The sequence below is a fragment of the Leucoraja erinacea genome, chromosome 12 (assembly GCF_028641065.1).
Source record: "Leucoraja erinacea ecotype New England chromosome 12, Leri_hhj_1, whole genome shotgun sequence".
Lineage (NCBI taxonomy): Eukaryota > Metazoa > Chordata > Chondrichthyes > Rajiformes > Rajidae > Leucoraja > Leucoraja erinaceus.
In genome coordinates this window covers 50,636,964-50,709,052 of record NC_073388.1, presented here as the reverse complement: position 1 = coordinate 50,709,052, position 72,089 = coordinate 50,636,964, and the positions used below count along the sequence as shown (strand labels likewise).

Below are 72,089 nucleotides of genomic sequence, written 5' to 3'. Positions count from 1 at the left end.
ATGATCATGGCTGATCATCCAACTCAGTATCCCGTACCTGCCTTCTCTCCATACCCCCTGATCCCCTTAGCCACAAGGGCCACATCTAACTCCCTCTTAAATATAGCCAATGAACTGGCCTCGACTACCCTCTGTGGCAGAGAGTTCCAGAAATTCGCTACTCTCTGTGTGAAAAAAGTTTTTCTCATCTCGGTTTTAAAGGATTTTCCCCTTATCCTTAAGCTGTGACCCCTTGTCCTGGACCTCCCCAACATCGGGAACAATCTTCCTGCATTTAGCCTGTTCAACCCCTTAAGAATTTTGTAAGTTTCTATAAGATCCCCTCTCAATCTCCTAAATTCTAGAGAGTATAAACCAAGTCTATCCAGTCTTTCTTCATAAGACAGTCCTGACATCCCAGGAATCAGTCTGGTGAACCGTCTCTGCACTCCCTCTATGCTGATTAGGCACGGGATTGTTTTTTTTAATAAAGACCTTGTGCTGATATGAAAGTACAGACAAACCCGATGTTACGGAAATTCATTACAAATCACCACCCACAAATTTGACATACAGAATAAAATGCACTCATGGAATTTGTAGGAAAATAAAAGTAATTAACTTTTTTTTGTCCTACTTGTTTCTTGGTGCATTCACAGATGCCAGTTACATATACCCTCCACATATCACAGGGTTCATGTGTCTTTCAATGCCCTTGCCGTTTTTAGAAGTGGCCAGTATATCTGTCCATGTCTACAATTAACTTTGGGCTGTAGAGAATATAATGTACCTCATAGAAGAAAAAAAATTATGAGGCAGATAGAATGCAAGGTCAAAATAATTTTCCCATTGTAGCAATGTTACAAAATTTTTAAAATCAAGTCAGCAATTTATCCCATCAGATAAAGCATAAAAAGAAGTTTAATTTAACACCTAATTCACTTTCATATCTTCAGTATTAAAAAAGTTATGGCCATTTTCATACTCGGAAATTAGCATCTTGTTCCCTATTGATTTTCCATTGACTTAACACTAAAGCTGTGCGAGGACAGTCTAAAGTCCATAACTTTATTAAAAAATTAAGAGAACTGAAAGAAATTTTCAGTTATTGTAGATTGAAGCATTCTGAAACAAATATTAAACAATCTTACTTGGATGACCTGAAATTAAAGCATATAATTAGTTAGTTACCCAATTGTAGCTAATTCCAAAATTCAATTACTAGATCTAAACATCTATCCATTTCTTAAGGAAAGATTAACATTTTTAAATAGCCTAAGTGTCCAAAGAACATTCAGACAAGAATTCACAATAAAACATGATTTTAAAATCTCATTGACATTAATTTATAGGCCAAATGGAAGGAATTTAGTAAATTAATGGCCATTTAAATCAGCTTTCGAGTGGGATCGTGTGGAACGCGATGGTTTGGAATGTTCCCATTGCGGTGAATTTGTACCCCATATGCCCAGAAAAATACTGCAGGATTTAATGGGCCCCCAAAACAGCTACTCGCAACATAAAATTTTGTATAAAGGATCTTAAGAAGCGCTTTTTAATGTAAAAATAAACAGCCTACCTTGCGTTGTCCCCTACATGAGATCAGTCCCGTTGGCGGTGGTCGCGGGTTTAGAGGATTATTTTTAACCTACTATAACAATTAAATAAACCAATATAGTTTAAAAATAGCTGCAGCGAACTAATGTCACAGCGATTTTTCGTCAGCAACTAAGTAGGCTGAACAACCTCGATTTGAATAGCCGAGAGAAAATCGCGTTTTAAACCCGCCCCCCTCTCAAAGGCGTAAAAATCGCGCACACGGGCAGCGACAGACCTGCAGCGACGCTGAAGGTAAGTTTTGCAACATACCTACCCATTGTATCAAAAGCAAGAGGACATAAATTGAAGGGAACAGAAAGGAGTTTTAAAGATGATCTGAGGAGTGAGGGTTTTTTTTAACACAGAATAGTTGATATCTGGAATGTGCTGCCAGAGAACGTGGTGCAATAAAATGTAATTCCTACATTTACAAGGCATGTTGATAGATGAACAGGCAAGGCTCTGAAAGGTATTGTCCTAATGTGGACTAATGGGATTAGTGTAAATAAGCAAATAAAATCAGCCCAGATTTGGTGGGCCTGTTTATGTGCTGTATGTGACTATGACGTTAAGCTCGAGTCTTGATCCCCTTTATATACATATACATATCACCATTACTCGAAATAAAGATTCTGCAGCTTCCATCACCTTAAACCATTCTGAGCTAAAACCCGTTTATGTTGAACAGAAAGAACACAAGCAAAACACTGAAAATAATTGATTAATTGAGATTGAATTTTGGGAAAGGAAAATCAATTTTAAGAGCAGTGAAATAGATATTCATTTAGGAAAGCTTAATATCATCATACCTAGTCAATATTGTTTCATAAAAGGCAAATCGTGTCTGACACCTTTGCTTGAGCTCTTTAAGGATGTAACAAGTAGTGTTGATGGAGTGGATCTCTCGTGTATTAACAAGTGCTTAACAAGCTGCCATAGTGCTGAACTACCATCTACCTCCATAATCATGGACAGGACAACATGTGACAAAAGCTTTTCCACTGCCAATAAATGAAACTGTAAACATAAAAGTGCACAAATTCAGAGCTCATGGTATTGGAGGAAGTGCATCTGGTGATTCCAGTGCTGAGAAAAATCCATCTCGGAAAGCCTCAACAGAAAATCTAAACAGAATCCATCTCGTTAATCAACAGAAAATCAAATCAGCCCTCCCTCAGAACGACTGACCTTTATGAAACCTGGAGCTACTGGCACAGCTGTGAGTACAAACAAAACATGAAGCCTGGAGGTCGGGTGGGACGTGCTCCTGCTGCAGCTGAATGGGCGGCGACTTCAGCCCATCCCTCCCCAGTGTACGTCTCACTAACGTTAATCATCCCAGAACAGACTGAGTGCAAGGGAGATCTGGGCTGAACGCTGTGTTTGTTGTTGAACTGAAACATGGCTCACCCATAACATACATGACCCTAGATACAACCCAAGGGGGCTCTCCGTTTATTGAATGGACCATACAGAATGCGCAGTCTGCTTTATAATCAGCATCTCATGGTGCACTCATGCAAGTAAGTAAGTAAGTTTATTGGCTAAGTATTCACATACAAGGAATTTGTCTTGGTGCTCCGCCCACAAGTAACAACATGACATACAGTGACAGTTACGAATGACTCAAAAAACACTAATCATTATTAATAATAAAACATTAATGATAAAACACCATTGATCAAGCATGTGAACCAACAAAATACCAGATCAAAGGGAGGCTACAGATTTTTGGCTGTTGAGTAGAGCAACTACTCGTGGATAAAAACTATCTGGCTGTGGCAGCTTTGACAATCCAGAGTCGCCTTCCAGAGGGAAGTGATTCAAAGAGTTTGTGGCCAGGGTTTGCATATCCAAGGTATGTAAATAGTTGCCACCTAAAGGGCGCCAGCCAACAAAGTTACAAATTGTCCCGCACCAGGTCCTCCTTTGTTCTCCCCTCCCCTCGCCCCTTTCCCACCACCTTCCCCCTCTCGGACTTTCCGGATCCCTCTTTGTTCTTACATGTTATCATGGAAAAAGATCATGTGTCATGGTCTAAGAACAACAAGCCCTCAACATCAGTAAGACAAAAGAGTTGGCTGTTGAACAAGGGAAGAAAGGGGGTGAACAACATATCTCCCCATCAATGGAGCTGCTCTCGAGATGCTTCAAGTTCCTTGCCATCTATATCATCAGCAACCTAACCTGGTCCCTATACAGTCACGTAGTAGTCAAGAAAGCACATGAGCATATTTACTTCCTTAGGCATCTGTGAAGATTCGGCAGGTCCATAGGATTCTCTCAAACGGTACATATCCACTAACTATAGAAAGTATTGTGACAGGAAACATCTCTGTTTTGTATGGTCCTGACCAGCTGAACCTGCAGAGAGTGATGAGCACAGCGCCGCCCATCACTGGTTTGTCACTTCCTTTCATCCAGTCCGCCATCTGAAAGGGCGACACGGTGACTCAGCGGTAGAGACGCTTGCTGCTAGAGACCCGGGTCCCACCCTTGCCACGGGTACTGTCTGTACGGGGTTTGTATGTTCTCCCCATGACCTGCGTGGGTTTTCTCCAAGATCTTTAGTTTCCTCCCACACTCCAAAGACGTGCAGGTTTGTAGGTTAATGGGCTTGGTGTAAATGTAAATGTCCCCAGTGTGTGTAAGGTAGTGTTAGTGTGCTGGTCGGTGCGGATTCGATGGGCTGAAGGGCCTGTTTCCGTGCCGTATCTCTGAAACTAGAACTAAAGGGATGGCTGGCAGCAATGTCAAGGATGCCTGGCCACCACCACTTTTCTCTTCGTTACCTTCTGGGAGATATGCAGGAGTTTGAAAATCCAGGTGGCTATACTCAAGAAAAGCTTCTTCCCACTGCAATCAGACTTCTGATTCAAGTGTCTATTTCACACCCTTTTCCTGAAGATGCTCCCACAAACTGTGAACCCCACCATATTCAATGATGCCTTTATTGTACCTTAGTACATGTTTGCACACCTTCGCCTTGCAATCTTTGCACCGTTCTGCTGCTTTGCATTTAACATTGTATTGTCATTCAGTTTACGCTCTGAGTTTCACCAAACAAGGTATTTCATTGCACCCTAGTGTATGTATCAATAAAATAATCTGAATCTGGATCAGGCAGGGATTGAAAACTGGTTATCACACAGAAAACAGAGTTGGAATAAATAGGCCCTTTTCAGGTTTGCAAGGTCATTTATTGGCCTTCACTTATTTCCTATTTATGTTAATGACCTGGAGGAAGTGAAGATTGAAAGCTGTCTGAGCTCACCGATAGCACAAGAATAGATGGCTGGGCAAAGACGCACCATCTGTAACTCAGCGGGACAGGCAGCATCTCTGGAGAGAAGGAATGGGTGACGTTTTGGGTCGCGACCCTTATTCAGGTGTCAGAGGTTATGGAGAGAAGGCAGGAGAAGGAGGCTAAGAAGGAGAGATAGATCAGCCATGATTGAATGGCGGAGTAGACTTGATGGGCTGAATGGCCTAATTCTATTCCTATCCCTTATGATCTTCAGACTAAAAACTTATCTTTATCTGTAATAACTCTTAGGGCTAACGGAATCAAAGGATATGGGGAGAAAGCGGGAACTGATTGTGGATGATCAGCCGTGATCACATTGCATGGTGGTGCTGGCTCGAAGGGCCGAATGGGCTACTCCTGCACCTATTGTCTATGTTTCTACCTTGTTCCTCCACAGTCAGGCAACAGTTGCCAGTGCAGAGTAAGTGCGACCACCTCCTGTGAGATGGGGAGTAATGGTGGAGTAGTGGATGTGTGATGTGCCTACACGACTGGACAACTGGCAGTCTTCAGCAAACTAGAGAGGTGCAAGCAAGGTCTGTGGTATGACACTTTAGAGGGTTTGATGGGCAAGATGTTTGGCAGGAGTTATGTTTGGTGCAGATTATTATTAGACGATTGTATGCAGTATAAGCATAGAGCAGTACACGATATGGTTGTCATGAGCGATGTATTCACATAACCTTGACTACGTGTGTAGGGTCAGTTTATCCAAATTCCTACCATCAGTTTCTTCTACCAATGCATCAGAATAGACAGAGCTGGCTTCAGCAGGTAACACTTTTTTCTCCCCACCTCCTCCACCATATTGAGCTATTGCGTGAGGGTGACTCAGAACTCCTTACCCTTCCATATCTCTAATCTCCCTCTCCCCTGACTCTCAGAAGAAGGGACCCAAAACGCCACCCATTCCTTCTCTCCAGAGATGCTGCCTGTCCCGCTGAGCTACTCCAGCATTTTCTGTCTATCTTTAGAGAGCTGTTAAGACACACATTCTGGAAACAGGCCCATTGGCCCAATAAAAACCACAGCAACCCACAAGCACTCATTTACACAAGTCCTATTTAATTCTCCCCACATTTCAATTAACTCACACCACTCACTTATACACAAGGGGATTTCATGATGCCCAATTAACCTAACAATGTCCATTAGAGCCACGTCTGAAAACCAGGGATACAAAATGCTGGAGTGACTCAGGTGGTCAGGCAGCATCTCTGGAGAACATTGTTAGGTGACGTTTCACATTGGGACCTTTCGTCGGGATGCCTTCAAGCACTAAATTTGCCAATAAACAGCTTCAATTCCAATAAAGCCGGAGCATAAATGTTGAGTCCTGCCCTCCTTCAGTGAATCAGTCATTACAATTAAAATGCATGTGCTTCATTCATCCCATTCCATGGCAGGACAGACAGTCATATATGTAAGTCAATGAAGAGAAATTTCTGAGTGAATGCTCCACCAATTTCCCCATCCTCCGCTGAAATCATCACTGCTACCGTATATAGTCGTATTTGCATTTATATAGCATTTGGATAGTCATTTCACAACACTGCATTAGATTAATGCCAATGAGGGATTATTTTTGTGATGTTTGTTTAGACATTAAGAGAACTTGCTGTTCCTTTTAAAATAGTGGGACAGCCCTTTTACGTTGAAGAAATAAGCAGGTTGAAGGTGCTGAATATCTCATCCACAACACCCCTGCAACAATTACTTGAACAATGAAGTACAGTGTCAGTGGGTTGGGACATACAGGGAGAGGTCAGTTGGTTGACACAGCACACTGGTATTTACCATTGTAAATTCCAGCAAGTTCAGGAGCCAACTCTAAGTGCAGAAGTCCCAAACTTGCTGGCTGGGTTCTGTTGCTGATTTACTGGTTGCAGAACTTCAGTGGAAGAGCACAAATAATAATAATAATAATAATAATAATAATAATACATTTTATTTTCGGGCGCCTTTCAAAGTCTCAAGGACACCTTACAGAAATTAACAGAAGAGAAAAAACATAGTCGGAGAAAAATAAATAAAAGGACATCACATACACAAATTAAAGACAGAAATCGCTCCAAAGACAAAAAAACAAAAAACACAATGTGAAGAGAGAGCAGCGGCAGCTAAAGCGCGCCAGCGTCCACTCTCCCTTCCGACAGCCACCTTGGACACAGACTAACATAATAACTTACACACAAAAAAAAATAATTCATCCCCCCACAGCGGTTACCACAATGTCCAGTCCCCATCCCCAGTTCACCCAAAGTCAGGCCTATTGAGGCCCGATGTTCCTGGCCGTTCTGGCCGGGTGGTGTTGCCCCGGCGTCGAGAGAGTCCTCACAGCGGCTGGGCCCCCTGGAACGGCCGCTTCCTAGCTGGGGACCGCGGCTTCCGAAGCCGACAAGGCCGCGCCGGTTTGGAGCTCCCAGGCTCCCGATGTTAGAGTCGGCGCCGCCCGCTCCGCTCCGCAGACCCGCAGCCTGGAGGTGTTGATCTCGGCGGTCACAGCTCACCGGAGCTCCAGGGCGTCAATCCAGCTGCCTCACCGACCAGGTAGGGACCTAGAAGTATAATTACCCCCTACCCCCCACATTAAAAAGTCCATTTCTCCAACAGACGAAGCTCAGGACTTACTTCAAAACTTACTTGTCGAGACTCTTCTTCAGTCTGAAAAGAAGGATCTTGACCCGAAAAGTCACCCATTGCTTCTCTCCAGAGATGCTGCCGGTCCCGCTGAGTTACTCCTGCAGTTTGTCTCTATCTTCAATTTTCTTGGCCCCGCTCTGGGAGTAGAAGTGGGGGCGGATCCGGACTGCAACGGCCGTGAGCCCCAGGCCGAGCTCGGTGATCGTTTGCCTGTTTCTGCTGCTGTTGGAGGTGCGACGTTGCGTCGCGCCAGGGTCTTGGGCCTGTCTCACTTTGGCCGTCAGTTCCGCGACAGGCTGTTGGCACGCGAAGATTTCGTTCACTACAAAAATTTCAGAGCCTCGTACGATGTCGCGCACAACTACATACCCCTCCGCGCTTCTCAGTGGGACCGGCCCCGCGCGGCCATACGATGCCCGTGCGCCTCAATGTGACCACGAGGTCGCGTAATGTACATGCCAAGGACACGTACATGGGACAGGCCCTTTAGTCACTTCATCGCTCTGTTGCTGGTACATATGACCATTAAACGCTCTTGCCCCATAACTGTGGCGCTGCTTTGTTTTAGGTTTAAAGAGATTTGACACGCCACTGAATAACCAAATAAACGTCTAAAGAGGCACTGTAGAAAGTATTCTGGCAATTCCAACACGCAGGAATGCAACAGGCTGCAGAGTGGTGCATTCAGCCCAGTCCATCACACGCACACAGACACCCCCTCCATCAAAACCATCTACAAGTGGCGCTAACTCAAGAAGGCGGCAACTATCAACAAGGATCCCCAACATCCAGGCTACGCTCTCTTCACGTTGCTGGAATCAGGCAGGAGGTGCAGAAGCCTGAAGTCTGACACCACCAGGTTCAAGAACCGCTACTTACTTACACCCATCAGGTTCTTGATCCGAACTCCACAACCCTAATCCTCGGCCATAGAATGCTGCTAACCACCTTTTGTACACCCATGGACTAATTTTCTAATCGTGTATTTTTGCATTAATGTCTTGGGGCTTTTTTTCCACTGTCTTGTAGAACTTCAGATTCAGGCTTTTTTTCACTGTCTTGTACAGAGACAACGAAATGCATTAACTTTATATGTAATTTCCGTTCTTGTGTGTTATTGGATTGTAAGTGCTGAAAGCAAGATTTCCATTGTACCTCACCATCCTTGCGCATATGACAATAAACTACCTGACCTGATGATCAAGAATAATTTGCATGTTTTCTGTTTTATTACATCACAGGAGGACATTTGGCCCATCGGATCCCGGCTGCCTTTCAGCAGAGCAATCCCATCCGTGCCTTGCCCCGTCTCCTGGAGACATGCAGCAGAGAGGCAGACTCTGCTCCAAGGCACAGTGGAACACTAATTTAGTCACCAATCTTTCTCCCGCCCCATGTGTTTTGGGATGCTGGAAGAAACTGGAATACCCAGGGGAAACCCATATAGTCACAGAGAGCAGGAGCAAAGTCCACACTGGCAGCCCCCAAGGTCAGGATTGAACCCAGGTCTCTGGAGCTGTGGGGCGACAGCTCTATCAGCTACACCACCGTGCAGTTTGGCAACACGATCTCTCTCAATACTCCCTTTGATTCTCTCTGCCACTTTAGTTTAGAGATAGACCACGGAAACAGGCCCTTCGGCCCACCGAGTCCGCACTGACCAGCGACCCCCGCACGTTATCGCTACAGTACACTAGGGACAATGTTTACACTTATACCAAGCCAATTAACCCGCAAACCTGTAGGTCTTTGGAGTGTGTGAGGAAACCGGAGATCACAGAGAAAACCCGGGGCACAGGGTGAACGTGCAAACTCCGTATAGACAGCGCTCGTATTCAGGATCAAACCCGGGTCTCCGGCGCTGTAATTAGGCAGCAACTCTACCTCTACGCCACCGTGCTGCCCCTCTTTACTCCAGCTATCTTTTATAATAACTAACTATCCTACGCCCGTGGGGAGAGGCAGAATGAGAGGAAACTCACACAGCCACGGGAAAGAACATGCAAACTCAGCAGAAAGTTCGAGACTGAATGCAGGTCCTTGGAGGATGTGAGACTGACTGTTACAATCCAGCTAAATTGCGTGGTTTTGTTGGTTGTCAAAGGCCCGCAACATTTTGGATGTGGACTTATCTTTTGGTCAGGTATTGTGAGCACAACAGTGAGATGCATTCAGCATATTCCATGCCAGTGTAGCCTGCGAGGTTACAAATAGTGCAAGTCCATAGAGGTCTAATGTAAACCTTAATGGGTGCATCATTTATCACAAGTTCCAAAGGGACATTTCAGGAAACAAAATATTTCTGAGGGGCTGAAATGTAACTTGCTGTTTTTAAATGGTGATGATGATCGATAGCTGCAATACACACCTTCTGCCAGTAAAGGGCGCTGTTGTATTTCAGATGGCATTAAGAGTTGCATTCGTGTAGCAACTTTTAAATGTATTTGAAAACATCACAACATACTTTATAAAGGACTTTTCAAATGCATTCAGTGTTTTAAAGTGAAATGATGTACTTGAGGCAGGTACAGTAACATCATTTAAAAGCCATTTGGACAGGTAGGTGGATGCATGCATGGGCCAAGCGCAGGCAAATGGGACAAGCATCAACTTAGAAAGGTTTGGCCAAAGTGACTGTTTCCATACTGTATGACCCAATGACATGGGAACTAAGTTCCCACAAGCAACAACATAACCAGTATCTACCAAGTCACTGGGGAGACCATCGTTCCTCTACATCCAGGAGGGCTGATGTGACTTTGGTTAATCATCTCAAAGGACTGCAGCACCAGCTGTAGTGAGTGCACCACTTAACCAGTGAAGGGGATTTAAATTCCACCTTTCTGACTTTAGAGGCAAGAATCATGAGAGGAATAAAATCATGAAGGGGACAGATCAGGTAGATGCACAGCCTCTTGCCCAAAGAAGGTGAATCAAGGACCAGAGGACATAGGTTTAAGGTGAAGCGATTTAATAGGAATCAGAGGTAACATTTTTCACACAGAGGGTTGTGCGTATATGGAACAAGCTGCCAGTGGAGGTAGTTGAGGCTGGGACTATCCTCACGTTTAAGAAACAGCTAGAAAGGTACATGGATGGGACACAGGTTGAAGGATATGGCCCAAACGTTGGCAGGTGGGACTAGTATGGCCATGTTGGGCCGAATGGCCTGTTTCCTGTATTACTCTGTGACTATGATAAAACCATGAAGAGACCTACAGATTATATATTTATACTCATTGCTATCACAAAATAAGGGCAATGATATAGAACAAGGCTGCACATTTCAAAACAGTCATCAGAAAACAGAAGAATTGTTTTCTTTTGCACAGAGCAAGAGGGTAACACTTTCACCAACAAGAATCTAAAAAATAGCATTTGATTAAAACGTCTTAAACAGTTTTATCTTTAACCTACAACATACTTGAATACAAGAAAGGCACAAAATGCCGGAGTAACTCAGTCGGACAGGAGGGTGGAAGATTGCAACCTTCACGTGGTCTGCCCTGTTGCGACTAATGCAACCAACTCGACGTGCACAAACGGAAGATCAAATAGAACAAGTTGTCCAACAACTTTAGACTGTGCACGCCACACGAAAGAAGAACTGGGACATGCAGTATCTCTGGAGAGAAGGAATGGGTGATGTTTGGGGTCGAGACCCTTCTTCAGACAGCGAGTCAGGGGAGAGGGAAACTGGAGATATGGAAGGGTACAAATAAGATGCAAGGTGCGATAACGATAGCTCATGGCAATTCGTCTGACCGACATATATATATATATATATATGCATATGCTGTACAGTGGGAAATAATGGCCATTATTTCAAGTGTCAGAAGTGTAAGGAAGCCCAACTATTGAGCTTATTATAAATAAGAGGTGTGCCAGAGTGGACATGGTGATTGTGTACTCTGCTGCTGGGTAAATACACTTGGATTGATATCAGAAAGTGGCACATGTTCATTTATCACTCGTTTCTTCAAATCTTTGGCTCCATTTAGATTTTTTGTTGTTATTACTATAATTTGAAAAATCTACCATTTTTGATTACGTGATAAGCATTGTGACTTTACCTGTGCTTAAAGTCACCTACTGCTGCTGGCTGTTTGATTCTAAACTCTCCTGGGATTTCACTGCACCCAGTATTGCTATTGACCAATATTAAGTGTCCACAAACTGATTTGATAGAAAAGTATCCTTGGTACATCTTCATTTAAAAAAACATATTCTCAAAGTTAAATACATTGCCAATGTGGTTTTATTGCCGTAAAATAAATGCTTTCCATGGTGTTTCGTTTTTGTCGAGCAGCTTTTAATAAAAGCTGAAAAACTCCAAAAGAGTTTTGTACAGATGTGAATTCCCTTCACATAGCAATCTAGTTTCCCGGTTTCCCCACTCTTTCTCCTGCAATACTTTCCTTCCTAGAACTCTTCTGTTGTGACCTTATTTTAGGACTTCCAGCCACATCAAATACAAACCTACACAAAACAATTGCTACTGACCTGTCAAAGCACGGGAAACCTTTTCAAAAATCAGCGAGATAGACTTGCACGTGCCTCATTTTAGCTTTGACCCGGATACGTTCACATCTGGACAAGCATGGTGAGGAAGGGTCAGTCCACATCTGGACAAGCATGGTGAGGGTCAGTCCCCACCTGTAGCTCAACCCAAGGTACACAAAAATGCTGGAGAAACTCAGCGGGTGCAGCAACATCTATGGAGCGAAAGAAATAGGCAACGTTTCGGGCCGAAACCCTTCTTCAGACGTCTCAACCCACCACCCCATTTTGGACATGCAGATTTCACACAACAGAATTTGTCTAGTGGTTGGATAGATCCAAGTATACCATGGACATAATTTAAACAATGCATCTTGAAATTGCAGATATTGTATTACTGTGCTGGACCAGGATGTGCCAAATTATAAATCTGTTGTGGAACAAATTGACTGTGGTGTTTCACTTGGTCTCTAGTCACTATGTCGAGGTACATAACCAACTTGGCTTCCTCTTTCCAATTGAGTGTTTTAAATCAATTCCTGTTGTAATGCATGCTTGAATGAGATATTTAGTCTTTTTGACTGAATTATAGGCGTTGTAGTGTCTTAGCTTAGTAGATAGATACAGCATGGAAATCAGGCCATTCGGTCCATCGAGTCCAAACCTACCATCGATCACCTAGTCACAATTCAGTCCTTGAGAAGAGAATGCATGAGGGTGAATAAAAAGGGAAACCATTCACTTTTGCACTCAGAATTCAGCAGAGCCGGAGATGATTTCATTACAGACCACTTGTTCTCCTCACATTTTCAAAAAATGTTATTTTTTTTTTATTTTGGTGCAAATAAAATGCTACTGCAGAGCTTTGAAACTCCCAAGTTACATCAAAGACAACAACAGCAGCGACAGATGTGTTGCAATAGCTCAGAATCTTTCCTTATTCTTGGATTGTAAGAGTATCCATGAAAAACAGAAAACCCCATGGACAGACAGACATGAGGCTCATGAGATTGATGCTACTCCATTTTGGAACGAGTCGATCGTTAAACCGATAATCCCCATGTAAATGTATTGCACAATTAGAACACATCACGTTTAAAAAAAAGATTCTAATCACGATGGAGGTGATGATCCAGATCGTGATCACACAAGACTCTCGATTCATGTATCATTAGCTACAGGACCATTTGTTCCAAAATGGTGTCCATTACTTATATTCCTTTTAAAAAAAATTAAAAACCAATTTTTACAGTCACATTTATACCGCTAGAAGGAAGAAAGTATTATTTTAGTATTTTTATACTCATTATACCTAGTGATAGACCAGCACCAACTATTTTTTTTCTTTTTTTTTTAAATTGGGGAGGGGTGTGGTTGGTTGCATGGTAACAAGCTGCAAAGCCAGGCTTGTTGGAGTCTAGTCCAAATTGTAGTTCAAGACTAGGAGAACTCCTACAAGACGTAGACAGCCTCCATGTTTCATTATCCAACAATCAATAGAAAATGATGGGTTTGTCCTTCTTTAGGTTGTGGTGGCCATGACCATATTACATGCATGGTGAGCACCAGCTACAGGTGACATTGTTGTACAAGCCAATTATACACTTTTCAATGTAGGGTCATCTTTTTTTTTGTTTTTTAATTTCCCATTTCTTTCTCCTTCCTGTCGTGTAACACTGTCACGGAAATAGAATGTTAAAAACAATAAATAAAAACACAGTTCAACAGAGATCCAACTCCAGTTACGGTTGCAGGGTCTATCCAGTGGCTTCCACACTCATTCCGTGTCCAAAGACACGTCCGAGATCTGAAGAGGTGCTTTTTATTTTAAAACGGAAAAAAAGCACAAGCATGCAGTGCCTGCCAACCATCCAATCGCACATGCAACTTGCAACAGAGCCTCGGGTAAGGAGGCTCAAAATTACCCCCAAATATTGGAAGGCTTGGATGCTACTAGATTGACGATCAACTTCCAACCGTTGATGTTGACCTGCGTTGATTTAGATTCCGCATCCATTTTAACATTGGCCAACAATATGGATCCTGTCATTGACTGTTCAGTAGGATTAAGAAAGTCAACCATGCTCAATTGGCACACCGCATTATGGCAGTGCTTCCTTCTGTCACCACTAACTCGGGCAGGGAAGAAAATTCACCTTTCATTTATTAGTGCGTTTTGTTTTTGGACAAGCTCAAGAAATGTTCTGCCCCACTGGCTCACTACTCTTCCTTCCTTCCCCTGTTCAGTCACCCAAGGTTTACTAAATTCACAGCTCATTGGCACAGTTAACCTCTGCCCCCTCCCACACACCCACCCCTCTCTCTCTCACACACGCACACACACACACACACACCCAAACACACAAAGGCTTTGGATAAGTCATAAAACCAAAAGTAATATGGCAAGGATCTGGAAACGCCATTCCAATATGAAACAGACTCAACACTTGTCAAACATATTATCTGTTATTACTATTCATAGCAAAAATAAGTCTTTCTTTTCCAAAAAAAAGGGGCTCATCCGTCCCAACATCCAAGGCTTGAAAATGTTCGATGCGCTTGATGGTGGTCACGCAAGCTACTGATGCCACAGCCTTTTGAAAACGTAGAGAGGTTGAAGACTCTCAAGTAAATACTTGGTGTTGAGGCATGAAACACTTTTGTGAAGTAACATCACTCTCTGTACATACAGTCAGTCCACAATGCTTGATTGTGTCATTGTCAATAATTGCACATTAACTGTTGCAGACACTGCAACATAGTTCCAGCTGCCTTGCAATGCCTCCATCCAAGAAGACGTTCAAGTCTTTAAGCTTATGTCCAGGCTCTAGTTTTTTTTTTTTGTAAAGTTCCCCGCAGGTAAGGAGATCCTTCTTTATGATGGTCTAAGAGATCATGTAGTGGGTTATTGCATGCAGTGCATAGAGCAGCTCTGCCTGCATCCGAGCTTCCAGGACCAACAGATTCACACGGACCTGAAACACAAGAAGGGAGAGGCAGGTGTAAATAAGAACTCGCCTGGTTGTATCCCCTCATATACATAGTTCATAAGTGATAGGAGCAGAATTAGGCCATTCAGCCCATCAAGTCTACGCCACCATTCAATCATGGCTCATCTATCTCTCTCTCTCAACCCCATTCTCCAGCCTCCTCCTCATAACCCCTGACACCCGTACTAATCAAGAATCTGTCAATCTGCCCTAGAAATACCCAATGATTTGGCCTCCACAGCCTTCTGTGGCAATGAATTCCACAGATTCACCACCCTCTGACTAAAGAAATTCCTCCTCATCTCCTTCCTAAAAGAACGTGCTTTTATTCTGAGGCCACGGCCTCTGGCCCTAGACTCTCCCGCTAGTGGAAACATCCTCTCCACATCCACCCTATCCAGGCCTCACTAATAATGCGCCTCAACAGTATGCAGCAACGTTAAGGAGGTATTAATAGTTATTTGTGGGGCCATTCTCATTGGATTTCGAAGTGGTACATGGCAACCTTGGTGCTGGGAAGCGGAGGGGTGGCCGCTGGTGGGTTTGCGGTGGTCTCGGGTGGTGGTGTTGGCGGAGGCGGCCACAGGAGGCCCTACAGCAGTGGGCGAGCAAGTGGATGGAGCAGCGGTGGAAGGAGCCGACAGCATCGCGCTGGGCCAGGCCTACCCCTCCTTCACTGACACCGCCTTCAGGACACCGGGCCTTAAAGTAAGAAAATAAGAAACTGCCGATCCCTTTGGGCCAAGATCAGACTTTTTAGAGACTTGGAATTTGCAAGATGGTGCCAGAATATGGCGACTCTCTGCATGCTGTTCCAGAAGAGAATCTATGGCACTCATGTATAGTCTGATTTAACTGGAGAGCATGCAGAACAAGCATTTCACTGTATTGCTATACATATAATAATAAATAAACTAGCTATTGGGTGACATGGTGGCAATAGACAATAGACAGTAGGTGCAGGAGTAGGCCATTCGGCCCTTCGAGCCAGCACCGCCATTCAATGTGATCATGGCTGATCATCCCCAATAAGTACCCCGTTCCTGCCTTCACCCCATATCCCCCAACTCCACAATCTTTAAGAGCCCTAACTAGCTCTCTCTTGAAAGTATCCAGAGAACCGGCCTCCACCGCCCTCTGAGGCAGAGAATTCCACAGACTTAACTCTCTGTGAGAAAAAGTGTTTCCTCGTCTCCGTTCTAAATGGCTTACTCCTTATTCGTAAACTGTGACCCCTGGTTCTGGACTCCCCCAACATCGGGAACATGTTTCCTGCCTCTAGCGTGTCCAAACCCTTAACAATCTTATATGTTTCAATGAGAACTCCTCTCATCCTTCTAAACTATGGAGTGTACAAGCCCAGCTGCTCAATTCTCTCAGCATATGACAGTCCCGCCATCCCGGGAATTAACCTTGTAAACCTACGCTGCACTCCCTCAATGGCAAGAATGTCCTTCCTCAAATTAGGGGACCAAAACTGCACCCAATACTCCAGGTGTGGTCTCACTAGGGCCCTGTACTAGTGGTGTAAAGATAGAGTTGGTGCCTTGCAGCGGTTACAGTGCCAGAGACCCGGGTGCAATCCTGACTACGGGTGCTGTCTGTACGAAGTTTGTACATTCTCCCCATGACCTGCGTGGGTTTTCCCCGGGTGCTTCGGTTTCCTCCCACACTCCAAAGACGTACAGGTTTGTAAGTTAATTGGCTTGGTGTAAATGTAAATTGCTCCTAGTGTGTGTAGGGTAGTGTTAACGTGCGTGGATCGCTGGTCAGTGCGGACTCGGTGGGCCGAAGGGCCTGTTTCCGAGCTGTATCTCTGAACTAAACTAGCTAATGACAGTGCCTCAGTTGGGTTTTGATGCCACTGCCATTCTGGTCGAGCACTCACCTTTTCTGAGTATTTAAACTGTCTCCAGTACCTCTCAAACATTTGAGATTTTGTTTTTTCTGGATAGCAAGTCACAGTCTTCAAGTAAACCTTGAGATTCCGCTCCAGGAAATGATTCACTTCACCATAGTCATAATCATCGTACCTGGCACATTGAAGAGAGAAAGACACCATCACCATCACCATTCCACAATGCATCTGCTAGGGAGTTTATACACATCATTGAAAGCAGTTTCGTTTACATTGCACTCTACTCCCTCTGTACAGCAGGCTGGGTATCGGAATGCTCGCTTATGGGATTCGCAACTCACTACCACAAATTTGAGATACAGAATAAAAATTTGTTCTTACAGAATCAAAGTAAGAAAAAAAAGCACAAAATGTGAAAGAATCCTTTTGTGATGCAGACTAGTTTCTCTCAGCACATCCCGTCTAATGTGGGGATGTAACGTGTATGCTCTGTTGACAAAGTCGCCTCTTCCACTACCAGCAGCAGCTTTTAAACATCGACATATGCACCATGATGTCATGAGGTTAAAATCACTCCCCACATGCTGATTACAAAGACCCTGGTGTGAGTCCTTCCTGCGTTGGTGAGCAGGGCAAGATAACTATGGGACAACAGCTGTCCTTGACTTGAGAGGAACAGAACTCCCAACCTTGATAATCACTCAGCAATATTCCCCGCAACTGAACTCATTCAAAATAAAAGTCACAGATGAATCACAGAAAGAGCCCAACTCCCTAAATCTATTCCAGCGGGACAAAACATTTACCTCACCCTGATTTAATGAGAGAAACAATACAATGTTGCTTTATGGATTTGGAAAAGGACCTGTTCTGCCTCACATATCAGATCATCAGTCAGTGTATTGAGTGTAGAAGTTGAGATGTCATGTTGCTGTTGTACAAGACGCTGGTGAGGCCACATTTAGAGTATTGTGTTCAGTTCTGGGCACCGTGTTATAGGAGAGATGTTGTCAAGCTTCAAATGGTACAGAGAAGATTTACAAGGATGTTGCCAGGACTAGAGGGTGTGAGCTACAGGGAGAGGTTGAGTAGGCTGGGACTCTATTCCCTGGAGCGCAGGGGGATGAGGGGGGGAGGGGGGGGGGGGGGATCTTATAGAGGGATATAAAATCATGAGAGGAATAGAACGGGTAAATGCACAGAGTCTCTTATCCATAGTAGGTGAATCGGGGACCAGAGGACATAGGTTCAAGGTGAAGGGGAAGAGATTTAATAGGAATCTGAGGGGTAATTAAGTCATACAAAGGGTGGTGGGTGTATGGAACAAGCTGCCAGAGGAGGTAGTTGAGGCAGAGACTATCCCAACATTTAAGAAGCAGTTACAGGTACATGGATAGGACAGGTTTGGAGGGATACGGACCAAACGGCAGCAGAAGGGACTAGTGTAGCCGGGACATGTTGGCCGGTGTGGTCAAGTTGGGCTGAAGTATCACTCTGTGACTGTGGGAGAATTAATTACTTCTTTGCTTTTGCCTGTTCTGTATGTTTTCAAGTTTCGAGATCACCATCCGGTTTAGTTAAAAGTATGAATGGCGGTCAAGCTTACCTAATGCCAAACATGCAATGGATGTAGTTCCAAATGCCTCTCTTCAGCACGGAGAAGTCACAGCCTCGTTGTTTGGCCATGGTGCCATTCTTCAAACTGTACACAGTGCGGAACTTCTCATCGAGGAGGTGGCCGATGTCCGAATACAGGCGGTTCACCAGCGAGAAGCCATGGTCTTCCCAGGAATAATCCTGAAGGAGAAACAGCAACTTTATAGCAACAGCAGACAGACACTTGGCCGAGCTGGGGCATCGGACAAGCTGAAGGAAAGTGGCAGCTTTTCATTGCTATCTCAATGGACCATCTTCAGTATAGAAATCTGCCCACAACTTGACATCTACACCATCCTCATCGTGCATAGGCATGAGGCATGATTTATCATGGAGGCCACTATGTACCTATCAGTAGTAAATAAGCCTCAGACTGAAGTAGGTACCCCCAGGGTTCACATCAACTTTGTATTCCATGGCAACTGCAAGATTACAATGCTGGATTGTTCCTTTTATGATACAGATGTTGACAGGGCTTGGTCACCAACCATGTTACAAGAGTGGCCTTTTCAATGTTAACTCTGTAACCACTTTACAGCCCAACAGCAAGCCTGCCAAAAGTCACAAATGCTAGAGTAACTCAGCGTGACAGGCAGGGGAAGTGTCACCTATCCATGTTCTCCAGAGATGCTGCCTGGCCCCGCTAGGTTACTCCAGCGCTTTAGGTCTTTTTCTGTAAACCAGCATCTGCAGTTTCTAGTGTCTACAGTAGAGTTCGAATGCCGGCTCTAGTTGCCTGTGAAAGGGAACAGCAAATGGGCGATGGCCCAGGTTTCAGGGAATTGACGGTGTCAAACTCAGTGCACAGCTTTTACTACTCATTGCTTACTTTGAATATCCGTGCGAGTTTCAAGTCTAGAGTGGACTGTATTTAAATCAGCTTAAATTAGATGTTCTCCGTTTGGGCCACAGGTGAACACCAACACCTCCTTCTGAAGTTCCTCCATGCTCTGTACAGAGCAACTTTTAACACTCCTTGAACTTATTGGATAGTTTAGAGATACAGTGCGAAAACAGGCCCTTCGGCCCACCGAGTCCACACTCAACAGCGATCTCCGCCCAGCAACACCATCCTACACACACTAGGGACAATTTTACATTTACACCAAGCCAATTAACCTACAAACCTGTACATCTTTGGAGCGTGGGAGGAAACGGAAGATCTCAGAGAAAACCCACGCAGGTCACGGGGAGAACGTACAGACTACGTACAGACAGCACCCGTAGTCAGGATCGAACTCGGGTCTCTGGCGCTGTAAGGCAGCAACTCTACCGCTACTCCACGGAAGAAGCTTGGAGTTGTCCATGTTGCTATGGACCAAGAGTCGTGTTTTGGGCAAAAAGATATGAATGGCAAATTTATTTCACAATGGAATATCAGTGATAGGCCAGCAACTTTATAATAACAGTAGAATGGATTAAAAAGCAACTTTAAAATAATATTAGAATTCTAGAACTTCGTTAACTTATCTAAATATGAAAGTCCCAGTTATCATGATGGATTTGAACGAGTCTCTGGATCATCATTGCAAGCCTCTAGATAGTTAGTTCAGTAACTCAACCACAATGCCATTAGACCATCGTTCACATATGGATTTCCAAAGCTGCAATATCACACAGGAGTCCAGGCATACGTGGCCAGTGCTGAAGATTCCACTCACAACATTTTACCTGAGCTCGGAAAACAGGAAGCTGCTCGCCACTTCTTCGGGAAAATTCGGGATAACCAAACTCGGGGTCTTCTACGTAACAGGACAAGTCAGGAGTTGGGGCAGGCTTATCTTCAGGAGCTGTGCAAGCAAAGTGTAAGGTGTTAGAGAGAGAAGATTAAGTAGCTCCCACAAAGGCAAAATCTTTATCCTGCACTGGTCCACTGTTCAAGGGAACTTGGTTTTCTTTTATATTTGCATTTTGCGTGGTAGCTTGTCTTACACAGAGGATGGTGGATGTCTGGAACACACTGCCAGGGTTGGTGTTGGGACAGATTTGATGGTGGTGTTAAAGGCGCTTTTAGATAGACACATGGATATCATAGAATAGGATGGATATGAATGGCAATGGTCAGCTTGCCATGGTGTTTGGCATTGTGGTCTAAAGAGCCTGTTCCTGTGCTATGTACATGTTGATCATTTGGCCACCAGTGATGGCCCTCCCTTGGACTTCCCTTTGGTACAGCTGTGAAAAGATTACCTAGACGGCCATTCCACAGGCACTGTAGAATGGAGCACAGACATACTTCCCACTCCACTCCAGTAGTTTTTCCATTGTGGCCAAATATGTTGGCCTCACAAGTCTACTTTAGTTTAGAGATACAGCATGAAAACAAACCCTTTGGCTCACCGAGTCCATGCCAACCATCGATCACCCATTCTCACTGGTTTCATGTTATTCCTTTTTCTCGTTTGCTCCCTACACCCGAGGGACAATTTCCACAGGCCAATTAACGTACAAACCCGCACGTCTTTGGGATGTGGGAGGTAAACCAGAGCACCCGGGGAAAACCCATGCAGTGACAGAGAGAAGGTGCAAACTCCACACAGACAGCAGCCAAGGTAACGGACCTAGGTCTCCTGTCCCGGGCAACTCTACCAGCTGCGCCAATACAGCTCAGCATCCTGGTAGAGAGTTCGAAACCACCATCAGGTGGTGCAGCGTTAGAGATGCTGCCTTACAGCGCCAGAGACCAGGGTTCAATACTGTCTGTACGGAGTTTGTACGTTCTCCCTGTGACCTGCGTGGGTTTTCTCCAGGGTCTCCGGTTTCCTCCCACACTCCAAAGTCGTACAGGTTTATAGGTCTGAAGAAGGGTCTCGACCCGAAACGTTGCCTATTTCCTTCGCTCCATAGATGCTGCCTCACCCGCTGAGTTTCTCCAGCATTTTTGTCTACCTCAGGTTTATAGGCTAATTGGCTTGGTGTAATTGTAAATTGTCCCTAGTGTGTGTTGGATAGTGTTAGTGTGCGGGGATCGTTGGTCGATGTGGACTCGGTGGGTCGAATGGCCTGTATATCTAAACTAAAGTAAACTAAACTAAACACAATGCAACTCCAGAGAAGGGAAACTAGCAAGGGGCAAGGTTAAGGATAGAGGAGTTAAATAAATATCACAATTATCTGCATTTTGTTTAAAAGGCAGCAAAGGAAGCGACTGTTGAAAGATCGGTAATCTGCTCAAGATAAAAGTATGAAAAGAAACAAACAAAAAGAAACAAAATTGTGCGCCAGATTGGTAAAGAGGAACCAGACAGAGCACTGATTCTGGGACCAAACTTACCCCGAGTCACCGGTGGTGGGCTGGTGTCTTTCTCCGTCTCAGATCCAATCCACATCTCTTCCCTCGGCATCTCCTCCTCGTTCTCCTTCCCCGCTTGGAATTTCTGCATCCTGTCCACCAAACATTCGGAATCACTGGAATAATCCACTGACTGGGAGGAAAGGAAAGAGAGTCACTTGGGCCGCAAGGATCATCCTCCCGCTCGGCCAGCCACCGGCTCAGGATTCACAACACAGCCTCCCTTCTGTACCACCCTGACAATGCAGCGCCACTGCTTCCACTGGCCCCCTCACACAACAACCCATTCCAAGCATGCAAGGCTCAGCGTCCAGAGCCCAGACACAAAATATTGAACCCGCAAGCCCATATTTATGCTCAATGTAGAATCTATGCAGTAGATTCAATTCAAGCAAGTCAAGACTAGATTAGCGCACAATTAGAACCAGAACAAAATAGATTCCCTCAAAAGCTTGGCCAGAGACCAGGAAAGGCAAGTTAGGTTCATGGTTAATACCCATCATGATTAGATTCATGGTCCAACGTTGCAACAGTCCTCCGGCATTAAGTTAAAGCGATCGAAATGCAGGCCGATTGCAGGGCAGTGACTGGTGCTGTATGGTATCTGAGCCTGGATGTTGGACAAATTCAGGACTGGACACCCAACTGTCCAGCTCCTCTTGGGATGATCAGAGACCGACCGCTTGGATGAGGTGCCAGAGGGAAATGAAATTCCGCAGCAGTCAGCGAGCGCTCTCAGAAGACGGGGGAAAGTTTGTGATTGCTGCTACCTTGCTAAAGCTGCACATGCAAGCACCACTCAGAGCAAACCCATGTCTTGAAAGGGTATAACAGAAAAGGTCAGAAAGTTGGTCCCATCAAGTTAGGCTGGTAGCATTCATGTGATGTTCATCTAACTCCACCCATAAAACATGCATGAAGGAACTGCAGATGCTGGTTTAAGCCAAAGATAGACTCAAAAGGCTGGAGTAACTCAGCGTGACAGGCAGCATCTCTGGAGAGAAGGCATGGGTGACGTTTCGTGTTGAGACCCTTCTTCAGACTGGGTCCGAAGAAGGATCTCGACCCAAAACGTCACCTATTCCTTCTCTCCAGAGATGCTGCCTGACCCGCTGAGTTACTCCAGCATTTTGTATCCACCCATAGAATGTTGGATTGTTTCTGAACCTGTGTCTCCGCCAGCATTTCTTAACCAGCAATGAATCTCCTCACAGTTGCCCAGGGCTGCCCCGACTCTCTCCACACCTACCCCAGTGGCCCTGCTTACCCTTCTCCTGCGGTGCACCAGGGAGGGGTCCGGGATGTTGCCATTGCCGTTGGTGGTGTCGCCGGAACACTGGTTGTTAATCGAGGAGGGTCGCAGGATGTGACCACCTTCATGTCCTCCCTCAGCACTTATCCCGCAGCCAAAAACAAAACTCGCCAGCGAGTGGTAGTGAGCCAAAAGCACAACCCCGTGCACCAGCTCTGCCAGCGACCAACAGTGCTCTCCGATCTTCAGCAGGTCCTACACGGGTGCAAAGGACACGGACAGTGAGGAAGGAGATGGTGAATGTAGCGGTGAGCCGAGTGTATCGGATCAAATGGTTCATTCCGTCAAAGAGGCCGCAGTGGCAGAAACAGGCTAGATGTTTTTATTAGAACAGAGCACATTTACATCTGAGATACAAAAATAGCGAATGAGTTTCACTGGAATTACAAAGTTTATGATCGTGTTGGATCCAAAACATCTGACGTTGCATCCAAGTGATAGGGGGCGCCGAAGAGATTCGTCCAGCCCCAACGTGAGGTTTGATCGCCCGGCACGGGGGGAACTGACATCCCTCCGATGCGGGGTAGCTGAACGCCTCGACGCGGAGGGCCAGAACGCCGCCAGCTACGGGACTCAAGACCGTCCCGTCAATGGGGGGGCTCGAGGCCCCTGACCAAGGAAGAACAAAAAGGGAAGGACTTGAACTTTATTTCGCCTTCCATCACAGTGAGGAATGTGTAGGAGTCACTGTGATGGATGTTTATGTTAAAATGTGTTTTTTGAGTATGTTGCTTTTTTTAAATTGTATGACTGACCTGGCCAGTGAAATTTCACGACACCAATTGGTGTATGTGACAATAAATGAACCTTATGAAGTGATGACGCTGTGTATAGGGTAGGGGATCCATGGATGAAGCTCACCTCAATGTGTTGCTTGGTGATGAGCCAGGGTCGGTGTGCCAGGATCTTGTTGATCTCGTTCAGGTTTCTCAGCCTCTGGGGTATGCAGTCCAGCCCCTGCAGCCACTGTGGGTTACCACCCACCTGGAGGAACTGATTGATGTGAACCTCCACCAAGTACAAGCACTGGTGTCGAGCAGCCGCCTGGTGATGAGAACAGAGGTTTAACCCACGGCTGGGGCTCGTGGCTACAGTAAGTGAAATGAGGAAGACACAGGGAAGGGAAAGGAGGCAGTGCAGAGAGAGTAGTTATTATGCGATTACAAAAAGGAAGCAAAGACTGGTGCTATCACCACATTCACCACAGTGGTCACCAGCTGATCGGTACTGTTTGTAATTTTACTAGGTATGTTACAAAACCTACCTGAATCGTGGCTGAGCATCTGCCCCAGCCCCGTGTGTGTGATTTTGACGCTGTTTAGAGGGGGCGGGTTTAAAACGCAATTTTTACTAGGCTGTTCCAATCGAAAATGTTCAGCCTAGTAAATCATTAACGGAAAATCGCTGAAAGACCCCGTCGCAAAAGGTATTATTAGTTTTTATGGCCTTGTATAATATTTATAGTAGTTTAAAAATCACTCTCTCACTCCGCAACCTCTCGCAGCCCCAGGGTTTTATAAAGCAAACAATTAAAGGTATGTACCTTATTTTTACATTAAATAGGGCTTGTATATAACCCTGTATATAAAGTTTTCTATAGCGAGTAGTTCATTTTGGGCTCTTTATATCCCGCAGTATTTTTCTGGGCACTTGAGGGCACAAATCCAGCGCAATGTGAACGTTCTAAACCAGCGCGTTCACAGGAACCCACTAGAAAGCTGATTTAAATTGACTTTAATTTACAGCAAATGAACACTAAATTCCTTCCATTTGGCCTATAAAATGATGTAAATGGGCTATTTAAAAATATTAATCATTTATTAAGAAATGGATAGATGTTTAGATCTAGTAATTGAAGTTTGAAATTAGCTACAATTGGGTAACTAACTAATTATATGCTTTAATTTCAGGTCATCCAAGTAAGATTATTTTATATTTGTTTCAGAATGCTTCAATCTATGATAACTGAAAATTTCATTCAGTTCTCTTAATTTTTAAGAAGGTTATGGGCTTTTGGCTGTCCACGATCACAGCTTTTTTGTTATGTCCATAGAAAATCAATAGGGAACAAGATGCTAATTTCCGAGTATGAAAATGGCCATAACTTTTTTATTACTTGAGATATGAAAGTGAATTAGGTGTCAAATTAAACTTATTGTTATGCTTTATCTGATGGGATAAATTGCAGACTTGATTTTTTAAATCTCAAAATTTTGTAACATTGCTAATTTTACCACACACAGCAAAGAGAGAATTTCAGCATCAGCCCGTCCCCTTCATTATCCCAGCCTTGTCATTAAACACTCTTTCAGGGAAAGTAAGAAAACAGGTGTCAGGGATTTCCCAGAGAGTTTAAAAAAAAGTTCTCTCCATAAATAGAAAGCATACAGGCAGACTGAAGTAGGTAATGGCAAAAGGTTCCCAAAGCAGCTCGAGCTGCAATTTTAGAGCAGTGTTGAATCTAATGAAGAACCAAAATGTCTAATCTTGTAGGGGCACGAAACAGCATTCAATAGGTTAGGAAAAAATGTGGTGTGGGGATTGCTATTTGTAGGGGCACACATGTTGGACTGGATTATTGCAGTGACCAATTCCAACTACAGAGGATGCAGGGCAGGTCAGGACTAGGACGTGATGTGGAGCTGCCATTACTTGAGTGGAATAAGCCCAGATTGGATGACCCGCTCATCCCAGGCTCGTCACTATGGCGATGCAGGCCAGCAACATGGCTGCCATCCGCTTTACTAACACCTCAAATTTCAAAATCTCACCCGTGTCTTTGGCCACAGCACCCCCCCCCCCCCACCCCCCACCAAATTCTGTATCATCCCCTGTCCTCCAATTCCAAGATCTCAACATTTCCAGCCTCATGCTGCCAGATTTTGCCATTTTAGTGAACCAGTCTAAATATTCCCATACTCCAAAATATTCCATTTTACTTGTTACATCTTCAAAATTCAGCATTTTTTTATTTTAGATTGGGATTATCTCCAACTTTTTGCTTGTCAATTGTTATACAACTACAATTTGTTATTCATTTGTACAAGTTGAAAGGTAATGCTAGGAAAATGAAAAAAAAAAGATTTTGCACCAATTTTGCATTAAGCTCCAGCCCAAGGTGACAATGGCCCCCTGTGGCCAATAATGTTTGTGACCTAGGGACAGAGCAGATGTCCTGTTCTAAGATCAGTTGCTTTAGTTTTTTTAGAGGTACAGCGAGGAAACAGACCCTTTGGCCCACCGAGTCCATGCCCACCAGCTGTCCCCATACATGTACTAGGGACAATGTACACTTATACCAAGCCAATTAACCTACAAACCTGTAAGTCTTTGGAGCATGGGAGGAGACCGGAGCACCCGAGGACACGGGGAGAATGTACAAACTCCGCACAGACAGCACCTGTAGTCAGGATCGAACCCGGGTCTCTGGCGCTGTATGGCTGCAACTCTACCGCTGTGCCACCATGCCACCTAATTGGGTGTTGTTGCTGAATGCCCTTCTTCGCCACACAGACAGCCACATGCTGGAACGTGTTGATGTGGGCGCTAGGTCAGCGTAACACTAAAACGTGTTTATGTCCTTAAAATGCATACTTACCATGATGGCAATGTAGTGTCGGTAGTGGAAGGGGAGCGGTCCATCCATGTGTAGCAGGTAGTGTTGGGTTTTGAGGAAGGACTCCAGGTACTGGGGGTGGCATCCCATGAGTTGCACAACTCCGTCCAGGCAGCTCCTGCTACCCAGTGCCTTCACAAACAGGTGGGCCCGGTCATTCTCTCCACCCACCTTGTTGATCTGCAGGTGAAGAAGACAAGCACAATGCACCTCAGTCCACCTCTTTACAATCTGCTTACTTCAGGTTATCTGTAACACAAGTAATAGGTGACGTTTCGGGTCGAGACCCTTCTTCAGTCTGACATCAGCCTGAAGAAGGGTCTCGACCCGAAACGTCACCTATTTCCTTCGCTCCATAGATGCTGCCTCACCCGCTGAGTTTCTCCAGCATTTTTGTCTACCTTCGATTTTCCAGCATCTGCAGTGCCTTCTTAAACATGTAACATAAGTAATCTCACTCAATCTTTCCTGAATTCCAGCTATACCAAATATTGAAGTGCTCACCTTGGCATGGAAGGCAAGAAATGGTTTGCAATGGTAACAATGTGGATTTAGTTTAGTTTAGAGATATAGCGCAGAAACAGCCCCTTCTGCCCACCGAGTCCGTGCTGACCAGTGATCCACGCACATCAACACACACACACACACTAGTGACAATTTACATTTATATCATTCCAATTAACCTACAAACCTGTACGTCTTTGGAGTGTGGGAGGAAACCGAAGATCTTAGAGAAAACCCACACAGGTCACGGAGAGAATGTGCAAACTTCATACAGACAGCACCCCTAGCCGGGATCGAACCCGGGTCTCTGGCGCTGTGAGGGCAGTAAATCAGCAACTCTACCGCTGCGCCACCGTGCAGTCCCTACCCGGGGTAATTAAAAATTAAATCTTCTAATTTCAGAGCTATATTTTCCCACTGTGCCAGTGCGAGCTACTATGTGCTTTAACATTCATAGATAGATACAACAGGACAACAAGGCATCAGCTCAGAGTCTGTGTCAACCATCAATCAAAACATCCTACATTCATTCCATTCCTTCCATATTTTATTAAATCCCACCAGATTTTACCACTCACCTAACACCGCGGGAATTTACAGAGGTCAAGTAATCTAACTGGGAGGAAACCAGAGAATTCGGAGGAAACCCATGTGGTCGCAAGGCCAACCTGCAAACTCCACATAGACAGCACTCGAGGTCAGGATCGAACACAGGTATCTGGCGCTGTGAGGCAGCAGCTCTACTAGCTGCACCACCCATCTTTGAACTTTGTTTCTGATGGAAACCATCACGCAGATCAAGGGTGAGACTGTGGCCGGAGAGGGCAGCAACTGGGAGTTAGAGGCACCTGGTGAACATCTGTAACCAGATGCACAGGGGCGTCACCAGCAGCTGATGCACCTTTTCACACACTCGCTATCAGCAATCAAGATAAACGGCTCTCCAGAAGAGGGGTGGGAATACTGGAGAAGAGGCAGCTCAGGCTGCTGTCTCACGGTGAATGCTGCCCATTCAGCAGCACAGGTCCACATGTTTTAATCTGCTGTCCAATATCAACCGCAGCTCCACAATAGGAGCTATCCATGAAAATGTAAACCATGCAATCCCAAAACACCCAATAAATTTAAACATTTCCAGTTATTAGCCTGAAAATGTCTTTGCAAAACTCGACATGGATTGAACTGACCCAGGCTGAGACATGTTAGACCAAGCCAGCAGTGGGAGGAATTGCAGTAACAACAGACCCTGGGAAATATATACAGGTAGGATTCCATTCATGAATTTTATACATGAAATATATATATATATACACACACACACATACACACACATATATATATATATATACATACACACATATATATATATATACATATACATACATATATATATATATATACACACACATATATATATAATATATATATACACACACACACACACACACATATATATATATACACACATACATATATATAGGGCTTATACATATTTACCAGGTTATATATTCTCACATACGGACATATGTTATTTATCATATATACACATACATATCTGTAAAACCTACACATTATATATACACACATACATATGTAAATATCCACATAGACAGCACTCGAGGCCATACTGAGCCTGGGTAGGAGGCATATATATAGGCAGCAGCTAGTAGCTGCACCTTCTTTATATATACTGTATTCTGATACATACATACATTATGCAGATCAATACTGATATATATATGTATGTATGTATGTATATATATTATAGCATCAGTGGAATGTTAGGGGGGTGGGAAGAAGGGCTTATGTTTTCCAGGTTTATTCTCGTGCGGACAATGTTATTTGTCATTAACATACGTCTCTGTAAAACCTTCACAAGGCCAACGTGTAAACTCCACATAGACAGCACTCGAGGCCAGGACTGAGCCTGGGTAGAAGGCATGTGAGGCAGCAGCTAGTAGCTGCACCTTCTTTGAACTGTTTCTGATGGAAACCATTATGCAGATCAGGGTTTGAGAACGTGTTGTGGCCAAAGGGCATCACCAGGGGGTTAGATTATTACCAAACACTGGGTGACCACTGTAATCATTCAGCAATCCTTCCAATTCGTACTTTTAGCAAATATTGAGATAGTTCAAGGCGATGTGAAAGGAAGCCAGCTACTAACGGCGACGTTAGGGAATAGGAAACAATGCGGATGCAAATCAGGACAGTCGTCGGGCCAGCCACTCGGTTTGCAAATGTTCAAAGGGAATAGGAGGAGAATTAGGCCATTCAACCCATCGAGTCCACTCCAACATTCAATCATGGCTGATCTCTGCCTCCTAATCCCATCTTCCTGCCTTCTGGATGGATAAACTTTGCTTGGAGATGGTGCAGAATAGTTTCACTGATCTGATCCCCAAGGGGGCTACAAGGAAAATTTGAGCAAATCGATTTCATTGGAGTGTAGACGGAGTAAAAGTGACCCCATCAAAATATATGACTTGAGGATCTGGAGCTGAGAGGCACAGCCAAAGGTTGGCCATTTTGGACCATACATTCTGCTGACATTCGTCCGATACATGTTTTGGCAATCAAACCAATGGGCACAGCGGTAGAGTTGCTGCCTTACAGCGCCAGAGACCCAGGTTCGATCCCGGCTACGGGTGCTGTCTGTACGGAGTTTGTAAATTCTCCCCGTGACTGTGTGGGTTGTCTTGGATCTTTAGCTTCCCCCCACACTCCAAAGGTTTGGATGTTAATTGGCTTGGTATAAATGAAAATTGTCCCTTGGATAGTATTAATATGTGGGGATCGCTGGTCGGTGCGGACTCGGCAGGCCGAAGGGCCTGTTTCCACGCTGTATCTCTAAACTAAACTAAAATGTAGAAATCTAATCTGGAAATATAGAGATTGTTGAAGTTCATCCACAATCTTATTTACTAACACTGCTGCCTTGTGACATCTTCCTGATCTCCCCATCTTACATTGCTGTGCGGAGTAAACAAAGACATAGACAATAGGTGCAGGAGGAGGCCCTTCAGCCCTTTGAGCCAGCACTGCCATTCATTGTGATCATGGCTGATCATCGACAATCAGTAACCGTTCCTGCTCTTTCCCCATACCCCTTGATTCCGCTAGCCCCTAAAGCTCTATTAAATTCATCCAGTGAATTGGCCTCCACCGCCCTCTGTGGCAGAGAATTCCACAAATTCACAACTCTATGGGTGAAGTACTCCAGCATACCTTCAACGTGAGCCTGGAGAGGGTGCTTGTGATGTGGAAGACATCCAGCCTGGTTCCTGTACCAAAGAGGACTCGCCCTAGCTCCACCAATGACTACAGACCAGTAGTGCTGACTTCACACATCATGAAGTCCCTGGAGAGGCTGGTGCTCGCTCACCTGTGACCCCTGGTTAAACCCTACCTGGACCCCCTGCAGTTCTCTCACCAAACAAAGATGGAGGTTGAGGACACCATCATCCACCTGCTCCATCATTCCTCTGCTCGCCTGGATAAGCCGGGAAACATTGTGAGAGTCATGTTTTTTACACTTCTCCAGTGCTTTAACACAATCTGGCCTGACCTGCTAGGGAGCGAATTGACAAAGATGCAGGTGGATGCTCCATTGGTGTCCTGGATCACCAACTAACTGACTGGACGACCACTATATGTTAGACTACAGAACTGTGTCTCGGACATGGTGGTGAGCAACACAGGGGCTCCACAGGGAACGGTCCTCTCTACCTTCCTGTTTACCATCTACACCTTGGACTTCAGATATAACTCCGACTGCTGCCACCTGCAGAAGTTTACAGATGTCTCTGCAATTGTGGGCTGCATCAGTGAGGGGAGGGAAGCTGAATACAGAGGTGTAGTCAACGGCTTTGTTGAGTGATGTGGGCTGAATTACCTGCAGCTCAACACCGGCAAGACTAAGGAGATGGTGATGGACTTTAGCAGGAGAGGAACACCCCTGTCCACTGTTTGAAGGTATGATGAAATCTCACTTTGTTTAAAAAAAAAACATGCATTTCATCCATAATGCATCTATTATCAACCTTATTAACGCCCCTCGGACTATCCTTGATTGGACTTTGCTGGCTTTACCTTGCACTAAACGTTATTCCCTTATCATGTATGTATACACTGCAAATGGCTCAATTGTAATCGTGTACTGTCTTTCCGCTGACTGGTTAGCACGCAACAAAACCTTTTCACCGTACCTGGGTACACGTGGCAATAAACTAAACTGAAACTGAACTGGTCCCTGACCCTAATATTGCAGGGTCAAACCGCACTGGATTACAGCCCTAAAAAGCCACTTAGAATCCTTTGCAAGAACTCTACATAAAGCAAAGCTTTTGTTGTTGGTTGTAAAGAGCAGACTCAGCATAATGTCCGTGAACTAGTCATGCAACCAACACTCACTGAGTTGATGCGGCGGTGGTGTAGCGCAGGGTATTAGAGGGAACCTTGAATGAAGCGTTGTCTGCAATTATACAGGATAGATAGCCCAATGATTGTGGATCAGGCAAGTGGACATTTCTGGTGCTAAGAAGCCCTTACTACAAGCACGAGGCTGATGGGAGAGTTTTAAAATAACCAAGGGTGCAGAAAAGCTCATGCGGCAGAGAGCTACAAATAAGTGTCTGCGGAGTGAAATGTGGAACAGTGGTGCTGCTGGAATCTAGGCCATGTCAACACTGCATTGGACCATATCTACCAGAATACACCCATCTATGTTAATCTAGTAGGCATTTTGGACTACAGGTTTCTCCTCACTAATGGAGGTCATTGTATCATGTGTATTCCATTCACTTTTTTAATAAAATGTTCCCCAGTATTACACATTTTCCAGTGAACCTGTTAGGTTTAAAAGGGAGAGTGGAAACAAGGCCCAAGTTTAAAGGGAGTGTGGGAACTGGGGCCCCTGTGAATGTATGAGGAGAGCAAAGGCCATCTGGTGAGCCAGATGCTGGGGAGCAGATTGTCGAGCATTTTACTGTGTTCTTTACTCTAGCACTACAGTGAGCTCCTGCACTACTGAGCACTACAGAGAGGAGGTCTGGTAGGTAATCAGAGATAGCAGAAGGAACAAAATCCACAAAAAAAACAGGAGAGAGGAGACACACAGAATGTTGAGGAACAGGAGATATTGGAAACTGGCTCCAAATAAAAAAAACCACCACAACCAAGGAAAGCGGAACGAGTGCAATAAATAAATCAGCAGAGCAGAACAGCGAGGAGTTGAGGAAGAAAGTCAGAAAGGGATGCAGTATCACCAAGGATAGAAAGGTGAATGATGGAGATTCGAAGCATGTAGACATATTAAAAGTATGAAAGGGGAAATGGCAGGACACAAACCAGGAGAGAGATGATTATAGGACACAAACAAATTGGTGAAATTAATGTTTAAAGGCCAAATATCATTTAGCTTGGAATTTAAAAAAAATTGTTTTTTAAGTATGGGCCTGTTTTGCACACAGGCAGTAAGTACCATGATCTTCCATAGCCCTGGGAAGAATGTAGTCTATTAGCTACAGTAACGCACGCAGTGCATTTCAGAAAAGTCGATACTTCTGCATTTCTCAGCAATCCCAGCAAGAAGCCCATGGAGGAACTGGCGACGAGAAGGGCCGTTGAAATGGGGTTCCTGTGGGTACTCCTGCTTCATCCCTAAGACTCGCAGGTTTGCATGCTAATTGGCCTCTGTAAATTGCCCCCCCACCCATTGTAGGGAGTGAACAAGTAAGTGGGATAACATGGAACAAGTGTGAACAGGTGATCGATAGTCAGCATGGGCTTGGTGGGCCGAAGGGCCTGTTTCTAAGGCTCATCTCGCAATCAAAGTAGATTCTGAAGACCTGCCATCCTCCGAATGCTTTATCCCACACCCACACAACATGAACTGCATCTGCTCCGTCACCCACCCCCTCAAAATCTCAACTAAATTCTCCATAGATGGTGAAATGGAACTCTCAAGTTTTAGCAGTTCAAAGTCAACAAGATTCTCCAAGTAACCACTGACTGCAAGATTCACTACGATCTTGTGTCTCACTATTGACAAACACATTGTATTCACGACAAACACATAATTGCTCCAGAAAAATTATTTCCCTCAACAGCTTGAAGTGGGATTGAAAATTTCATTTTAACAAACATATCTGGCCCTGAATGCGTGGTACAACTCGCTGGAATAGTTGGGGATGGGGAAGGTGTGAACCTTCTCATAAAGGAACTCAAATACATGTTGGGTCCATTGTCCATACAAGGTTAATTCCCGGGATGACGGGACTGTCATATACTGAATGGAGCAGCTGGGCTTGTACACTCCGGAGTTTAGAAGGATGAGAGGATATCTCATTGAAACATATAAGATTGTTAAGGGTTTGGACACGCTAGAGGCAGGAAACATGTTCCCGATGTTGGGGGAGTCCAGAACCAGTTTAAGAATAAGGAGTAAGCCATTTAGAACGGAAACGAGGAAACACTTTTTCTCACAGAGAGTGGTGAGTCTGTGGAATTCTCTGCCTCAGAGGGCAGTGGAGGCAGGTTTTCTGGATGCTTTCAAGAGAAAGCTAGATAGGGTTCTTAAAAATAGCGGAGTCAGGGGATATGGGGAGAAGGCAGGAACGGGATACTGATTGTGGATGATCAGCCATGATCACATTGAATGGCGGTGCTGGCTCGAAGGGCCAAATGGCCTACGCCTGCACCTATTGTCTATTGTCTCATTTGTAGTGGCTGAGGAAGAAATGTCCGAGCTTGTGCACTTTGTTCACGGAGGTAGATCAATACATACTGCTGACTCTAGGAACACGAAATGCCAAAGTGTTCCATTCCCCAACTCTGACATCCTCTCCCTTAAAGAGCACGAAATGCGCAAAGACAACGTTCTCTTTAAAATGCCGCTGCAAATTTTCCATGCAATGCAAGTTGCAGAGCCCGTGCAATAGTCTCAAAGTGGGCAGGTAGCAGCTTGGTCTGTGCAATGCTTAGTGTTGGTTGGTGTAGAATAACCATACCAAAGGTGGAACAAAGAGGAACTTTGGATCGCTACAGTTACCGCATGTCAGTGTCTCGTATAGAAACTGCAGCTGACAGCTTTCTTTTGCCTTTTACAGTTTGAAAGGAAACTTGTTTTTTGGTTTCCTGTATCAAGGAGTTTTATTTAAACATTAACATTTACTTTTCTTTCACACCAAAGAAAAAAACCCACGACCTTCGTCCTCAGCTAAGCAAAAGATAGTTCTCTTTTCCTTCACTAGAGTTGCTGGAGGAAGGCTTTACACTTAAGATAGACATTTAGAAGATTGAGGGGGGATCTTATAGAAACTTACAAAATTCTTAAGGGGTTGGACAGGCTAGATGCAGGAAGATTGTTCCCGATGTTGGGGAAGTCCAGAACAAGGGGTCACAGTTTAAGGATAAGGGGGAAATCTTTTAGGACCGAGATGAGGAAAACATTTTTCACACAGAGAGTGGTGAATCTCTGGAATTCTCTGCCACAGAAGGTAGTTGAGGCCAGTTCATTGGCTATATTTAAGAGGGAGTTAGATGTGGCCCTTGTGGCTAAATGGATCAGGGGGTATGGAGAGAAGGCAGGTACGGGATACTGTTGGATGATCAGCCATGATCATATTGAATGGCGGTGCAGGCTCGAAGGGCCGAATGGCCTACTCCTGCACCTATTTTCTATGTTTCCATGTTTCTATGGCACAAAAAGCTGGAATAACTCAGCGGGACAGGCAGCATCCATGGAGAGAAGGAATAGGTGGCGTTTCGGGTCGAGACCCTCCTTCAGACAGAAAGTCAGGGGAAAGGGAAACAAGAGATACAGACACCGATGTGGAGAGATGCAGAACAAATGAATGCAAGATAGGCAAAAAAGTAACACTGGTAAAGGAAACAGGCCATTGTTAGCTGCCTGTTAGGTGAGAACGAGAAGCTGGTGTGACTTGGGTGGGACAGGGATAGAGAGGGGGGGAATGCAGGGGTTACTTGAAGTTAGAAAAATCAAATACATACCACTGGGCTGTAAGCTGCCCAAGCAAAATATGAGATGCTGTTCCTCCAATTTGCATTTAGCCTCACACTTTTACACTTATTTCATGCTCATTAATTTTCAATCTGCCCATGACAGTCAATGTCAGGATTTTTTATGGTTGGGGCAGATTATGAGGGGCAAAGGAAAGGTTTTCAGAAAAGGATTGTGAAAGATATTGGGTGTTGATGGAGCAGATAACTCCAGATTCGAGCAGGAAGCTCCAAACATATCCCAAAGCATAGACCCAAGCAGTCGTTGTAGGTGCGACAGAGGTTCACCTGCACCTCCTCCAACCTCATCTATTGCATCCGCTGCTCTAGGTGTCAGCTGCTCTACATCGGTGAGACCAAGCGCAGGCTTGGCGATCGTTTCCCCGAACACCCCCGCTCGGTCCGCAATAACCAACCTGATCTCCCGGTGGCTCAGCACTTCAACACCCCCTCCCATTCCGAATGCGTTCTTTCTGTCCTGGGTCTCCTCCATGGCCAGAGTGAGCACCACCGGAAATTGGAGGAGGAGCACCTAATATTTCGCTTGGGCAGTCTGCACCCCAGCGGCATGAACATTGACTTCTCCAATTTCCGGTAGTCCTTACTGTCTCCTCCCCTTCTCAGCTCTCCCTAAACCCTCTGGCTCCTCCTCTTCCTTTCTTCTCCCCCCCCCCCCCCACCCTACATCAGTCTGAAGAAGGGTTTTGGCCCGAAACGTTGCCTATTTCCTTCGCTCCATATATGCTGCCGCATCCGCTGAGTTTCTCCAGCACATTTGTCTACCTCCCAAAGTATGAACTTGGGTTAGAGACCAACAACACAACCAAGGACGGGTGAACACAATGGAACTCTTATCTCATCCCAAATGCTTTTGAAAATACTATGCATAGAGTGGGTGAAAGAGGAGGATTGGAATGTCCTTGCCTGCTAAAGGAAGAAAGTATTGCTTTTTTGCTGTGCCTTGTACAGCATCTAAAGGACGTTACAGCCAAAACAGCACGCAATGAAATGCAATCAGTCATGTAGGAAATGTGGCGGCCAATTTGGGCGCTGCAAGGTGCAACAAATGTGAAATAGCTGGTCAAAGGATCAATATTTGCCAGTAAACCAACTGCCCTGGGTTGTCAGTTACCGCTCCGGGTTACTTTACATCAGATCAGGTCTTGCTTTAAAGTCTCATTCACGTGCAGCACCATTGACAGATTGAACCCCACGAGGTGTAGCTCTGAAGCACCAGTCTGGTTCACAGGCACTGATCTCACCAAGCAGCCGTGGCCCCACATCCTTCTGACTCAAAGACAAAATTTGGGATGGCTTCCACTAGTGGGAGAGTCTCGGACCAGAGGTCACAGCCTCAGAATTAAAGTACGTTCCTTTAGGAAGGAGATGAGGAGGAATTTATATCAGAGTGTGGTGAATTTGTGGACTTCATTGCAACAGAAGGCTGTGAAGGCCAAGTCAATTGATATTTTTAAGGCATTGATAAGATTCTTGATTAGTGCGGGTGTCAGGGGTTATGGGGAGCAGGCAGGAGAATGGGGTTAGGAGGAAGAGATAGATCAGCCATGATTGAATGGCAGAGTAGACTTGATGGGCCGAATGGCTTCATTCTGCTCCTGTCACTTATGAGCTTATGAAGCAGTGCTCCCAGCTCAGCTGTAGCTTCACACAATAGCAGCCTCAATAGGGGAGGTTGGAGAGAAAAGGATTCTTCCCAGTAGTTGGTGTAGACAGAGTGCTCATGAATTACATGATAGATTTGGCTCAATGCAAAATAAAAAACACCAAAGCCCTTTGGTTAAGCATTGAATCACACAATGTAACTCAGCCTGCCAAAACCATTCATGAAGTATGTGTGAACAGATACCAGGATCTGGTCCAGATTGACATGGGACGCAGCTTGAACATTTCATGCACCCGTTATATTTCACTGGAATCCTGTGCATTCTGTGAGAAGTTGATCATGAAACACAACATGCATGTTAAAAGCCCGGTGTAATACTACAAGTTAAATGCCATCCACTTGATTTCCAGAACCTGTTGGAATGAGCACGTGTCAACCTTGAATGTACCAAAGTCATGAGCTGGTACCGTTTAAGGACCCCCCCTCTCCCCCCCTCCCCAGGATTCCTTGAAAGTAAGATTCTGGTCTGGAACCACCACACAGACTTGTTCTAGGCGTCCATCCAAATACTTCTCATTCTTGAATCAGCAGTCAACATTGCACATGATAGCACAACATTCACTTTAATGAAAGTGTCAGCTGTGACTCTGACCCTCGCATTCTTGTCTGGGAATACGAAGGTTCTGGGTGCAAGCCCCACTTCACTCACAAACATCATGAAGAAAGACTGGATAGACTTGGTTTATACTCTCTAGAATTTAGAAGATTGAGAGGGGATCTTATAGAAACTTACAAAATTCTTAAGGGGTTGGACAGGCTAGATGCAGGAAGATTGTTCCCGATGTTAGGGAAGTCCACGACAAGGGGTCACAGCTTAAGGATAAGGGGGAAATCCTTTAAAACCGAGATGAGAAGAACTTTTTTCACACAGAGAGTGGTGAATCTCTGGAACTCTCTGCCACAGAGGGTAGTTGAGGCCACTTCATTGGCTATATTTAAGAGGGAGTTAGATGTGGCCCTTGTGGCTAAGGGGATCAGGGGGTATGGAGAGAAGGCAGGTACGGGATACTGAGTTGGATGATCAGCCATGATCATATTGAATGGCGGTGCAGGCTCGAAGGGCCGAATGGCCTACTCCTGCACCTAATTTCTATGTTTTTCTATGTTTCTATCACAATACCAACCCTCAAGGCTGAGATAGATAGATTCTTGATTAGCACGGATGTCAGGGGTAAAGAGGAGAAGGCAGGAGTAAGAGGGAGAGATAGATCAGCCATGATTTAATGGCGGAGGAGACTTAATGGGCCGAATGGCCTAATTCTGCTCCTATCACTCAAGACTCGTCAGATGTTAAACCAAACTCTCATCAGTAAAGACTACAGATCTTCAGGAACACCTCTGAAGAATAGAGCCGGTGTTTACATATATTCCTTCACAAAACAAGGGGGTGGTAAGGGTGGCATGCACAGTACTTTGCAAATAACCCCTGAATCCATTGGCCTGTTATGTCCCAGCTCAAGGCACATTAGGAGTCAATTCTGTTGTTGCGGTCCTTACACCACATGGATTGTAAACTGATTAATGACAACAGACATATTTCCCTAAAAGGTGATGGAGAACCAGCTAGATGTTAGCTAGATAGTGGTTCCATGGCAAAGTTTAATTGAATAGAACATATTCCATCAATGGGATTTAAATTACCCAACAGCCATGGTGGATTTTAAACTCGTTATTAGTCCAGGCTCTTGACTGTTAGACCAGCAATTAGCATGATACCAGTGAAATAAATCACACACGGGACTGCATTGTCCAATGCTGAAGACAACTAATGACTTCATGTAGATTCCAGCCTTAATGTCAATTATTTTTCAGTTACTTTTCATCACCCTTCAGGTTTTAGGTTAACTCGGATATTCTTTCCACAGATACTGCCCAGCATTGTCTAGTTTTATTTTTACAGATTTCCAGTGGCTGCAGTTTTTTTTAATGTTTTCAAGATTCAATTTAATTGTCACATGTACCAATTAAAGTACAGTAAAATTTGAGTTATCCATTTTTTTACCAGGGCATTGACCGCAAAGAGTCGTGATGTTTACATTTTTTTTTAAATCAGCATGTGTCTTGACTCAATGACTCTTACAAACTTCTGCAGATGCACCGTAGAAAGCTAACAGTTGGATTGTAACACAACATGGTTTTGGCAACAGCTCCTCCCAAGACGGCAAGAAATTGCAGAATTGTGGATGTAGCCCAGTCCATCGCAGACCATACTTCCCACCGCCGACTCCATCTACACTACACGCCAACTTAGTAAAGCAGCCATGACAATCAAAGGCTTGACCCACCCAGGTCATTCATTCTTCTCTCCGCTCCTGTTGGGCTGAAGATACAGAAGCTCGATAGCTCACACCAGCCGTCAGTGCAACAGCTTCTTCCCCTGTGAGCAGGATTCTGATGGCCATTCCATAAGCCTGGGTATGGTTCGATTCATCTCCAACCTCTTGCAGAATTGGGCTTTGTCTCACGAAATTGTGCGCTACTTGGCTGAGAACTATATTCCCCACTCCATGTCTTTCCCTTTGCTCAACCAATTGTACTGAAGCTTGGCGTGATTGCATTCATGTATAATATTATCTAATTTGATTGAATTGCACACTAAGTGACACACTAAGTTCTCTGAACACCAGGAAAACAAAAGAGCTCATTGTCGACTTCAGGAGGCACAGCACCGACTTAGTCCCCCTACATATCAACGGCGAGTGTGTGGAGAGGGTCAACACCTTCCGGTTTCTCGGCGTCCATATCGCTGCTGATATCTCCTGGACAGACAACACGACAGCGGTCATCAAGAAGGCTCAGCACAATCTAGACTCTAACCTGCTGCTGACCTTCTACCGCTCGTCCATCGAGAGCCTGCTGACATACTGCATTACAGCATGGTATGGCAGCTGCACCATGGCAGACAGGGAGAGGCTTCAGAGGGTAACTAGGACAGCGCAGAAGATCATTGGTTGCCCTCTCCCCTCCCTGATGGATATCTACACCTCCCGCTGCCTTACCAGGGCAAAGAATATCATCAAGGACAGCTCCCATCCTGCGTTTGGACTGTTCGACCTGCTGCCCTCTGGAAGGCGCTATAGGTGCATCAAATCCAGGACAAATAGACTCAGGAATAGTTGCTTTCCGAAAATTATAACTACTCTTAATTCAAATTCACACATGCACAGACTTCACAGCCCAACACCCGGACTTCCATCTGTATATATATGTATATAGCGCCGCAGAATTGTGCACCTATCACCCCCCCCCTCCCCCCTTCTCCCTTCTGTTTGTTTTTCTGTTTCTTGTTTGTATATGTATGCACTGAGTACGAGCAGCTTTTAATTTCATTGTACATGTACAGTGACAATAAATGGCATATCATATCATATCATATCATAAGTAAAGTTTTTCACCGTGGATGGGCACAAAATGGTGGCGTAACTCAGTGGGCACCTCGCTACACGTGACAGCGATAAACCCAAGCCTGACCTGGTCTGCCCATTTTGTTCCACTGATTGGTTCTTTCTGTGCTGAGGCACTGGGACCCATAGAAGAAACATGCATTAATACAACACCTTTCACAGCCTCATTTACAGCCAAAAACAAACAACGTCTTGAAATGCAATCTCTGTTGTTGTGTAGGGACCATTCAGTCAATATGCTCAGAGCAAACTCCCATCAACAGCAATCTATCAAAGACCAGTTAATCTGTGTGTGCTATTGATTAAAAGGCTAAGATACTGGCACGGTTCCTCTCCAAAATAGTTCTGCCGGATCTTTTTAGCCACCTGAATGCAGATTGTAAATGTAACACTTGTTGCTGTAAATCGCAACACATTTAGGGCTGCCACCTGGAAAGAGCTGGATAAACTAATACAAATGAAAATTCCTGCGATCTTGTTGAAAATTGGAGTTTATGTTTTTAGGGTAATAAACTGGCAAAAAAAAAGGGGTGGGGGTGGGGGGAGGGGGGAGAATTACAGGAGGTAGGCGTGACTCATAAAGAAATGGCTATGGCGTAGAGGAATTGATTTAGGTAGGTAAAATTAATTTTTAGAAAATTTCAACTGAACTAGATTTTGACGCAACCAAACTTTGATGTTCGTCTTCTAACTTTTATGATGCCGTATATTTAAATTTTTTTGCCTGTTTAATCTGTGTGTTTATACTTCAACATGTTTATGCAGTTCTCATTATGGATACAAAATGACGTTAAACATAACCTTTCTTTAATTTAAGAGTAATAATTTCTCTAAAGTGCATAATATTTGAATATTTCCTTTACAATTGTGCATTCATCTGGTAAATATTTATAATTGCGAATGTTGTATTTATAATATTTTTCTCATCGACTCTGCAGCGAAGAGTTAACCTCGGCCACTTTCTGTACAATATTCCCAACATTCAATCCCGTCGAAGTCAACTGTGCAGGGACAAGTATGACTAACGACCAATTCTCTCTCCCATAGACAAAAAATGCTGGAGTAACTCAGCGGGCCAGGCAGCATGTCTGGATAGAAGGAATGGGCTACTTTCTAGGTCCCTACCTGGTCGGAGAGGCAGCTTTTCTCAGGGCTGCACCGTCGACCCGTCCTCGCGGCCTACCAGCGGGCTAGGAGCGGCGTTTTCCTGTGGGACCACCCAGAACCTTTGGCTTCGGTGGCGGCACAGCACTGGAGCGCTACAGCGGAGCGGAGCAGGCGATGCCTTGCCTGGGTCGCCGCCCTGGAGCTCCGGTGAGCTGAGACTGCCGAGAATAACATCGCGGAGCTGCGGGACTGTGGAGCGGGCAGCTGCGCTGTCTTTAACATCGGGAGCCTGGGATCTCTCGACGAGATCGCCAGTGGTGGAGCTCCAACCGGCGCGGCCTTGTCGGCTTCAGAAGCCGCGGTCTCCGTAAGGAAGTGGCTGTTCCAGGGTTCCCAAGCCGCTGTGAGGACTCTCCCGACGCCGGAGCAACAGCACCCGGCAAGAACGGCCTGGAACATCGGGCCTCCATAGAGGCAACTGTGGGGGCCTCAATGGGCCCGACTATAGGTGAACTGGGGTTGGGGACTGGACATTGTGCCTTCCCTCATAATGGAAACCAATGTGGGGGGATGTTAAAGATTCTTATTGTTCCGTTTCCAAGATGGCTGCCGGAAGGGAGAGTGAACGCTGGTGCGATTACCTGCCGCTGCTCTCTCTTTGAATTGTGTATTGTTGATGTCTTTACTATTTTTTTTTTTTTTTTTTTTTTTTTGTTTTGTTTCATTCCGCTTACATGTTTTGTAATCTGCTTACTAAATTTTGTAAGGTGTCCTTGAGAGTCCTTGAAAGGCGCCCATAAATATAATGTATTATTATTATTATTATTATTACTCCAGCATTTTGCGTTTATCTTCGGTGTAAACAAGCATCTGCAATTCCATCCTACACATTCCCTCTCCCATGCACTGAGTTGCAATTTTGTTCCATAACTTTTAATGATATAGATTGATAGACATGGAGAACACGAACCCAATCTTGCACAACTTATCCCATTGATGTCCATCATCATATAAGCTTCAAAACTACATAAACCACAGAAAAAGTGAAATAAATGAAGCATATTTACAAAGATTAAACTAACATACAAGGGCAATAGTCCTAATATAACAAAGCATTATTCATTGCTTTAAGATAATAAAATTGGTCGCACATACATGGACAGAAATTCCAGATCATATTTTCATTGCTTATGTCTTGCTCAATGACTCCAAAGACGTACAAGTTTGTAGGTTAACTGGCTTGGTGTCGTTATAAATTGTCCCTAGCGTGAGTAGGATTGCGTTAGTGTGCAGGGATCGTTGGGCAGCGCGGACTCAGTGGGCAGAAGGTACTGTTTCTCACAACGAAAGCACATTTTCCAATGCTTGATTAGCCCAAAAACGTTAAATCTAATGAGCTTTAATGACACAATCCCTTTTGGAGCATGGGGGGGGGGGGGGGGGGGGGGGGGGGGGGGGTGGTGGTTGCAGAAACTACATGCCAAGGTGGGCATGTCAGGTCATTTGCTTAATTTCTTTGCTTAAAATAGGGAACAGTGAAGTTCTGAGGACTTAGGTTCAATAAGTAAATGTGTATATTGTCCATTTGACTTGATCTAGGCCACTGGTTTCGAGATGTTTTAGTTTGGTGTAGAGGCACAGCATGGAAGGAGACCTTTCGGCCCATCGGGTCCATGCTGACCATCGATCACTCTTTCACACTAGTTCTATGTTATCCCATTTTCGCATCCATTCCCTACATACGAGGGGCAATTTAAAGAGCCAGCTAACCTACATTCCCGCACGTCTTTGGGAGGAAACCCACTCAGTCACCGGGAGAATGCGCAAAGCACACAAGCCAGGTCAGGATGGAACGTGGGACTCCAGCGCTGTGAGATAGTTATGCCAGGTTGTACCACTGTAGAGCCCCTCGTGGTGGAATGTGTGAGTGAAGACTTTTTGGATAGAAAATCATGAGAGTGGAATGACTTTTTCGTTTTAAACCTTGCCTTGGACATGGGCTGTGATGGAATGGTACAAGCAGTGGGAGTGTAGGCAGAGAGAGCCATGCTTGGGATGGGAGCTGATAGGTAATCCAATCTGGCATCAGCTGTTGTGAGTGATAGACGAGTCTTCCCATGGGTGAGCAGCTGCTGTGCCTGTCAACAGCACAGCTGGGATGTGAAGCCGGTCACGTTTCTATGCTGCCGAGCTTTGGCAGTAGTCGAACAGCATATCAGATGAACCTGTCAAGCCTTCTGTCATAGCGTGAATGTCAGTTTATTACACTCAATGATAAACTGCAGGAGCCCTTAGGTGCACTGGCCTTCTAGTAGGTAGTACTATAACCCCCCCCCCATCCCCCCGACAGGTGTTTGTTAACTTTCTACTTTTTAGTTTAGTTTAGAGATACAGCGCAGAGAACGTAAAACTCCGTACTGACAGCTCCCGTAGTCAGGATCAAACAGGGGTCTCTGGCGCTGTGAGGCAGCAGCTCTACCGCTGCGCCACTGTGCCGCCCTAGACCAAAGATGGGGGCAAATGAAGGCTCCCACTGAACCAGACAGGACACGCCCCACCTGCAGCAAAATGCAGTGCCTGCCCATCACTGCCTACAACGGAGCACTTTGCCTGCATGGTGGGAGCATGTGGAGGCCACGTACTAACAGTGAAAGGAGCAAACCACCTTGCACACAACACATCTCCTTGGCCGACTGGTACTAGAGTCTCCACTGCCCACTGAGACTTGTCAGCCTCTTGAAAACCAAGAGAACCAGAGTAGAAGCGTCCATAGGGATTACCCGAGGATAATAATCTGAATAAGAGATACTTTATGTGGAGGTGGTGCCCAAGCTTCTAACTGAACGATACCAGAGCTAAGAGAGTTCAAGAGTGTTCCATTGCTTTAACTGCTCTGGTGCATGTATGCACTTAGACACACACACAATTTGCACTACTGCCATCTATTACATCTTGAATTTCTTTCTTCCCCAACCTCGCTACTGACATTTAATGACTTGATGTCTCAAGAGGGTGGCACGTTGGCACAGCAGTGGAGTTGCTGGCATACAGCGCTTGCAGCGCCAGGCACCCAGGTTCGATCCCGACTACTGGTGCTGTCCGTACGGAGTTCTCCCCGTGACCTGCGTAGGTTCTCCGAGATCTTCGGTTTCTTCCCACATTCCAAAGACGTACAGGTCTGTGGGTTCATTGGCTTGGTATAAATGTAAATTGTCCCTAGTGTGTGTTCATATGCAGGGATCATTAGTCAGTGCAAATTCGATGCGCAGAAGGACCTGCTTCCGTGCTGTATCTCTAAACTACAATGTAGAAATCTAATAATCTGAAAGAGTGCCCGTATCATGCACGTGATATATATATATTTTTAAACGGACCCTCATTGCCTCCAAATCTGTCCTTCCACAGATCCATCCATTTGTGAGTTCTAAACTTTCTCAACTCCAGTAAGATCCATTGCAACATCTTTAACAGAAGTCACCCAATCCTGGACCGTTCTATAATCCAGCTGTTCTACAACTCAAACGTATAGCAGTTTTAAAATTCCATGCATTTGTTTAAAGGAGCTAAGCTTTCGAAAACCGCACATCACAACATGTTAATCATCTTCACAGTCGTATATGTACTTGTGACAAGCAGCATGTATTCCTTATAGAAAAAACAAAGAGCCTTTGACCCGAAGCACTAGCTGCTTCTCTTCCCGCAGATGCTGCTTGACCCGTTGAGTGTTTCTAGCATTTCATCTTCCTAGCATATGCAGTTTTTGATTTTCATTCTGTGCTCTTGCCCCCTATTCTGGATTTACATTGCCTCCCTAATCAAATAGATCACTTTACACTTCTCCACATTGCATTTGCTGCCTTAAAGAGACCCGGGCTCGATCCTGCCTCTGGGTCTTTATCTGTACAGCGTTCTCCCTGTGACCTGAATCTGTTTTCTCTGGGTGCCCCGGTTTCCTCCCACACTCCAAAAGAGGTACGAGTTTGTACATTAATTGGCTTGGTAATTTGTAAATGGACCCTAGTGTGTGCAGGGGATTAATGTACGGGGATTGCTGGTCGGCACAGACTTGCTGGGCCCGTTTCTGCGTTATATCTCCAAACCTACCCCCAATATGGCTGCAGATTTAGGAAGAGCAACATTCTGGGTTGCTGGGAGCAGCTGAAGCAAGGGATGTTGAGAATTCTCATTCCTAATCTCTATCTGGTGACCAAGTTTCCTCTGAAAACTGCACGTGTTGGAATATTTCCAAACTGATTAATTTACAGCAAAATGTAAACTAACTGTTCAGGTCCAAGCAGGTGGCACAGTCATTTGGGAGCTTTGGCAAGAGGATGATCACAGATTGTAGTGTTCATTCAAAGACTTTCTCAGTGAAGGATGGGGCGGGTCGAAACAATAAAGTGCCTTTAATCTTCCAGCATTTATCTTCTATCTATTGCAGATCTTGGATTACGAGCAATAATTAGCAGTTCTATGGTGCAGTTCCCAGGAGCCCACTACTGATTAAGATCCGGCAAAATCAAAGTCATTAATTCGCAACATAGCTGCAGTTAGTAAATATAAATATATACACAAAAGGGCCTGCCCCACTTGGGCACCATTTGTGCGTCACGCAGGTGGCCCGCGAAGATTTTGTACATCCCAAAATCCTGGGGCGCCGCATGCGACTGCGCGTCACTGCCTACGCCACCACGTATCATGCGCGCATCACGTGCACGGCACGACGCGTAAATAATGTCGCGTAAATGACGCCCAAGTGGGACAGGCCCTTTAATGCACAATGTTTTAAACACAGACAGCTCAGACTAGCCTCTGTAATAGGGTGGCACAATGGTAGAGTTGCTGCCTTACAGGTCCAGAGACCCTGGTTCGATCCTGACCACGGGTGCTGTCTGTGTGGAGTTTGTACGTTCTCTGCGTGACCTGTGTGGGTTTTCTATGGCTGCTCCGGTTTCCTCTCACACGCCAAAGACTTGCAGGCTTGTAGGTTAATTGGCCTGGTATAATTGTGAATTGTCCCTAGTGTGTGTAGGATAGTGTTAGTGTGCGGGGGTCGCTGGTCGGCGTGGACTCGGCGGGCCAAAGGGCCTGTTTCTGCGCTGGATCTCTAAATTAAACTGAATACAGATACAAATTTGCTGATACATTCAAACATGTTAACCTTCACATTTGTTAGACCACCTGAAATTCCCAATGCTGTGTGGGCCAGCATCATCAAGTTCTCTTCTGAGATGGGAACCTTACTTCCAGCTGTTGTTATACCCTACAGAGTACCTGGACTGTGTACCTCAGAGTATTCCTTAAACTTCACACCAGTACTCACACTGATTCCTACACTCAGATTGTAAAATACCAAAATCTTTCATATTGATAGTATTACCTCAATATTTAATCTAAGCTTGTGTCTACAGAAATAAATTCAGTCTGAAGCAGGAACTGCATTAACACCACGATGAATGAGTATCACCACCAGCAACATGTAGAATTTTTTTAAATATAATTAAATGTCAAAGAGACCAATGTCAAAGAAAACAGAAGGAACTGAAATTTTGAGACAGGGGAAAGGGAGAGTGGAGGAAAGAAAACCACAATGAGGGGACGACGACAAATGGATATTTCAGCAAATCCCAAGTTAAAGGGAATGGGGTGCAATGGACAGAATCCTTCGACATGTTTCCTGCATCACTTTAATGATAAGAATTACAAATGACATTTTTCTCTCAGTCAATTTCCTCGTGTCATTGAATAACTGCTATGGAAGCAGTAAGCAATGCGCAAACCACAGCACAAACTAAGTGCACTGGGTCATCCAGAGGTAGGAAGATAAGGTTCAGCCATATAATTTAACATGGACAATTGCAATGCTGCACATTTTATAATGAATTGCAGGGATCTGTTGTAGAAAAGATGGCCTCAGGGTACAGGGGCATAGTTCCCTGAAACAGGAAACACATGTAGACAAGGTGGTGACGTCAGCATTTGGCATGCATGCCTTCATCGGTCAGGGCCTTGCATACAAGAGTTGGGACATCACGGTATGACTGGACAAACCATTGGCGAGATGGCATTTGAAGTATTATGTGCAGTTCTGGTTGCATTGCCATAAAACTGGAGTTGGTGCAGTAAAGATTCACAGGGATGTTACTGGGATGGGAGGGTCGAATTATAAGGAGAGGCTTAATAGGCTATGGCTTTTTCTCCCTGGAGCTTAGGAGGTTGAGGGAAAGCTTTATAGGTGTTCATAAAAATCATGAGGGGCATAAATAACGTGAACAGTCAGAGTCTTTTTTCCCCAGGGTAAGGGAGGTTTAAAACCAGAGGTCATAAACTTAAGGCAAGAGGGGAAAGATTTAAGTGAGACTCGAGGGCGATTTTTTCCTCACAAAGAATGGTGAGAATATGGAAAACAAGCTGTCAGAGGAAGCTGGAAAGGCAGGAAGAATTCACAATTCATAGGAACAGAATTAGGCCATTCGGCTCACAAATCTACTCTACCATTCAATCATGGCTGATCAATCTTTCCCTCTCAACCCCATTCTCCTGCCGTCTCCCTGTCACCTATGACACACTTACTAATCACGCATTAAAATGTTTAAAAGACATTTGGACAGGCACAAGGAAAGGAATGGTTTACAATGAAATGGGGCAAATGCAGCCCGATGGCCCAGGTGGGCAGTATGGAAAAGTGGGCCTCTAGGGCCTGTTTTTATGGTCTGTAAATTGATGGCAGTCAGACCTGGGGGAGCTGAGCAAGTCACAAAAGTGGATTGATAGAAGCATGAAAAGATCTGGAGGAAGTGTGCCAGATACCAACAAATATGTCAAAGCCTCTCATTAACTACTACAAGCTTAACACCTTATGGTTTAGTTAGGAAAGAGGGTTGCAGGCAGCATTGGTGTAGCGGTGAAACTGATGTACAATGACCTGCCATTGGCACTTCACGTGATCCACTGGGTCCAAACTACAACAGACACTCAATTCTGAGTGATCTTTATTAACAGGACTGCAATTGAAATGTTGCGTAGCCCGAGCCATTCTTCCCAATGTCACGGACAAAATCAGCCAATGTACAACTAGGGTGCCACCGCTCAGACCCATTTTGGGATACGCCACCATGAAGCCACAATGGCGAGAGGAAAATGGCAGGTGGGGGAAGATCCATGAGAAAACATTTTACAGTCCGAGTCTGAGAAAGCTGCATTAGAATGTGATAAATGGCATAAAGATATCTGGAGAGGAAAGCTCCTGGCAACCAATATGACAACTCAAATTGGTTGCTTCAGGACCTCAGGTAGACAACTTCCTGTTTATACAACACTATATATTCGTACATCAATGACAATAGCTTAGAAAAAGCCCAATCTTAGAAGAAGCCCACTCTTGCCCAGAGTCGGTGAATTAAGAACCAGATGGCATAGGTTTAAGGTGAAGGGGAAATGATTTAATAGGAATCTGAGTGGTAACTTTTTCACACAAAGGTTGGTGGGTGTATGGAACAAGCTGCCAGAGGATTTAGTTGAGGCAGGGACTATCCCAGCATTTAAGACAGGTGCATGGATAGGATAGGTTTGGAGGGATATGGGCCAAACGCGGGCAGGTAGGACTAGTGTAGCTGGGACATGTTGGCTGGTATGGGCAAGTTGGGCCAAAGGGCATGTTTCCATGCTGTTTCTCTCTAATTAGAAGAGACTAAGTTCAGCAAAGATCCATGTAGCTGTCTATCGAAGAAACTCTTAAGACAGGTGCATGGATAGGACAGGTTTGGAGGGATATGGCCAAATGCAGACAGGTGGGATTAGTGTAGCTGGGACATGTTGGCCAGTGTGGGCGTTGGACCTTTTCCACACTGTATCTCTCTATGACTATCATCCCAACTACAAAATAATACATGCAACCAAAATAGGACAATCAGGACCTACACAGCTTTGGAGAACCATATAACAATTACAGCATGGAAACAAGCCATCTCGACCCTTCTAGTCCATGCCGAACACGTATTCTCCCTTAGTCCCATATACCTGCGCTCAGACCATAACCCTCCATTCCTTTTCTGTCCATGTAACTATCCAATTTATTTTTAAATGATAAAAACGAACCTGCCTCCACCACCTTCACTGGAAGCTCATTCCACACAGCCACCACTCTCCGAGTAAAGAAGTTCCCCCTCATGTTACCCCTAAACTTCTGTCCCTTAATTCTCAAGTCATGTCCCCTTGTTTGAATCTTCCCTACTCTCAGTGGGAAAAGCTTATCCACGTCAACTCTGTCTATCCCTCTCATCATTTTAAAGATCTCTATCAAGTCCCCCCTTAACCTTCTGCGCTCCAAAGAATAAAGCCCTAACTTGTTCAAGGTAGAAGTAGAAATATGTTTGTTAACTGGCAGAATAGAAAGATATCCAGGCAAAAATGAAAGGCTAGACGCCGCCAGACAGAAGATGCGTTTTCCCCACTGAATGATGAATATTGCAATTTTTTGATAAAGATCCTGATAATATTTTGATATGTATATTTGTAAAAGAGGGAGGCAAATATTTCTTTATGAACGAGATCAATAACTGCAAGGATAAGAGTAGAAGGCGATAGCCGGCAAACTTCACAGAGGCTATGTACATATAGATGAATAATACAGGCTGTAAAGGTGAGTGGGGCTAGGAGAAAAGGTGGCGAGGCCCTGAGCTGGAAACTAAATGGATTGGACAACGTCCACAAAGTGTTCTCCCCTGCTTACGAGCAGCGACATACGTACAGCCTGTACATAGAAAGGGGGACGGTGAGCTGATGCAGGCATCTTCTGCTGTGGAGGAATCTGGCTTGTGGTTTGCATATCCGACTTGCAAACTGCTCAGATCAAGAACAGTTGACTGGAATGAAACCCTGCTTGCCATAACCTGGGGAAAACCTGTACATTGCACATGAAGACTGCAAACGAGAGGAAAACATTGCCATTGTTTTAAAAATATGTTCTTCTTTTGCAGGTCTACAGAAATTCTAAAGTCTGCGTGATCGCACATTCCACTGGTACTTCAGTCTCTCTTTGGTTGTATCTTGGGCACGCCACTAGCAAACTGAATGCACAGATTTTTGGTATCATCTTGTTTTTCTATACAACAGCTCATCTGCAGCAAAGTGATGCACTCAGGAAAACCAAAAACACGCGTTTGACGGAGAATTTCTCCACTATTCATGGGTTTTTCCCTAGCATTTTTTAAGATTTCTTTCACTGTAACATTTTAACGATTAACAGACCCTTCCTTATCTGCCATTCCTTGTTCAAATAGAAGCTGGTCGTGAACAAAAATAAATTACCATCTCAAAAATAATCTGTGACCTGCCTACACGTTCAGGAAGGAACTGCAGTTGCTGGGTGAAACCGAAGATAGACAAGATAGACAGCGGGTCAGACAGCATCTGTGAAGAAAAGGAATTGGTGGCGTTTCAGGTCGAGACACTCCTTCAGACTGAGATTTATTGGAGAGGGAAACGAGAGATATAGTTGGTGATGTAGAGAGATATAGAACAAATGAATTAAAGATATGCAAAAAGGTAACAATGATAAAGGAAACGGGCCATTGTTAGCTGTGGGCTAGATGAAAACGAGTTACAGACAATGAGACTCAACAAGACAACTTTGAACTTAGTACAATGAATTGGGTGTGGGAGGCACAGAGAGGGATGCCAGGGTTACATAACGTTGGAGAAATAATATTCATACTGCTGGGTTGTAAGATATTAAACTTGCCACTTGTTTAACATACAACACCACCGACACAACTTTGAATATACTGTACATAGCTAAACAATTTTTTTAAATATTTATTTATTAGAAACAAATGTACAAGAACAAAACAATCAGCATATAAAATTATACAGTTAATGTACAGCTTCAATTTTAAATTTAACTTGAAAATAAAGGAAAAGAAAAGAGAAAGAATAAGAGAGAAAAAGTCAGCGGTGCAAAGATAGGACCCCTAGACTACCAAAATAGTGTAGCTAAAGAGTGGATAAAAGAAAGAAAGAAGAAAAAAAAAGAGAGAAAAAAGTGATGATATACCTGCCTCTCGTCCCCCTCCCTCCCCACCCACCTCACCCAACCCATAGTTGGATTTAAATTCAAAGTTGTGTTACGCTATACTATCCTTGTAAGAATTCGGTGAAGAGTGTCCATGTCTTGAAAAATGATCTGGTTTTTCTGCCAAGACAAGTCTAATATTTTCAAGATGTAGTGTCTCGGACATGTTTGTAATCCACATCTTAACAGTAGGGACTGATGTATGTTTCCAAAATTTAAGTATTAGTTTTTTTCGCCGTTATCAGGCCACAATTAAGGAAACGTCTTTGAAATAATGTTAGCTCAGAACAGGCTTCTGACATACCTAGAGTGATCAGTTCAGTGTCAGGGTCCAATTTTATTTTAAGTATTTTAGAAAAAATTTCAAAAATTCCTCTCCAGAAATGATGTAACTTTATACAAGAGGCAAAAGAATGGGTTATAGTTGCTTCCTGAAGGAGACATTTATCACAAATAGGAGAAACATTTGGGAAGATCGTATTCAGTTTAGACTTTGAATAATAGAGTCTGTGCAGTATTTTAAATTGTATTAGCGATTGCCTAACGTTAAGAGAACAGTTGTGTATGTATGACTTTCCTCCCATCTTTCTTTTAAAATTGTTAGGCCAAGTTCATCTTCCCAAGCTTGTCTAATTACTTCCGACGATGGGGTTTGTATATTTAAAAGGGTTTTATAAAGGTATGATATTAACTTGTTTGAATCCGAGTTTCTATTCATACATTCGTCTAGTGTGATAGGAACCATATATTGATAGTTGAATATACTGTACAATATATTTAGACTATCCATATAATATAATGGATAGTCTAAATATTGATAGTCTTGGGTATATGATTTCAGATAGTCTCGTATTTGAAGATATCTAAAGTGTTGGCTACCTTTCAGATGATATTTCGACTGTAATTCTTGAAATGAGAGAGAAGTTCCCATCTCATAAAGATCTCCCAGTTTTTTTAATTCCTAATCTTTCCCAGTGTATGAACATCTTGTCTAAGATAGACGGCTTGAACGAGGGATTACTGGCAATTGGTGAAAGAAGAGATAGATTTCTCAGTTTAAAGGTTGACTTCACTTGTTTCCAGAGTACATGACTAAATTTAAGAATGATTAAAGACACAGTTGATTCACCTACAAGCCATTTTCATGGATCTTTTGATGGAACCTTACACGGCCCTGCTCAAGTCTAGAGTGTGAAAATATTTCAATGGATAACAGCTTTAGAGTTAATTGCGCTTGTCATTCACCTCCTTTGTCTATCTGCTACCTTTGCAAGCTTGGGCTCTTTCCAGAGATTGTGTTTAGAGCTGGATGATGCCAAGATGAATTATTGATGCATACAGGTCTGTGGCAGACAGTGTCGGTGATGGGTGTATTTGGAGATAAAGTCAGAGATTCGCAGATCAACTGCACTACTTCTAAGAATGTGTTGAAGGGTTCAGATACCTGCAAGTCAATCCTAAATGTTGTTCAGACTGAAGATAGACACAAAATGCTGGAGTAACTCGACAGGATAGGCAGCATCGCTGGATAGAAGGAATGGGCGATGTTTCAGAATGACCCAAAACATCACACATTCCTTCTCTCCAGAGATGCTGCCTGTCCTGCTGAGTTACTCCAGCATTTTGTGTCTATCTTTGATTTAAATCAGCATCTGCAGTTCTTTCCTACAAAGGTTTGTAGCTTAATTGGCTCTATAAGTGTAAATAGGCCTGAGTATGTATGTAGGATAGTGTTAGTGTGCGGGGATCACTAGTCGGTGCAGACTCGGCGGGCCGAATAACCCCTTTCCGCGCTGTATCTCTAGGCTAAACTACACATTACACACATTAAATGAATTTAGAGTGTTCTCATTGTGGTAATATAGAGAAATAGTCCATATCCTTTGCAGGACTGAAATGCATTCAATGCAATCTTCGTCTCTTGCTGCAGCAGGGGATATGACCTATTGCCTTAGATAACTGTCTTTCCTCAGACATTCATGATAAATGTCTACATGACATTGTAAATATTAGACTTCATGGACTGACCACCTGGTCTACATTTTGATTCTTTGTCTTCTGTTCTGGGATACTTCAGTCTCCTATCGTTTTGAAGCTGATCTGCTGAGTTGTCCCAATGGAGTGGTTCTTTGTTGTCCACACGGATATCTGACGTATGCAAATCCATTATCTTGGTACAATATTACCCAAATGAAATCGAGAGAGACCCCAAAGCAAGAGGTTTACAGTTTGCCTGAGAATGGAATGGAGAAATACCTCAGTAACCCAAGTGAAAGTTGGACTGCAAGTCAAGGCAAGCTTATCACTTATTCGTTCAGCTGCCACTGCACAGTTTACCATCATAGAAAACTGGTTAAGTACAATGAGGGACATCATGCTCATAAGCACATTAGGAGACAGATTATGTACAGATGAATCACTGAAATCACTACGCTTCCTGGTCCCGTTAAAGTGCGGGGCAAGTGGCCAAACATTAATAGCATCTTGGGAATACAGCGAAATACTTGACTCGCATATTAGATTACCACTTCTGGCAGAATCATCACTGTGATTCCCATTTCCCTTCACGAAGATTGTCACCTCAGAATTAACAATGCTGTTAAACATATCTCCCTACACCAGAGGTTCAGCCACTTGTCGCTCCTAAACAAACAACAAATATATACAGGCTTTTGATACGTGACAAACAAGAAACAGCAAGTCACCTCAAAAGTGATGGAGAGTAATTCACCAGATTGTGCAACTCGTATCGTTCATCATCCTGGGAGTGAGAAATCGGCCTGCAGCAAAACAGGCCTAGTTGGTTCAGGATCCCATTACACAAAGCGGGCCAAAATTGAATTCCACTGGAGTCAATACAATTGAAACTCAAGCAACAAGTTTAACAGGCAGCTTTGTGCACACTCAGTGTCAATGCCCAAGCAAATCTTTCTGATCTCCCTCTCGGAGGCTAACGTGAGAGCATCCATCAAGAGAAAAATCCTTCTTGAAGGCAGCTGGCCCAGACCGTGTACCTGGCCTAGGTGGCGTACCTGGCTGGTGGTAAAAACCTGTGTAGACCAAATGGCTGGAGTATTCAAATACATTTTCAAACTCTTCATTCTGCAGTCTGAGGAAACCTCCTACTTCAAAGGGGCATCTACTGTATTGGTGCCCAGGGGCATGGCGACTTACCTATATGACTACCATCCAGTACCACCTCCATCCACTGTAATGAAGTGCTTCCAGAAGGTGGTTATGGCATGAATCAATTCCTGCTTCAGAAATAACCTGGATCCATGTCAAGTTGCCTATCGCCACAACAGGACAATACAGATGCCATCTCACTGGCTCTCCACTTTACTCTGGACCATTTGATTAACAGGAAGACATAGGTCAGGATGCTGTTTATCAACTACGGCTTGGCATTCAACACAATCATCCTCTCCAAACTTAGTAATAATCTCCAAGATATGGGACTCCTTATCTTCTCTTGCCATTGGATCCTCGCCTTCCTGGTCAGAAGACCTAATTCAGTGAAGATAAGTAACTATGTTACTCTCTGCAGCCTCGTGGTCCTGTATGTTAGACAACATCTCCTCCTCACTGACTATCAACATAGATACACCTCAGGGCTGCATGCTTAGCCCCCTGCTCTACTATTTTTACATCCACGACTCTGTGTGTAAGCACGGTTCAAATCGGTCACAAATACCTACAGATTCACTTTGTTGTCCAACTCCACAATGCGTGATACTGCTGCAAGCAAGAAATTAATTGTTCCTGTAACATTCCACACATGCACATGGCAATAAACCTGGTTTGACTTGGCCTCTCTTTTTTCCCCCAATCACCTTTATTCTAAAGAATTCTACATTAACAGTGATTTTAATCTCCTTTAAATTTCACACTTCCCTTGGGGCAATGACATTTTTCATGTCCATGTTCATAAGTGATAGGAGCAGAATCAGGCCACTGTGCCCATCATGTCTACTCTGCCATTCAATCATGGTTGATCTATCTTTCCCTTCCAATCCAACCCTCCCTCCTTCTCCCCATAACCCCTGACACCTGTACTAATCAAGAATCTATCTATCTCTGCCGTTAAATTATCCTCCACGGCCTTCTGTGGCAATGAACTCCACAGATTCACCACCCTCTGACTAAAGACATTCAGAAACCTTTGCCTTGTTCAATCTTGTCACACTCTCCCATCAGCTCCCTCACCCACAGCATGGCCACATAACCTCACCATTACATTTCACAAATTGCTTCTGCTCTCTGTAATGCAGTTTATTTAAGCACTCTGTAATCTCACCCTAAGGCATAGTCTCAGCATTATTTGATATCTAGTCTCCATATCTGCCACGGTCCCATTCAAAAACCTCCCCAATTTGTATAGGCGACCCCATTTTCAATGACTCAGTTCACTTACCTCACTCATAAGAATCCACATCAAATCAATTCCTCACCCCCAATATTCACAACCACTGTTCATCTCATCAAATATCAACATCTCAAACACTTCTTATTGTTCCCTTCCTTCAGCAAACAAACCTGCTCTCTCCAGCTATTGTTTTGTAAAAATCGTTCTTTACCTGAAAACTCTTGTTTAGTATAGGGATACAGTGCGGAGACAGACCCTTCGGCTCACCGAGTCCGCACCGACCAGCGATCCCCACACACTAACATTCTACACACTCTGGGGACAATTTACACTTATACCAAGCCAATTAAACTGGTAACATACAACTTTAAATTCTGCTCTCTCAACATTTCATCAAAGCCCAGTCAAATAACTTGTTTCTTTTTTCACCCCTGTTGCCTCCATCACCTAGCAAGTTATTCCTTTGTTTTTTAGACAGCTCCTCCACATAGAGTCCACTTACTCAAGTCGACTTTAAATTGCTCACTGCTGAAATTAGATTGCAGTGTGTTCAGTTTTGGTCACCTCTGCTGGAGAAAAGTTGCTATTAAGCTGGAATGGGGACAGAAAATATTTTGTTTGGTTTAGCTTAGAGATACAGAGTGGAAACGGGCCCGTCGACCCACCGACCAGTGATCCCTAACATTATTCTACACACATCAAGAAACAATTTCCATTTGTACCAAGCCAAGTAACCTACAAACCGTACATCTTTGGTGTGTGGGAGGCAACCGGAGATCCCCGAGAAAACCCACGCAGGTCACGGACGAACGTACAAACTCCGTACAGGCAACACCCGTAGTAAGGATCGAACCCGTCTCTGGCACTGTAAGGCAGCAACTCTACCACTGAGCCACCGTGCACAGGATTGCTACGAGGCATTACCAGGACTCAAGGGCCAGGGCTACAGAGTGTGATTGGACAGGCAAGGATTGTATCCATGCTACATGACTGTATGGCAACACATGTTGCTACTGAGATAATCCTTTGCTCAGATATCTACAGCCTTTGGCTGACCTGGGTACCACAGGGGCAGATAAGATAAACTAGGCAGAGAGACTTGGTGCCAGCTCATCACGTAATAACGTCCCTCCCTGCGGCATAGAACTGAATGCCAGGGCTACCCTTTCGAGCTTTGATTACTGCAGTTTTTTTCTTGGAAAACTAGCTCAAAAAGCCATGGAGTTTGTGAATTGCTACACAAAGTAAAGTTACAGGTCAACAGTTGCCTTCGGCGATCCTCCAGTGTTGCCATTCATAAATTTATGATCCCACTAGCTCGTCTGGTCTTCCCTAAAACTACAATAAATTTGGGAAATATCCCGCTACTTTGAAATTAGAAAACCATGAGTAGAGAGAAAAAAAAAAACCATATCAAATTTCCAGCTCCACTGCCATTAAAAACAATAAGAGCTTACTAACCACTTTAATGGCAATGCCTTTTTTAAGTATAGAAAAAAAATGAATATAAATATCTGAATAAATTAAGTCATTCGCCCTTCATTCACCCCAAAATAATATCATTTGTCCTTGGGTGAACCATTCACCAGTTTAAGAAGCACTGCTCTAAACTAAACCACTGGAAGAATTCAGCGGGTCAGGCAGCATCTGTGGAAGAAATTTCAGGTCAACTGCATACTTCCCTCCACAGATGTTGCCTGGCCTACTGAATTCCACCAACAGCTTGTTTCTGATAAGTTCTGTTTTCCCTTCACTTAATACACTTTCAATGGTTTTGGATTTTAAAGTTTCAGTTTAGACACAGCAAGAACCATGATGTGAAAATACCACTGGAACTTTTGGTTAAACTGTAACTTAATGTCATGGGGGGGGGGGGGGGGGGGGGGGGGGGGGGGAGTTGGCAAATTCCTTTATAGATTGCACAGTCTTAATGCTGGAAAGCATTTTGTCAATATATCTAAGCAGGCCCGAGTGTGAAGATGATCTTGAAGGCACGATTTTTTAACACTCAGCTCTCCACTACCAATGAAAGACATCTTGTTATCAAGTTCTTCAGGCCTATTCAGATTCAGACAGAAATATCACATAGCTACTAGTAAGTACCAGATTAACTCAATAGCTCCAGTGCCCTCCATAATGATTGGGACAAAGAACCATCATTGATTTATTTGCCTCTGTATTCCACAATTTGAGATTTGTAAAAAAAAAAAAAAAAGAAATCACATGTGTTTAAAGTGCACATTAACAGATTTTAATAAAGGCCATTTTTGTACATTTGGTTTCACCATGTAGAAATTACAGCTGTGTTTATACCCATTTCGGGGCACCATAATGTTTGGGACACAGCAATGTCATGTAAATTAAAGTAGTCACGTTTAGTATTTTGTTGCATATCCTTTGAATGCAATGATTGCTTGAAGTCTCTGATTCATGGGCATCACCAGTTGCTGGATGTCTTCTCTGGTGATGCTCTGCCAGGCCTGTATTGCAGCCATCTTTAACTTATGCTTGTTTTGGGGGCTAGTCCCCTTCAGTTTTCTCTTCAGCATATAAAAGTCATGCTAAATTGGGTTCAGATTGGGTGAATGACTCGGCCACTCAAGAATTGACAATTTTTTAAGCTTTGAAAAACTGCTTTGTTGCTTTAGCAGTATGTTTGGGATCACTGTCTTGCTGTAGAATGAACTGCCGGCCAATGAGTTTTGAGGCATTTGTTTGTACTTGAGCAGATAGGATGTGTCTATACACTTCAGAATTCATTATGCTACTACCATCAGCAGTTGTATCATCAATGAAGATAAGTGAGCCAATACCTTCAGCAGCCGTGCATGCCCAGGCCATAATAGCCCTTTTTCACGGGGCGACTTGACGCAAGATGTAGCCAGAGTGGAGTGGTCGTGGTCTAGCACGATATCACACGATATAACGGGGGTAGAGTAAAGAGTTCCCACGGTACTCGGCAATTCTGTCATTTGTGCGAGTGACTTGTCCGTCTCCCGATCTTTCCCGTTAATCGTGAATGAACATCGTGGACTGTAGTGTAGTTAATCACGTGGCACAAATGATGTTACTTTGTTGTCACACACTATATTGGTTTTTTTCACCCGAGCTCTTTAATGAGCTGAAGAATAATCTGTGTTTTTTTAGACAAATGTTGTTTGGTGTGATGCACCTTCTCTCAATATGTGCAAGAAGTCGTCTTTTTATTTTGTCAAATATGAATAAAGACTGTGTCTCACATTGACCGTGATGATTGTGTTATTTTATGATCTACTGAGAGGTGAAACTTTCAGTCTGAAGAAGGCTCTCGACCCGAAACGCCACCCGTTCCTTCTCTCCAGAGATGCTGCCTGTCCCGCTGAGTTGCTCCAAGCAACTGGTGTCTATCTTCAAAGGACTGACCAGGACTGCCTCGCTCTCTCTCTCTCTCTCTCTCTCTCTCTCTCTCTCCCTCCCTCCCTCTCACACAGGCATGACTGGAGGAACTCCGCGGGCCAGGCAGCATTTACGGAGGGAAATGGACAGGCGACCCATTCTTCAGGCTGCCTTATGTCTCTCTCTCCCTCCCCCCAACTCCCACCCACACACACGAATGCTGGAGAAACTCAGCGGGTGCAGCGGGGCCAAAACGTTGTCTATTTCCTTCGTTCCATAGATGCTGCTGCACCCGCGGAGTTTCTCCAGCATTTGCGTGTGTGGGTGGGAGTTGGGGGGGGAGAGAGACATAAGGCAGCCTGAAGAATGGGTCGCCTGTCAATTTCCCTCCGTAGATGCTGCCTGGCCCGCGGAGTTCCTCCAGTTAGAAACTGCTTTCAGACAAAAAGAGACACACTGACATTAATGAAATGCTTGTTAGCTAGTTTTATTAGATTTGTATGTAAATAGCAAACTGGCTGGATTCACTCTATCCAACTTCCGGGTTCACCGTTCGCAGGAGTTCCCACGGTAACCGCAAGAGTTACTACGGATATCGCACTGGCCACTACGTTCATAAAATGTTGCAATGCTCAACCACAAGTGTACAAGTCACTCTTGGACAAATTCAAACATGTTTGAATTTTCTCCCGAGTACCCAAGTTACACGATTACCTGCCGTTAGCGCCACGGTGGTCCACGAATGCCGTACTGTTACCGCACGAGGTTCCCACGATGTTAAACTCTGGTTACCTCTTGCGTCAAGTCGCCCCGTGAAAAGGGGGTTTAACACCTCCACCACCCTGTTTCACAGATGAGGTGGTATGCTTTGGATCTTGGGCAGTTCCTACTCTCCTCCATACTTTGCTCTTGCCATCACGCTGATACAAGTTAATCTTCATCTCATCTGTCCACAAGACCCTTTTCCAGAACTGTGGTTGCTCTTTTAAATAAGTGTTGGCAGACTGTAACCTGGCCATCCTATTTTTGAGGCTAACCAGTGGTTTGCATCTTGCAGTGTAGCCTCTGTATTTCTGTTCATGAAGTCTTCTGCGGACAGTGGTCATTGACAAATCCACACCTGACTCCTGAAGAGTGTTTCTGATCTGTCGGACAGGTGTTTGGGGATTTTTCTTTATTATGGAGAGAATTCGTCTGTCATCAGCTGTGGAGGTCTTCCTTGGCCTGCCAGTCCCTTCGCGATTAGTAAGCTCACCAGTGCTTTCTTTCTTCTTAAAGATGTTCCAAACAGTTGATTTTGGTAAGCCTAATGTAGGCTGATGTCTCTAACAGTTTTATTCTTGTTTCTCAGTCTCATAATGGCTTCCTTGACTTTTATTGGCACAACTTTGGTCCTCAGTGGATCACCAACATGTCCGAGACACTACATTTGGAAAACATTAGGCTTGTCTTGGCGGGAAAAAAACAGATCAATTTCTTAAGACATGGACACCCATTACCGAAGTCGTACAACAATAGCATGGTGCAACACAAATTTAAATCTGATGCTGGGTTGGGTGAGGTGGGTGGAGGGGGCGGACGGGGACGGACGAGAGGCAAAGTATATCTCCACCTTTCTTTTTCTTTTTTCTTATTTCTATATCTTTCTGCCACACTACTTTGGTAGTTTAGGGGACTTTCTTTTGTTCTTTTTTGATCTATCTTTTCACTTTCTATTTTTTTCTCTTTCTTGTTTTCTTTTTCTTTTCTTTTTTCATTTTCATAAGGTTAAAAATGAAGCCGTACAATAATTGTATCATTTTAGATGCCGAATGTTTTACCTCTGTACAATTTCTTCTAATAAAAATAAATAAATAAATAAAAATGGTTTGGTCCTCATGTTGACAAACAGCAATAAAAGTTTCCAAAGGTGATGGAAAGACTAGGTACTGAGAGCATTAAGGAGACAATTATACACACCTGAGCAATTACAAACACCCGTGAAGCCATGTGTCCCAAACAGTATGGTGCCCTGAAATTGGGGGGGGGGGGGGGGGGTACTCTATGTATAAACACAGCTGTAATTTCTACATGGTGAAACCAAAATGAATAAAAATGACCTTTATTAGAATCTGACAATGTGCACTTTCACCACATGTGATTTTTTTTGCTATTACAAATCTCAAATTGTGGAGACAAATAAATAAATGACGGGCCTTTGTCCCAAACATTATGGAGGGCACTGTACATATACTGAAAGTCAAATGGTCAATGTCAAGGCATCTTCGCCACAAGCTTTTAACTAAAAGTACAAACAACACAAAGATCCAAACTGATTCCAGTGTGCCTATGAGCAGTGGATCTGAGTAATTTGTCAAATGCATATTTCAATGTGCACTGAACTGGATAACGCCGGTTAATCATTCCATTTTTACACAACTTACAGGTATATTTTAAATGTGCTCTTTTACACCATGTGAATACATGATGTGCAGTGATGCTGTTTGTTCAAATTTGAAGGCATAATAAGATCTTTTTCAAATACAATTCATATCCTGGTATATACAGATTAGTAAAGTCACACAGATGGCAAATACAGACAGACAGTGCATGGAATACTTAAAGGTGCCTGTATTCCTTAATTTAATTGCGCACTGTTGCAAAACGATAATACAGATGCATGTTTTACAGGTTAAATATTCCGCCTCACAGACTTGTTGAATTAAAGCACATGATCAGTCTACTCCCAAGCCACCAATTTCATTTGCCACCAGATACATAAACACTCAAGGGCACGTTAATGTATAAATGGCATAACTGTTTCAATTACTTCCCTGTACTTGCAAAGCTCACAATGACATTGCTATTTATCCAACTGCCAACTGACAAAGCAATTGAATAAAACAAAGAATATGTCATTAGGCCATTTGGTAATGAGAGCACATGGGAGCTTGTGCTCCTGCTTGACAAGTTTGGGATTACAAGTTCAATCTTACCATCGAAAGTTGAGCCATTGTATTTATTACATCTGGTTAGTGGCTGAACTGGTTTAAGAAAACACGACAACTGGAATACGAGATACGAGGAACTGCAAATGCTGGTTTATACAAAAAAAGACACAAAGTGCTGGAGTAACTCAGTGGGTCAGACAGCATCTCTGGAGAACATGGATCGGTGGCTTTTTACGGTGGGCCCCTTCTTCTGATGAAAGGTCCTGACTGGAAACATTACTTATCCATGTTCTCTAGAGATGCTGCCGGACCCACAGAGTTACTCCAGCACTTTATGTATTTTATGGCACATGAAATGCCGTAGAAACTTTAAATAGTTCTCTTATGTTCCTTCACAGTGCTGACACGTGCCCTTGTGGAGATCTCAGCTTGTTGGACATCACTTGGCTTAGTAAGACATTGCCCAGGCCTACCAATCCTCTGGATCAACAATGATCTTACTGATTGAGAGAGCAAGCTTGTCGGACAGTGGCCTATTTTCCCCACTGCTTCCTGTTTCATGATGTTAAAGACTTTTTAAGCAACATTTGCTAACTGCACCAGATTACTTCCAATAGTGGACTCCCAATGATTGAATGCAAGGGTCGAATACATTGTTTAATCCTGTCTGTGCACCAGGGACTTGCAAGTTTGCAAGTACAGTTTGCTGCCACTTACAGCAGATTTGGACTTAAGCAGTTATTCGTTTCTAGCATGTCAGTGATTAAGGAGTCGATTTTATTGAAGATAGGCAAACTGCCATTGTCTGTAAAAACTCCTCCCTCCTATATATGGAACAGAAGAAATCCCCATGAAATATTCAGCAACCTGCAGGTTTAGGATTTTAGCTGCTGAGATTGATGCAACAGTTTAGCTGCAGTGACAAAGTTCGATGTAAATGTAAAAGATTTTGGAAATAAAAATCACCAAAGGGCTCAATTATTTGAGGCACAATTGACTTACAGCTTAACGACACGTGAAACAAAACTTGCAAGATCGATGGTTCGTTTTTCAAAATATCTTATTGGCTATAATGAGTGGTTGGGCAAACATGGGTTGAGAGTGATGGGTGCCTGAAAAGCATTGGCAGGGATGGTGGTGGAGGCAGATACGTTAGTGATATTTACAGGTGTCAGGGGCTATCGGCAGGGGAGTGGGGTTGAGATGGATAGATCAGCCATGATAGAATGGCAGAGACTTGATGGGCCGAATGGTCTAATTCTGCTCCTATCACTTATGAATCTATTCAAGAGGCCTTTAGATAGGCACATGGATATGCAGTTGATCACATGCAGGCAAGAGGAGATTAGACTTGCCATCATGTTGGGCATGGATATTATGGGCTGAAAGGCATGTTCCTGTGCAGTACTCTTCAATGTAACATAGTACAGTATCAAGAGAGAAGGAAAAGGGCTATATGCAAAGATTAATTTGGGTTGGAAGTTGCCCCTATTCATGGATGCCCATGCGGCTGATCATCAGCCATCAAGGCCAGCAAAATTAATGTCACTTATTAATTAATGGCAGTAAAAAGGATTTTTGTGCGACTTGTGCAAAAGTAAATCATAATTGGTGTTTTTTTACATATGTAACATCAGAAGGTCTTTGGTCAACTATTTTATGTATAGGTCTTGTTGTAAACACTTTGATTTACACCATTGAGGGGAAGGCCATTAAACCAAAAGAATGATAAATTATGTATCACCCAAAGTGGGATTTGTATGTTTCCCCACAATCTATCAACCCAGCCTTGCCGAATCAGAAAATCAAAGGGAGCGTTTCCTTTATCATCGTTACTTTTTTGCATATCTTTCATTCATTGTTCTGTATCTCTCTATATCATCATCGATATCTCCTATTTCCTTTTCCCGCGACTTTCAGTCCGATGAAGGGTCTTGACCAGAAACGTCACCCATTCTTTCTCTCCAGAGATGCTGCCTGTCCCGCTGAGTTATTCCAGCTTTTTTGTGTCTATCTTACGTGGAGCACTAAACCATGCCAATCCCAAATTGGACTCTGTGGGGCATCTCGCAAGTACTCGCTAGAAATTAGAAGATTGAGGGGGAGGGGGGTCATAGAAACATACAAAATTCTTAAGGGGTTGGACAGGCTAGATGCAGGAAGATTGTTCCCGATGTTGGGGAAGTCCAGGACAAGGGGTCACAGCTTAAGGATAAAAGGGAAATCCTTTAGGACTGAGATGAGAAAAACATTTTTCACACAGAGAGTGGTAAATCTCTGGAACTCTCTGCCACAGAAGGTAGTTGAGGCCAGTTCATTGGCTATATTTAAGAGGGAGTTAGATGTGGCCCTTGTGGCTAAAGGGATCAGGAAGTATGGAGAGAAGGCAAGTACAGGATACTGAGTTGGATGATCTGTCATGATCATATTGAATGGCGGTGCAGGCTCGAAGAGCTGAATGGCCTACTCCTGCACCTATTTTCTATGTTTCTATCTGACACAGACTAAAATAATCAGGAGTGTGAGACCATACACAGTGCATAAGGTCTACAGAACATTCAAAAACATTTGCAATGCTCTGAAGAAGTGGTGCACTCCTCACCATTCAACTTCGCAAGACGAGAGAAAGAATCCTGGAAATTGAGCTGAAGAACTCATGTTCCCCGTGGCTGTCAGGTCCTTTCACAATTCTATGGCACCAAGGAGAAGGCCCCAATCTATGATGAGGTGACTCGGTACAGCATCAGGCAACTAAGCTTACAGTGTCCCAACATTGTCCTTTCCTGCTCCATGTTGCTGAGGAGATTAAATGGCACTGGCATCCACCCTCTCTTAAATTTCTCCATTTCCACTTTGATACTATTTTCATATGAAGTTTCAATAGTGGAGGAGGTCAGAAATAGGAATGATCTATGTAAGGATGAATGTGTAAATAACTTCTAAATATATGAACTTTGATGTATAATTTGAGAAGCATTCTTGAAGTTGCTAATGACGACATCTAACTTTGTCAACCTGACTGTGCAATGATGATAAAATGTTCACATTCGATCTAAATGTTGTCCACATCATGGTAATCTACACCATAAGTGGCTCCAGACTCTGAGGGAAAACTTACCAGAACTGGAAGGCGATAACAGGCATCTTCCTTTCTTATCATGTTGGAACCTGCTTCATTTTTTCCAATCATCAATTCTTCTCAATATCCCTCCAGCCCTTCACGATTAACACACTGCCACATTTTTTCCATGAACCTTTATTAATGGCCTGCTTTGAAAGTCCTTGAGGTGGTAATTTGTAATACTCCGTATACCTCCTGATCCTGTCATTCATCTGCTTTGACCTACAAGCAAGCTGATTATAAGACCCATCGCTTCCTTGCTTCGTCTTTAATAACAGTGAAAAAAACCATGGCTTCTCCTCCACAAAATTTACCTAGTTTGATGCTCCACCTTTACTTCTGGTAGGTAAAATATTTATCTCATTAGTGAGTGTAGCTAAACTGTTTATTACATATTCGTCTATCGGTTTCTTACAACAGTAGGAAGGATGAGCACCAATTATTCAGCCAAATCAAAGATACCTCTTGTGTATCTGGAGATTCTTATTACAACATCCAGTCTCATTCTGAACAGGAATGTTTTGCCTTGGTCAAAAATTGGACATTATTAGATTCATGTGGTTACCCCATGGTTTGCAAATAATCACAAAATTGCACAAATTTTGATATGTGTGTACTTACTGCCGCAGCAGGCTTAACACCAGCTTACCAACAGATCCCATCCAAGATCACTGCAGTAGACAACAATCTCAGTATGCAAACATGATTGGAGTGCAATTGGAGCATAGGATTTAGATTATTATTAGTTGAGGCAATTATTGCTTCTCCTGCACTGTCTTGAGCTACACAGACAGTAATGACTAGAATCCTCAGAGTAAGACTACAACCTTGATCTTCTTGGAGATAAAGGGTCTCATAATACCTCAAAGGTACACAAAAAAGCTGGAGAAACTCAGCGGGTGCAGCAGCATCTATGGAGCGAAGGAAATAGGCAACGTTTCGGGCCGAAACCCTTCTTCAGACTGATCGTGGGCGGGGACAAGAAAGGAAAAAGGAGGAGCCCGAAGGCTGGGGGATGGGAGGAGACAGCAGGGGGACTGAGGAAGGGGAGGAGACAGCAAGGACTAACAAAATTGGGAGAATTCGATGTTCATGACCCCAGGATGCAGACTTCCCAAACGGAATATGAGGTGCTGTTCCTCCAATGACCTCAACGCTACTTCAGGGGTAGGGCATCCAGAATTGGTCTACTCATTGTGGCCAACAATTAGAACATAACAATCATCACAAGTGCCCATCAAATGGGAATGGTAGAGTTAGTTAATTAGTGGTCCCGTAGAAATGTTTACACCAATGAATGCTGCATGAACATTAGATTAGGGGATGATCTCGACGTCCCAACAGTTTTAAAAGATCACTAGTAAAGAACAGTAATTTACTCGAGATACCAGAACACTCAGCATCCCACAGAAGCACCATGAGTCAGCACCTTAAAAAAACTGAACAGGAAATTTTGCAAAAGATGCACTAATCTAGTAATAAGGGAAGAGTCACAGGAAAGTAAGGGAATTGTAATTGGGAACTGAATTACAATTTCAGGGAGGGAGAACAGTAATGCAGTGATTTCAATTACAGTCGAGATGTGCAGAAACTGTTTCCATTGATGACAGCATTTGCTTCAAAGCGTCAAGATTATGATCTGATACTTTTCTCCTCCAATCCAATTGAGGGCCTTTAAACAGGAGCACAATTGCATTTGGTTTGGAGTTTGAACAAGGGGCTCCAAGTTGGACAATAGCACCCATACATCTTTACCCGGTTTTGTTTCTTTTCAGGTGCTTTGGCCCTTGCAAACGGATCTAAACCCAGACTGCTGAAACGCAATAATAAAATACACAAACAATTTCCAAACAACCTAAAATTGGATAAATGTCTGGTGGATAGATGGGTGTCTGCTTGGATAAAAGTTCACAGAAAACTTTAATACTTCGAACTGCTAAGACATAGAAAGTAGTAATGATTTAATAAAGGACAGTTTTGGCCCCATTTTCATGTTAGAAATTAGATCATTCGGCTGATATAGGCTGGACTGTCCAGGCCAAATCAGGACCCGTGGTAATATGAATCAGCATGACCCACTAAAGAGGCAGTGAAGGAAGCTTCAATACTTTACCAAAGCTTTGATTCAGCAGGAAACCTTTCATAGAAGAACAGGAGCAGTGGTTTATGCATAATAATGGATCTAATACTAAAGGTCATGGATGTCGTTTGATAAGAAAACAGCATTTTTTTTTCAAATTGTCGATTCCATTTGTGACAAGCTTGCAAGACAAAAAAAAAAATCTGTTGAGAGAGCTATCGCTGTGTAAGCACAAAGGATGAAAAAATGAATAACAGGTAAGTTGAAAGGCAAATGAAGGAAAAGTAATCCTAACAGACACCACCAACATTAATGAGTGGTTTAAAGTACTGACGCATGTTTTTCCTTGTCTGATTACAAACATGTAAATATGCAGCAAAGGAGAAAAAAATAAGGCTTTGTCTCACTGATGTCACTTCTCAGCAGTCAATAATTTAATTCCAGGAATTTTTCCTCTTTTCAGTAAAAAAAAAATGCAATTGTGTTGCAACAATAGATGTATTTGTCCATCTTTACAAATCAATCTGCATACAGATGCGTTTGTCAGTGGGTGATTCGGAATGGCAGAATTTGGCAGGTTGAAAGGGGATCTCTGCAGCTTGAAGTGAAATCACAAAGGAGCCTGGAATAAGCCCAGCAATGATGTAAACAAGCAGATCCTTAGCCGGAGCGCCCCCTGCCCTGGCTGAACACACACTGCGGGCGCGGCTGGAAGAGAAAAACAACTTTGATTGGCATCGATGTTGGCCAAATGCTTTCTTTACAGCAAAAAGAGAGAAAATGCAAAGAGAAAAAAAACTGAAAGATGATGTAAACTGATTGCATTTGAGTCGATTCACAAAGGATGGTGGCATTACAATAGGGATCATGTTCCTGACCAAAAATGAATTGGAATATTTAAAATAAGCAACACAGACATGTTAGCTATCTCGGATCACTACTTAACACACTGATGCGGTGGAATTTGCAGTGCTGTAATTTTAGAATGACTATTTTTATGTTTGCAATCATACTTGAATTGGCTAACGTGATGCTAAATGCAACCGAGAACCGTGGATGCACTTAATGGAGAAGATTTCCACTAATTTATACACAATTAATGTCGACTGGGGGGGGAGGTGAAGGAGGGAACAAAAACAGTTACAATAACCTTTCACAAGAATTGTTGCGAAGTTTTGCAACCCAGTGAATCACACATTCACTTCATAATTCAACACATAGATCGGTTCAGCAGGCAAATGCACCTTTTTTTCCCACTGCACCTTTGCATTTGAAAATCACACAAACATTAAAAAAATATTTTTTAAAGAGAGGTAGGCGAAAAGCAGCATTGCACCGGGGGGAAAAAAAAACAAGACACGTCTTGACAAGAAAGAAAATCGCAAATTCATAACGGGCAAAAACAAGTTGCAATGATCTTTTTCCCCCAAGTCGCCGGACTCAATGGTGCAAATGAAAGATATGCAAGAACACATGAATGTTGAATTAATTTGTTATGTTGAAGTGGTTAGCGGCTCCCTTCCCCTGTCACCAGTCCAATCTGCATGTACAGAGTGCTGCTGTTTACTCTGCTGTTCCCTTTGTTCATATCTATATTGTTTTTTTTGCAGTTACCTGTCTGGAGATCCTCTGACAGCGGTTTAAATATTCCCCCGCTGCCATGTTCTCTGGGCTCCTGTCGTTTTCCTCGCTGATGCTGATGATCATTTTCTTTGCATGGAGTGGTGGCTGGGTGCACGGTGCGGTGGTGGCTGCTGTTGGAGCCGGGGCTTTGTCCCGCAAAGCCGGCGCTGAGCTGAGCTGAGCTGAGCTGCGCTCCGTGCAAGTCAGGACACAGCAGCCTCCCCGGGAGCGCGCTGCTGTCACTCAACTCACCGCGGCCCCCGGGCCCGGCCAATGGCCAATCAGCGGGCCGCCCCTGTATCCAAGGGGAAGCGGCAGCGCGGGCCAATCACAAGGCGGGCAGCTGGAGGCCCGCCAGCCAATCAGCATTGGCGGTTGTGATGAAGTTGCTCCAAGGCTCAGAGACAGGGTTTGTCTCCATGCAAGTTACACAGAAAAGCTGGAGAATATCTCCATGCAAGTGGATTTCTTCCACTTTTGCTCCAACTCCACTCAACCTGCTGAGACTTCACGCCCCAAGATGTGAAAAACTTGGATCTTCATTTTGCTGATGTTGAACAAAGTTTGCAAAGTTAATTTTGCTGTAATGTATTGTGTGTGTGTGTGTGAAGGAACACCAGAAATTACAACATTTATTTCTGGTGCAAGAAAAATCACTATCAGTTACCTTTCACGATCGTCCAAATACTTCCAGGCACTTTAATAGATTTTCCAGCATCTGCAGTTCCTTCTTAAACACTTTGTCTACTCCACTGCGAAATCTCCTCAAGGTGTACCTACTTTGAAGAAGTTCTCCTCCTCCCTCTGAAGACAGTGTTACTCTCTCAGCCCTCGGGCTCCTCCTCTTCCTTTCTCCTTTCTTCTCCCCGCCCCCCTCACCCTACATCAGTCTGAAGAAGGGTTTTGGCCTGAAACGTTGTCTATTTCCTTCGCTCCATAGATGCTGCTGCGCCCGCTGAGTTTCTCCAGCACTTTTGGCTACCTTAAAACTGCTGAGATACATTTGAGGTGTGGTCACTGCAGTTCTGCAGGAAACACAATAGCCAGTTTGGTCCAACCACCAACGCCACTCTTAATATCGACACCATTCAGTCTGAAGAAGGGTCTCAATCCGAAACATCACCCATTCCTCCTCTCCAGAGATGCTGCCTGTCCCGCTGAGTCAGTCCAGCATTTTGTGTGAACACCACTCTTGATATTGGACAGCTCATCTAGTTCATGCAGAAAAGAAGTGCTGGTGATATTTATTGGGTAAGTCAGCATTTGTGAAGAGAGAAGCAGAAATAACTTTTCAGGTTGATGACCTTTCAGCAGAAGTGGGGGGAAAAGTGGAACACAAGTGCGTTTTAAGATTGAAGGAAGAAAGAGAATGTCTGAGAAGGTGGAATGCAAAATGCCAAGCCTATTGAAAACTGGAATGTCCAGGTTCAGGAACAGCTTCCCTGCAGCCATTAGGCTATTAAGCACAACCTCACAAATTAAACATCACAACCTCAAATAAGCTGTGAACTACATATACTATATTTATTATTATTCTTGCACTATGATTGTTTTTTTTTGTGTGTACGTATGTGTATATATATATATATGTAGTCCCTCAGAACAGATCTCCGGAGAAGGTTCGAGTCAAATGGCCAAGGCCTCCAAGACACCAGTCTGGCATCAGTTCGACGAGGACGTCGACCAGTACGAAGAGCTGGTCATAGACTGCCGTAAGCACGGCTGGAAGGCAAGGTGTATGCCCATCAAGGTTGGCTGCAGATGTTTTGCAGGGCAATCGCTCTCCAAAGCCTTGAGTGCACTGGGCATCAATGGAATGGAGAGGAGAAAGCCATCTAGAACACCACAGAGGCAGCGGAGAAGGCCTCGAGATGGCTCTGGATCAGGAGAGGAGGTCCATTGTGGACGCAGCCCAGACCGTCACACAAACCAACCTCCCTTCCATTGACTCCATTTATACGTCATGCTGCCTCGACAAGGCCAGCAGCATAATCAAGGACGAGTCGCACCCTGGCCACTCCCTCTTCTTCCCTTTCCCATCGGGCTAAAGACATAGAAGTGTGAAAACACACACCTCCACATTCAGGTACAGTTTCTTCCCGGCTGCTATCAGGCAATTGAATCATCCTACCACAACCAGAGAGCAGTGCTGAACTACTATCTACCTCATTGGTGACCCATGGACTATCCTTGATTGGGCTTTGTTGGCTTTATCTTGCATTAAATGTTATTCCCTTATCATGTATCTATACACAGTAAATGGCTCGATTGTAATCATGTATTGTCTTTCTGCTGACTGGATAGCACACAAACCAAGCTTTACACTGTACCTCGGTTCACGTGACAATAAACTAAACTGTACAAACAAGAGGGGATGGCTATCTGCAATTGCTAAATTGCTTGTCCCAAGAGCTGCAGTGTGCCCAGATGGAAGATGAGGTGCTATTTGTTGGACTTATGTTGCATTTCATTGGAACGGTGTAATTCGAGACATCAGAGGGGGAATTAAAGTGACAGGTAACTGGAAGTTTAGGTCAATCCCATGAACTGAAGAGAGATGTTCTGTAATCTGCGTGTTGATGCGGACTACATTGTGACACTATTATTTCACTTAGAAAGACTGTTTGGGTCCTGGATGGTCTGAAGGATTGCGGTCAAAGTAACAGTAAACTCAAAATACTAGAGTAACTCAGTGGGTCAGGCAGCATCCCTGGAGAAAAACGAGGTGATGTTTCGGGCCGAGACCTTCTTTAGACCCTCCACAGCCTCCAACCTTATCGTGCCATCTATCGTTGATATAAACTAGCATCTGCAGTTCCTTTTTATTACATTGAAAGTAACGGCGTTGCAGCTCCAGAGGTTGCATGCAAAGTCATTGAAGCAGAAAGAAGATTGAACCTGGAAGCTGTGGTGGGACAGTCCCTTGGGAATGCTGGGAAGTGAGGGGAAGATGTATTTGATGGTGAATCTCATGGAAGATGGTGGCTTTTATGGAAGATGATCCATTGAACATGGACAATGGTGGATGGAAGATGTGGACAAAAGGAGA

The 72,089-nt window shown here is 44.0% G+C and overlaps 1 protein-coding gene across 1 annotated transcript; it reads right to left on the bottom strand.

Annotated features, from left to right (window-relative positions):
• Window positions 1-12,834: 12,834 nt before the first annotated feature.
• On the bottom strand, window positions 12,835-69,301 carry LOC129702359 (sestrin-1-like). The gene is made up of 9 exons (XM_055644126.1): window positions 69,032-69,301; window positions 26,735-26,932; window positions 23,998-24,180; window positions 23,092-23,331; window positions 21,807-21,957; window positions 20,204-20,322; window positions 18,483-18,673; window positions 16,907-17,051; window positions 12,835-15,003 (listed from the first exon to the last, which is right to left on the bottom strand). The coding sequence occupies exons 1-9, from the start codon at window positions 69,122-69,124 to the stop codon at window positions 14,914-14,916; spliced, it is 1,410 nt and encodes a 469-aa protein (XP_055500101.1). The 5' UTR covers window positions 69,125-69,301; the 3' UTR covers window positions 12,835-14,913.
• Window positions 69,302-72,089: the final 2,788 nt, after the last annotated feature.

Coding starts and splice junctions, on each gene's coding strand:
- LOC129702359 (XM_055644126.1), bottom strand. CDS start 69,124: ATGATCATCAGCATCAGCGAGGAAAACGACAGGAGCCCAGAGAACATG. Junction 24,181..26,734: donor GACACTACATTGCCATCATG/GTAAGTATGCAT, acceptor TCTCATCACCAG/GCGGCTGCTCGACACCAGTG. Junction 15,004..16,906: donor AGTTTAAATACTCAGAAAAG/GTGAGTGCTCGA, acceptor CTTGTGTTTCAG/GTCCGTGTGAATCTGTTGGT.